The sequence below is a fragment of the Hakea prostrata genome, chromosome 1 (assembly GCF_041222555.1).
Source record: "Hakea prostrata isolate BN-2017 chromosome 1, UWA_Hpros_2, whole genome shotgun sequence".
NCBI lineage: Eukaryota > Viridiplantae > Streptophyta > Magnoliopsida > Proteales > Proteaceae > Hakea > Hakea prostrata.
In genome coordinates this window covers 67,043,038-67,115,126 of record NC_142600.1, presented here as the reverse complement: position 1 = coordinate 67,115,126, position 72,089 = coordinate 67,043,038, and the positions used below count along the sequence as shown (strand labels likewise).

At 38.5% G+C, this 72,089-nt stretch overlaps 2 protein-coding genes across 2 annotated transcripts; both read right to left on the bottom strand.

The window, feature by feature from the left end:
• Nucleotides 1-16,770: 16,770 nt before the first annotated feature.
• On the bottom strand, nucleotides 16,771-48,376 carry LOC149029495 (Class II aaRS and biotin synthetases superfamily protein). Its single transcript, XM_089141900.1, has 7 exons — nucleotides 46,795-48,376; nucleotides 39,825-40,004; nucleotides 29,827-30,084; nucleotides 29,223-29,357; nucleotides 23,171-23,452; nucleotides 20,584-20,724; nucleotides 16,771-17,177 (listed from the first exon to the last, which is right to left on the bottom strand). Exons 1-7 carry the CDS (start codon nucleotides 48,208-48,210, stop codon nucleotides 16,869-16,871), a joined length of 2,721 nt encoding a protein of 906 aa, XP_088998026.1. The 5' UTR covers nucleotides 48,211-48,376; the 3' UTR covers nucleotides 16,771-16,868.
• An 18,156-nt stretch (nucleotides 48,377-66,532) lies between these two features.
• LOC149029494 (zinc finger protein ZAT9-like) lies at nucleotides 66,533-67,905 on the bottom strand. The gene has a single exon (XM_089150956.1). It carries the CDS (start codon nucleotides 67,821-67,823, stop codon nucleotides 66,765-66,767), a length of 1,059 nt encoding a protein of 352 aa, XP_089007082.1. The 5' UTR covers nucleotides 67,824-67,905; the 3' UTR covers nucleotides 66,533-66,764.
• Between the last annotated feature and the right edge of the window lie 4,184 nt (nucleotides 67,906-72,089).

Here is a 72,089-nt window from a genome sequence, read left to right as displayed (position 1 = left end):
TTAGTTTGTAGAGAAGAGAGAAGAGAAAGTGAAGCAGGAAAAAGGAGAGAGAAAGGACTTAAGAAGATAGAAACAAAATTTATATTAGTTTTAGTTTTAGCCACTGGATTTTTCCTTGGAAATGTTTTATCCAATGGTAAAGAAATGGATAGTAATGGGCACAATGAGAAGTAACATACAAGTTGGATAATCAAAATTAAGTAGAGGTTTGTAGGACAAGATTAAAGAAAATGATTTTGATTTATGTTGATTCTTATGTAATTCAATTGATTTACTCCCCGTAAAAATGCTTAAAAATGTAATTGAATCATCAAAAAAAATTCAAGTAATAAAAACCTCATCAACTGGCACCTCAAGTTCTCTATCCAAAATGATTTAGGTGGAAACAAATCTCCATCTTTCATGGATATAAGTCCCACATCTTAAGATACATCTCACACTAATGATATCCACAAAATAACCCTTATAAAATCAACATGAGAGCTTCAAGCATTCAAACACAAATTGAGAGCTTGTCCGGTAAACCTATATTGTGTAGTATCATAGCTTGGAAGAGCAGTATTGTGGAAAACGAAAAAGTTTCAGGAGGATATTAAAAATATTAATTGAGTCTTACAACCGAGTCAAAGTTCGCAAAAGAAAATGTTAGATGTGTTTCGGGAGGATATTAGAAATATTAATTGAGTCTTACAACCGAGAAAATGTTAGATGTGTTGTGGGTTTCTTTCCCCATCAAATTAATTATATGGTCTTGTATAAGGTTACGGTATCAAAACATTCTCACCACAAAATTTTTTGGAGTAAGATTGCAGAGGGGAAAAAAAAAATGCTCCCTAGGACCTTTGCCGTTATCAAATTATAGAACCCTTATGTTTGGAAACTGAATTTATTTTCCTTAATTTCATGTTAGGCTTCATTATTTTATTCAACATATAATTACCAAAAGATATAAATTGATGAGGAAATTAGATTTCTCATTTCCGCTAAATATTACAGAGATTAGATCCAGTTACAGAAAGAATAATTTGGAGGAGGGAGCTTTTACTTCAGAAAAGGAGGATGTCAGCATGTTGCATTAGATAAACAAGAATAACAATCTTGAAAAAATAAATAAAAGAATTGTAATAATAAAAGAGACTAGCAGCATTATTAGCAGCTTAAGCCTTGAATGCCTCAATGACCTATAACAATCACCTCTGGCTGGAAATCGTTGTCACCTTGGTCAGGTTGTTGCTTTTGTCCTCCTGGGTTATTAGCCATCCTCTTTGTCAAATCAGTTGGTTCTTCTTCATCACCAGTCTCACCTACTGTACCCGTTGGGGGACTAGCTTGAGGTGGAACTGCAGCGGAGACACCAGCATTGGTGGCCTGAGCATTACTCACATTCACAAGAAGTGAGCACACCATGAATGCCACCAAGCATAGGATGTACAACCTCATCATTGCCATTGCTGAAGCTTAATTTCTTTTACTCCCCCTCTCTTGATCGTTTAGGCTCAAATTGCTGGATTCGATTATCTTGTAAGCATAAGATTATGGGTATTTAAAGGGTTTTGGTTTCATTATCGGTTAATTGTTGTTTTAAGGAAAACCCTTCGTTTTCTTTGACACAGTCTTTTTGAGCGAGTCTCCAGGAGTTCCAAGAGCTGTGGAGAGGGATCTTAATGGAGGTTATATTTCTAGGTTGGGTCAACTGATGTTGTGAAATAGTGTAATGAAATACAACCATTGATGTGGTTGGTTAAAACGGCTAGGTTAGAAAGAAAACAGTTCTGCTAAGTCATAGTTGACTATGTTCCATTGCCACAAATTCCAAACTCATTACACTATAATAAGGAACATGATCCATGCAAATGATAATCTGTTTATATTTGCAATGTATTGGTTGATATATCTCTGCTGAAATTAAAACCAGTAGTTCTGTTGAATATGTTCCAAAAGTGAACCAATGACCTGGCTCAGAAGGCACCGCCATTGATAAGCACAATCCTTGGCCTCTATCCATTCCTTGGTTACATTTCCTGTTGGGGTTTGACTCAAAAAAAAAAAAAAAAAAAAAAAAAAAGAAGGAAAGAAAAGAAAGAAAGAAAGAAAAGAAAAAAAGAGACTTATTAAAATAAGGAAGAACGTTATAGAAATTAGCAAAAATGTTGTATTGGGTGACGCTTATGTGTGCACTCCCATTAGCCAACTTGTAAGACACTTTAACCTTTCATATTTGTAGTGACTAGAATGTCGTTGCTTTGCCAAACGTAGTCATCGTCAATGATTAATCCAAATTTATTCATGAGGGCATCTGTTGTTCTGAAATCTGCCTGAATGTAGTCTGGTTCACTACTGGTCCAAACTTGGTTCTTGAGAATCAAAGATAGTGAGAGTGGCCCGCTTCTGCGGACGAGAAGCCACCTCCAATGATGGAGGTCAGATTCAAGAGAACACAAATCTTCATATGGAGGAGTAAATGCTCCAAGAAGGAATGTCTTCTTTGGAACTTGCAGGAAAATAAATGCCAGAGTTATAGTATTTGGGCTTACCCTCATGTGTGTTGAGTATATTACTTATATACCAATTCCATACCTCTAGCATGGCAAAGATGCAACATAGCCCTCTAATCTTCCTGATCAGGATGTAGGGTTGAGATTACACGGGATAGATTACTTAATCACCAAGTTAAGAGCTCAATCTTCCTTGAGAAACTTCATTGATCAAAAGCTCAGAATCACGTGGGTGTAAATGTGACAACAATCCCTTGATTCAGCAGACAAAATGTAAGGGAACATTATTCGAAAAAGCTTGAGCATATAAGAGGCTTCTTGATGAGCGTTGGACGTTTAATGCGCCTCAGAGCATTAAATGTTGAATTTAATGCTTTGATTGACGTTTGGATAAAGATGAGCCGAATCCCCCTACAACGTTACTTTTGCTAAGATGTAGCAACTTGATCGCTTGACAAGGGTTTATCCAAGAAGTCCTATATGCTGTGTGGCATTCATAGAGAAGCATGCTTCAAAGCTAGCATTCTTCCGAGAAGTGCTAGATGAACCCTTTGAATCAGATTTGTACCAAGTGTTCTAAATTGTGTGGGTTGTTTAGGTTTAATGCTTTGAACCACAATGTATATAACAGTATCAAAGTCATACGATACGAAATTTTTGCCACCATGTTTGCATATGGAAAGGAACGTACACCAAGATGGTAGCCAAGGCACCCCAATTAGGACTTCATACTTGGTGAAGCTCAATACTTAAAAGTATGAGGTCAAGTATTCAGGTCTCCTCGGGTGAGGGGGAAAAAAGGAAGAAGAAGAAGAAGACAAGGGAATAGGATATTAAAAGTATATATGTATGTATGTATGGTAAAATTAAAATTCCATCCCTTGGTAGCAGTAAAAAAAGGTTTACATTGAAATCAACCTCAATGATTGAAAATGAAATGTAAACTTATGGCAACCTCTCTCTCTTTCTGGAAAGAGCAGCAGTTTGTTCTAATCTCACCACATTGTAAAAATGGCCTTGGAATTGGTCTACTACGGATGGAGCAATTTCATCCTTGCTTCATCCACTCTCTCTCTCTCTCTCTCTCTCTCTCTCTCTCTCTCTCTCTCTCTCTCTCTCTCCCTCTCTCTCTCTCTCTCCCCTAATTATTGTTGATATATCATATATAGTTGAGACTCAAAAGAGGTTAGAGGCTTGGAGTTGGTATATTTAGGGGAGTGATAACTAATAAGATGAAATCTTTCCCCTAATTCTTGTTGACAATATCATATACAGTTGAGACTCGAAAGACGTTAGAGGCTTAGAGTTGGTATATTTAGGGGAGGGATAACTGATAAGATGAAACCTTAATAGGAAAAATGGTTTGAGTGATTTTAATATGAGAGAATTCTCAAATAAATAGATAGCACACGTCCCACACTAGGATAACTATGAACAATAAAAGAAAGGTACAAGATATGGATATACAACATATGGAAAGGTTTGTATAGAAACAAAACATGTGGAAATGTTTCAATAGAGAAACCAATTAATCAAGCCAAATTAGGAAAGGAATGAAATGGAAGGAGGAGATCATATAGAAATAATTCAAATTAGGGAGATAATCACTCCTAATAACCCCCCTCAAGTTGGAGAGTGAATGTAAAAAAAACTCCCAATCTGCCTCTATAACTGATAAACAAATCATTTCCAAGGGCCTTGGCAAAAATTATCAACAACTCGAATAATAGTAGTGGTAGAGGTGGGTTTAATGAGGCCATATCGAACTTGATCGCAGACTGCATGACAATCAATCTCTATGTGTTTGGTGTGCTAATGAAAGAGTAGGTCCGTGACAATATATAAAGCAGCTTGATTGTCACAAAATAAAGGTATCGAGCAAGGTAGGATGACATCAAAATCTCCAAACAATGTAACTAACCACATTAGTTCACAAGTGGTGAAGGCCAAGGCACAATATTTGGCCTCAGCAAACAAGCGAGGGATAGTGGCTTGTTTCTTGGATTTCCAAGAAAGAGGGTTGCAACCAAGGAGTACACAATATCCAATTGTAGATTGCCGAGTCAGGGGTAACTGGCCAGTTTGAGTCACAACAAGCGCAAATAGATAATTCACCATCAACAAATAGAAGAATCCCTTGTCCTAGAAAGCTATAGAGGTAGTGTAGTAAACTATTGGCAGCACCCATATGTGTCACACCCCACCCAGCTGGATCTAGTCATACCCGAATACCTATGGGGGTGATACACATACACTGCAAGACCTAGGTTCAGTGACAATTCCATACAACACATGATATAGCATAATTAAAAGGACAAGAATAAATCAAGTTCAAATAGTAAGTTATCAAATCTGAATTATCAAAAGGTTACAATCATCCATTATCTAAAGTTAATCAAAATGGACATCAGAGTTTAAAGGAAGAGTAGTTTGTTGCAACAGAATTTAAATTAAAATGATTCCCTAATTGAATCCAACCCCATATGAATAGTCCTTGCACGGGCATGAGGCTCCATGTGAATCTACATCTTCTTCAGTCACTCCTTCAAGAAAGTTTGTCAGGACCGAATCCTCCACTTGGAAGGAGTCCTCATAACCTGCAGTATATTCTAATAGAAACATACATATAAAAAGGAATGAGTTCAACAGAACTCAGTGAGGCCAACTCAACATCATATCATGCATTCGTTCACAAAATTCCACATCATATCATGCATTCGTACATAAGATTCCACACCACACATATAGCTTGAGTATCGATAATGTAATTAATGATAATGATATGATATATGAATGATTATGATATTATGCTCTTAACTCTATCATGAGGTCTCTATGGTAGACACACATTAAGTTTGTACACCAATCACCTTTGGGCAGTCTCAATCACTCTCCCTCGACAAGAGAAGTCTATTGGGTTCTCCACGGTTGTTGGGTAAAGTGTTGCCAAGACATGGCTGGGTAAGTCACCACTCTCTCACATCATCGTTTGGTATGAGATTTGGTGCATGTCAAGGATAATCCTAGCCCAGTGCAAAGTCATACAGTTTTGTCCTACATATGGTTCGGATATCTCCCCTCATGCTTAGTGCCCTTTTGGTTCGATACCTTCCCACCTATGAATGAAATCTTCAACAAGAGACATCTATTGGACCCCATTCCTTAACCCAACAGTCATCCACATATAGTGGACATGATGCTCTCCATGTCCTCTCACGGGTTGGTTACCCGATCTTGAGCGCCCAGGAGCCCTTATCTATTATATGCAACCATACTTCTCTATGATGATAGTGGGCCAGTTTGACACTCAGAACCCAGCCACTAACATCACGGGTAAACTGACTTACCCCTACCGGAAGGGTAGTAGTACTCACAAGGTCACCTAGCCAAACATTTCTAGACATGCCCTAGGTGTGTCAATTAGAAATCAGGGAAAGTGCCAAGGGCACCATCGGAATGCGTCCCATACCACATCCACTGGTGTTCAATGACAGAAACGCCAAAAGGGCATTCTCCATTCCCCAATCAAAATCTAGACAATCACATAAGGTCACTAGGGCAATGGGTGAACCCACAACCCTAGTTGGTAAATAGATATAAGAGAATATAAGTCTCAAAACCAATCCCACACACATTCTCATATCATCATTCAAAGAATATTGAAAATGGAAGCAAACATACTTTCTTACCTTTCATTCGTGCAAAGTCCCACACATAATCACAAGATAATAAATACTAAAGCAAGTCAAGATATCAATAATAAAATTTAATTAATATAATTAAACATGCAAGATAATGTTAAGTATATTCCTCACCTTTCTAGTTAGCATAAGCTTCCCAAAGTTCCACAAAGTCACACTTACGAGTTTTTGATTATAATCAAAATAAACCTAATCATGTAAGAAGATCAATAAACATAAATTAAAAATCAATTGGGTTTTAAAAGAGTTCCCAAAATCACCCAACAAAAGCCTAATCTGCCAACTAGGTTCGAACCCACTGTTCTTAACTTAGTTTCGGTGAAAATCAATATTTCGCCACTGATTTGAAGTCGAATCAAAACAAAACTTTGGGAATGTATAATTGGAAGCAATAGGGTCCTAAAGGTACCTTCAATTTTATCTAATTCATTCTGGATCAAAAAGCCCCAAATTTGGCTCTCACGAGTGCCATCGGGCGCCTCTGAGAATCAAAACGCAAAATCGTTTGCAACGATTTGCACAAACCACTCACAAATTAAAGAGAAACATAAATAAAACTATTTGCAAGCATTCATTAGGCCTAACATGCAACAACTACCCAAATCCATCATTTATTTCGAAGAACACCTCATAAAACCAAGCTTAAGGAAGAGAATTTGAGGATTCTTACATTTTCTAAAGATTCCGCAATGATTCGGGTGCCGGCACACTTCCAAATGGTTAGAAACCTTCATCTTCCTTGGTTTCTCCTCCTCCTTTAGCCTCAGCCTCGTACTAGCCTTCTAAAATGCGAGTATGAGAGAATAAGAACTCAAAATAGGGTTTTAAAGAGGAAAAACCCGATTCTACCTCGAAGTGGGCAGGGGGCGGTCGACTAGCCCTGGTTGAGGGGCCAACCAAAGTCCAATTCTGGTGATTTTTGGCTTATTGGAAAGGTCTTTCAACAATCTTTGATTTAATACCTTAGTCAATCGGATTCTCCATCGCCGATCTATGGACGTTCCAAAATCACCCTTTTTACATCATCGTGATTAATCTTCTCTCCTCTTTATCTCTAGGAGAGTTGTTGAGTCACCTCAAGGGTCATCCACAAGCATTGGGGTCCACTTCCAAACCTTCGGACTCAACTCAAATGGCCCACAGTTATAGTCGACTCAAGTTTTGGGTTTGCAGTATTCACAACCATGGGTTAAAGGGTTAGAAATCCGGGGGATTTCACAATATGAGATTTAGGAGGCTTGTGCATGAACTAACTAAAAACATTTACAATGTGAACAATATTTCGTTGAGTAATGTTAAGATAACTAAGACGGCCCAATAATAGACGACATGGTGTTGGATCAGACAATGGTTCACCATTAGAAGTAGTCAACTTGAGGTGTTATTCTATGAAAAATTGAGTAGGATTAGCACCAGTGAGACCAACATTAGTAAAGATTTCCAATGTGTATTTTCATTGGTTGATGAAAATACCTTTGTTGATCTTGCCACTTCAAGACCAAGAAATACTTAAGTGAACTAAGATCTCTAATCTAGAGACATTGTTGAAGAAGTGGTTTCAAGTTGGAAATTACACTTGTGTCAGACCTAAGAACCAAAATGTCATCAACATATACAAGCAAGGTAGATGAAGACTCAACAATTAGAGAAAATAGAGAGTGATCTACCTTAGATTGTGTGTAACTAAGATCAACAAGAGCACTCGAAAGCTTAAAATACCAATTGTGGGATGCCTGTTTAAGCCCATCTAAATGATCCATGCAAGCAACAAACCAATTTCTCCTCCTTTCAATGATAACCAAACAAAAGAATCATGTATACCTCTTCATCAAGACTGCTATAGAGAAAAGCGTTGTTAACATATAATTGATGCAATTACCATCATTTGATAACAATAGTCACAAGAAGTGTTCTAACAATAACTAGCTTAGCAACTGGGGCGAATGTCTCATGGAAATCAAACCCCTCAATTTGATTATAACCCTTTGCAACCAAACATGTTTTATACCACTCAATTGAGCCATCTAAATGCCCTTTAATTTTGTAAAACCATTTACAATCTATGGGTTTCTCTTTTGGTGGCAAAGATACAAGAGACCAAGTCTTTTTAATCTCAAGGGCTGCAACTTCCTTCATTAGGTGAAACAATAGCCTTTGCAAAGCTTGTAGGTTATTCAGGGCCTTGATATACCAGAAATAGGGTGAAGATAATCTATGGTAGAATAGAAAACAAATAGCAGGAGCTAGAGTACCTAAGCATGAAGGAGGAGCTTGGGAATTAATGGCCTAACAATGATAGTTTTTAAAATGGGATGGCGGTCAATGAACCTAAGACGGCCATACGATGGTGGTGGGTGGGAGGTTGAGTAAGAAGGAGGTTCTTCAACTAATTGGGGAGGAGGCGTGATTAATAACGGGGGATCCAACAAGATGAGGAAACTTTCAATTTCTAGAGTTGCAAATGGGTAAAACAGACTGTTGAGGAAATGCCATGTCAATGCCGCATCAGCATTTATTGATTTTGATGATAACAAATACAAGGCACTAATATGTGCTTTGAGATGTGTATGCTTTAGACCAAGTCAGGTATAAATGAAACAAGCTCAACTCAAAAGGGTATGTCTGCCCAAGTTAAAGTAAAGACCAGGTCAAAGTGGAAATGAAGAATGGAGTACAAGAAGACTCAAGAGCAAGAATGAAGATCAAATCAAGCTCAAGATGAAAACTTAGTATATTTAGGATCTAGGACACACATTATGCACACTTAAATGTAATTGCACTTTTTTTAATGAAATCATGTGCATCATGTGCATCATGTAATTAGAATGACCTAGGATATGTTAGCTAGGGTTAATTTGAATTTAGGGTTGGTTAGAAGGACCAAAAACCCCAAGAAAAGCCAAATATCCACTTGTTGAAAAAGCATGAAAATGTTATCCTTTTGAGCCTAAAAAGATGAGCCCTTGAAAAGGCAAGCCATTTGAGCTCAAATGGCGAGCCATTTTGCTTAGAGATTCATGAATGACCCAATGGTCATATTAACGGTTATATTGCCAAGTGGCTCACCATTTAGCCGAAAAGGCTTGCTGTTTTGGACAAAAGACTGGCTAGTTTTCTATCGGTTAGGACTTGGTTTATGGGACTTTTGGGCTTCTATTTAAGCCAAATCAACTCCATTTAAGAGCTTCTACCTTATACATTGAACACATAAACCACATACTTACTCAAGCTCTCAAATTAATTGAATATAAAGTGTTCTTGCCTCTCACCCTTTCTCATCCCTTTAAGTACATTCCAAGGACCTTAAGTAAGCTCATAGAAGCAAGACTGTAGTGATAGAAAGCATTTTGGGGAATTCTTTGTGGTGAATACATTCAATTTGAGCATTCACTATCATTGCATCATTCACACAAAAGGAGTAAAATGTCACACCCCTTGTTAGGTAATATATAATTAAACTTTGTGTTAATGACTATAATAGTCATTCTACCCTGACCGGTCCGACCAACGGTTTCAATACAGTTGTCTCGACCATAGTGTTAATGGATGATCCGACCATCGTGTCAAGAGTACCCGATCAGGATAAACTTCTATCATCTGCCAACTTCCTAGAAAGGATAAGTCAGGTAAAAGACTCTTTCTAGAGTTACTTTCCTAACACAACTCTTCTTAGAGTTATATTCGGAGTCTAACTCTGATATCTAAAGCTATATAAGCACCTCAAGCAGGCTTTATGTAGTAAGTATTCAGATTCTATGTGATCAATTACTTGAATTCTCTATTGAGTAGTTGAGATCATATCATTGGTATTGACTTGCTCGTCGGAGACGTACCTCGAACACACAAGGTCGAGCACGTGTTTTGCAAGAACGTGACAAGGAAGGACGAGCAGGATTTCGTATCAACAATTGGCGCCGTCTGTGGGAAAAGATCAAAAAGTCGTCACGCAAACTAGATCTTGAATGCTAAACCAACCATACGATATGTTTGTGATTGACAAGTTCATCTGTGATTCAATGTTATGCCAACGAGTAGGAGCTTGTTCATGACTGCCAGGAATCAGTCAATCTTGTTGTCACACTTCCTCTAAGGAGGGGAGGGCGCTATCACTAGCAATCAAAGCCTGCTGAAGCAAGTTGCTAAAACTTGTTCCCCGACAACGTTTCATGGAGATCCTTTCATGGCGAATGGTTTTCAGTCTTCGAGCATCTTCAATGGAAGATTACCCCAACTAGTCCTGTGGTGGTATCTCTCACTTCTACTTTGAGGTTCTTCCCCTTGGCAAGGTAAGCCAAGTAGGACCCAATTCCATAGCGGAGTTCAATTAACTGAAGACTTAGAGATGGATTACCATCGACCTCATGCATATCGTTTTGCTGGTCAAGGATTTCGTGACTTTTGTACGATACGAATAATCAATTAAACAAAAATTCCTCTCTTCAGAAGAGTATTATTGATCAACGATCAAGCATCAACCATGGAGAAGACAGACTGGTTACGCATTCGAACCTACTGTATTCAAAGGATCTTTGAAAGGTGAAGCCATTAGGGCTCGTCAAGACGGAAACGGTGACGACCTTGATTTCCCTTGCGACATTCTTTGCTTGTACATTGAATTCTTATTCTTATCGATTGAATCTTGCTTCTATGCCAAGAACAACTGCGCATGGCTATTGCCGAGGCCACTTCAATTTCTTTGGGTCCTCGATATGCACCTGATGACCCAACTCTCCAAAGCTATGGACAGGATTGATTGATGGAAGCATAGGCCCTTTGTATTATTGGAATCCTGAAACTAATGTCACTCAGTATGAAAGACCTGCTTCTTTACCGCCTTTATTGCTACCGGGTCCTCCTCCTGCTGCTTCTATTCCAAAGCTGGCTCCAATACCCATGAACCGGACAATGCAAAGACAACAACTAACACAAGCTGCACAGTAGCCTGGTCAACTATTGTCTCAGCAATCAGGCCAACAATGCACTCAAGCTCAACAGCAGGGTCCTCAAATATAACAAGCTTCTCAACAACCTTCAAAAATGGTGTGATCCACACAACAGCATGGTCTATTTAATACAACAGCAGTTTAGGCAGCAAATGCAGCAGCCAGGGCAACAAATTTCATCATCACAAACACTGCAGGTCGTGCATCATCATCATACACCACACATCTCACGGCAGCAAGCACAACCATTACAACAATATTAACAGGGCCAACAGACTTCACAACAAATCATCAACAGGGTCTACAAGAGCCAAAGAAGAGGCAGCAACAATCCTTGGACAACCTTTGCAAGAATGGATTCATTGGAATTACGATGGCATACCCCTTTGCACAATTAACGATATTGAATAACAACATCTGAAGATTATCTAATGCCAAGATCGGCTCCTCTTATATATCGCCTACAAAATCTGCAGTGATGTTGAAGAACAAAAATGGCAGTCCTATCAAACTTCACCAAATTGGTATGGGGCTATTATTAATCTCATCGTAGCCCACCCGATTCATTGCTCTTCAAAGCTTAGCAGAGAGCAAATCCATTCAAACGCTTTAGCTATGGGGCTTTGCTTCAAGTAGAAATGATTAAGAATTTGAAGAGGCTTTATTCCCTTTTGTTGCGTATCGATATTGCACGCAGAGATTCTTCTATTGCTCAAATCATCAGCTTATATCTTTTTGGGCTTCCTCGACTCACAAACTCACACCTAGAACACGGTGATGATATATTAAAATGGCAACAATAGTTGTGGGGCCTCCCCATTACCAAATAAAATATGGCATCTATTTTTCTTTATGGATTTCCCTGAAGATTCTCCCTTTAGTCCATTCAAGACAAAGGGGCAAGCTCAGATCAATATTTGAAGCCCACCGTCACCCGGTGGGTGGGGCCTAGCACTTTCTAATGGGCTTCTATATACAGCAACAAAACGCATGAACAAGGCTTTGGTGATGAAATAAGGAGAAGCTCTATTGGCTTATGGTTCACGATCTTGCTTCTTTGACTATTGACTTATATTTATCTATCTGATCATTACTATTCTTCTAATGGTGCATGATTGGGATTATTCGCCATATACAACCTAGAGTTGAATGTGGAATATCAAGCAATATTACTCTTAAGTCAGCTAACACTGAATTCCAGCAGCAACAATATATTTAGCTTCAACAACAAAAGTCTTATATACAATATTTTCAAAGCCTTTAAGCTCATGGAGAGCAAAATATCATCAAAGTTACAAGTATGGGAGCTCGAGATATAGTCGACCATACCTGAACGGAAGAAAGGAATTCTACATAAAAGCAAAAGTTCTTAGCTGGATTAAGCATAACAACTCAAAAAGTACTTGACCTATCATGCTTGGGGGAGTAAAGAAAGATAAAAATCTCACATCTCGACCTCCTTGTACGCAAAGCATAGAAGTAGCCATGCTCGATGAAAGAGGTTTAGATATACAAGTCTAAAAGACTACTATACTAGAAACCTACGAGTCGACCACAATCACTCCACTCGACTAACATTGGAAGGACACTGCTCGACCAGATCAATAACTCTTCTCGACCAGCATTGGGAAGAGAAAGACCTAAGATTTATTCGTAGGCAGAAAAGACCTAATTCTCTTAGGCGGATAAGACCTAAGACCAATTTAAAGACTCTTATCGGCAAGTGTTTTAAAAGACGTTCGTCCTGTTTTTTTTCACCCCGGCTAAGATTTATTCTTAGTGTAATTCAATGGAGAGACGATCGAGAAGACCGATCGGTGGGTCAAAATGGTCTCTTAGCGATGGTATCGAAGACTTAAACCTTGCCTAAGACTCTTAGGCAGAAAGACCTAAGATTTATTCTTAGGCATAAAAGACCTAAGTCTCTTAGGCAGATAAGACCTAAAACTCTCAGGCAGAAAGACATGATACTCTCAGGCAGATAAGACTTGAAACTCTTAGGCAGAAAAACCTAAGTCTCTTAGGCAGATAAAACCTGAAACTCTCAGGCAGAAAGACCTGATACTCTCAGGCAGATAAGACCTGACACTCTCAGGCAGAAAGACCTGACACTTTCAAGCAGAAAAGACCTAATATAATTAGGCAGAAAAGACTTAAAATCAATAGGCAAGAAAGACCTAACATTCCTTAGGCACCAGTAGTTCAAAATCATGATCGAAGTTACCATGCTCGGGAGGTAGGGGTTATGAATGAGCAGTTGTTGACGAACAACTACTCAGTCCATGATCGAACGTCCATGATCGAACAAAGCCTACTTTACTGAACAGCATGGCTTCGCATGATAAAGAAACATGCCATGAACGAACAAACTTTACTTGATCAAACAACATGGCTTGAATGATGAACAGAACACTGAAAATTACTTCACATGTTTGGTATCAACAAAGACAAAGGTCGGATTCTTCACAAAGCCAACCAGCATACACGAATTATGCAATGCCGACCATATACACCATTATTTGAAATCTCTATCCCAATCAAATTCACTTGTGATCAACAAGCACAACGTATGGCCAAACAGCCGCCTACCAAGCAACATACTAGCAATCGTATGGAAGGATACCACGAATGATCGATACACATTACTTCAGTATACCGAAAAAGAAATACTTCGACAGATGAGATAATGCATAAAAGAGAGATCACTGAACAAAAATACTTCGGGCTTCCAAAAAAGGTGTAAGACCAAAGATACTTTAGGCTTCCGGAAATAAAAAATGTATAAGACCTAAATTTAGGCTTCCGACAACATAGTGGGCAAATACATCTATGACGAGCAACATAGTAAGCAAATACGTCACGAGCACCATAGTGTGCAAATACGTCACGAGCACCAAAGTGTCCAAATAAATCACGAACACCGTAGTGCGTAAATACGACAAGTTACCATGCTCGGAGGAAGTAGTCGAACATATATCTACATATATCGGGCAGGTAACCATGGCAATTGGCAAAATCTTCAATCAAAGAAGAGGCTCAAGGGCGAGATCGGCCAACAAAAGTGGTTGATCCAACACAAGCATTAATGCAAATATTGCGCTCGCTGAACAACTCTTTGCCTCGCTATTTAGCATATTACTTCTCAGCCACAGAAACACGATGACTTCTCGAACAAGTATATAACACTTTTCGACCACAGAAAAGTGTGGAGAAAAAAGATAAGAACAAAGGACTTACTGGTCTGGGTATGGGAAAGCAAAGCAGAAACCTCAAGATAAGAGGCAAGAAAGAGCTTCCATAGCAGCAATAGCAACTTCTGTTTTCTCAAGAAACGAAGAAATGTAGAAGAAGAAATAAACGAGGTACCTGTTCGGATCGATCAAGGACACCCTGCATGGGAGTAATGTAATCCCTTGGGTCGAACACATTATCCTTGACTCCAATGGACTTGGGGGCTTTTGTTAATGACTAAAATAGTCATTCTACCCTGACCGGTCCGACCAACGAGTTCAATACAGTTGTCTCGACCATAGTGTTAATGGACGATCCGACCATCGTGTCAAGAGTACTCGATCAGGATAAACTTCTATCATCTGCCAACTACCTAGAAATGATAAGTTAGGTAAAAGACTATTTCTAGAGTTACTTTCCTAACACAACTCTTCTTAGAGTTATATTCGGAGTCTAATTTTGATATCTAAAGCTATATAAGCACCTCAGGCAGGCTTTATGTAGTAAGTATTCAGATTCTATGTGATCAATTACTTGAATTCTCTATTGATTAGTTGAGATCATATCATTGGTATTGACTTGCTCGTCGGAGACGTACCTCGACCACACAAGGTCGAGCACGTGTTTTGCAAGAACGTGATAGGGAAGGACGAGCAGGATTTCGTATCAACACTTTGTATATGTGCTTTCAATTCTAGTCTAGATAGATTACAATTGGTGTTATGATGTCCTTGCCCATGAATAAAGATTGTTAATGTGCTCTTACCCATGAATAAGATTATAAGGGTGCTCTTGCTCTATAATAAAGATTATAAGTGTTTGACTCTCTACTCATTGTATTGAAAGAAAATCAGTAACATAAATCTCTATTGAGGCCAAGAAAGGAATAGATGTAGACTTGTAAAACTATTATAAAATCTTTGTATTGTAGTTTATTGTGCTTGCTAATTTGCCTAAGTTTAATTTCATTTGCTTGATTACATTTAAATTTGTTTATTTGATCTTGTATGTGGAATTAATTGAGAAAAATAACTAATCCACTTGTTGCAACCTATTCACCCACTCTATGTTGCACTAACACAGACAATTATAGGGGTGCCAATTTAGAGAATGGAAAGAATCTTCAACAAATATGACATGACAACTAACATAAACCTTAAATGTTTGTAAATCATAAATTATATACTTATTTTATGCATATATATACTTAATGAAAACACTTGGAGATGATCAATGATCAAATTGATGACGAATGGATGAACGACTATGACCATAACAAAAACATCCAAATGTTTGAAGATGAGACTAGAAAGGGATTTTGCCAAATAAGACTTGAAAGTGTGACTTGCCATGGAGCAACGGAATGGATAAACGAGTAATTAGGTAAGTGGCTGCCAAAACACAAGGGCCCCAAAATTTGCAAGGAAGACTTCAACAACCTCGTCTTGTTGGTCTTGAGGAGATTTGAACTCTTGCCCTCTTACTTACAGAGTATTGATTTTTTCTAAGTGAACCTACCCTTGGGGTTTACTGGGTCTACTTCAAACATTTGAACCCAGTAGTCATTGATATACCGGGGCAGCTGGCATGTCGAAAGGCCATGGACCCTTGGTAGTAGATGGCCTAAATTGTAGGGGGCTTTGAGTTGTAAGGGGGTGGGGGTGAGGTTGTGATTCTATTCGTGTTGGCCATGGACGTGGCAGGCAAGGAAGATTCATGAAAGTGGAATACAAGTGGTCATGGTTAAGGCTGCCAAAGATGCATGATATAGGTGCCAAGGAATTGTCAGGGTTGTTAGGGTTTGTACTTCTATCATCTCATCTTCCTTCAGTCTCCTCCTTCTGTTCCTATGGCTGATTCCAACAACGCTAGTGGTCTGAGAAGGCACAGTGCATGGTCGGGGAGTCATATATCTATAAATCACCCATCTGGAGCAACTCCCTTCATCTAAAACCCATCTTTGTTGGTTTTTCTTCAACCAGGTCTGGGCACCTGGACTCTTGATGACCTAGAACACTAAAAGGCATAACAAACCACTAGCGTTCCTAGGAAGCATGACTTGATGGTAAATCACGTTATCCAATAGACCCTATGCAAATGGTAAGAGTTTTTCACACAGATTAACTCTATTCCTCCACAAGAACAACACCAACAACCCCCCCACCCAAAAAATAAATAAAAAAAACTGAGAGACTGAGCACAACTATACTCTGCAAATTAGTCATCCAAAATGTGCACTCATCCAAACATGTTCTACCGTATAATGCTGGAAAGGAAAAACCAGCATTACCAAGTTGTGCAAGCTTAAATTGTTCCTTTTTTCATAACTTGGGATTACCAGATTCATCCCTTGGTGGAACTTGGAGGAAATTTCAATGAATCCTAAATAATTCTTTTGTAATACTAGTATCCTAGAGTGGCCCCTTAGTTTATGAAGAATTCATGTTTTAATGGAAATCTCTACTTGTACTGCAAAAAAGTCCAAACTCTTTGAATATCTATGATGAAGAGATGTTCAACCGCCTTTGTAGCTCCTCTACTACCTTACTTCTTGGCACCGCCTCCTCTTTATTTGCTTCCACATTTTTCAATTTGACAATGCCTTCATTTTGTTCACGCTCACCAACAATCACCATCCAAGGGATGCGTGACTCCTTGGCACGGTCAATATGTTTCATCACCCTTTTGTTGACCATGAACTCTGCCTTCAATTTGGCTTCCCACAATTCACTAACCAACTCAGCTGCGAGAGTCAGGTCATCCCCCAAAATAGACACCAAAACTTGTGTCTTTGTTGGCCGGATTAACTGCAAAAGAACAGGAAAGAAATACTTGTTTCCATTAGCATTTAAAAAAGTCATTTTTCATTCACTAATTATTTTTAAAGGAAATGATACTCTCCTTTCCATAAAAGAGTTACCAGTTTACACCAAACTTGCAAACACCCGAAAAAAGAAGAAAAAAAATGCAAAGAGCAACACACAATCCAATATGTCAAATGAGCACTTCAATATAAACCACCACAAGTTAATGAAAACCAAAATGGAAACAATTAACTTCCGGAGTGTAGACAAGGGAGATGGATGGCAAAGTTTCAGAAATGAGAGAAAAAAATGAAAATAAGAAGAAAGCAACAATACATTCAGAAGAGTTCATTTACCGTCCTTTTCCCTCAGGAATCACTTCCCCCCTCCCTCAAAAGGGGGAAATTTGTAAGGATGCCCAAAGATATATGGTGAAAAGCATACACACTCCAGAACTATGCCAAATTGGTAGTCACCCTCCAAAATGTTTCTTAAATTTGCACAGCAGTACACTCTATTAGCAAATTCTGTTAAGTCATGGTTGGATAATTTTATAACCCCAAATTGCCCTTAACTTCTTGGTGTTGCCCTAAGTAAAATAGATATCATAATCTCTTTTCTAGATTGTACCTTTTATAACATCCCTCTGCCACCTTCCAAATCATACTTTCCCTTCATCATTTCTCCTTTGTTCTATCTGCCCTTGGTCACCTGCAACTAAACCTAAGGTTTTTCTAAAACAATCCAAACCCATGGGGTACTGAACCATTTCAACCCAACAGCAAAGAACCTTGGGATGAATTCCAGGTCCGCCATGCCCAAGACCTGGTAGGCAAGAAGGATTTAAATCGTCTACGACTTGAAGTCTTTTGCTTCCTGTCCTTCCAACAGCTGGATGAAGGCCACGTGGATTGTTTATATCTATAGCATTGGATTTCACACATGCATAAAACCACAACTCAAAATCCGAGGTGTGGATTTAAAGACTTCTGAGTTGGGGCTTGCATGTGCAAAATCTAACACCATGGATTTAAAGAATCCATGTGACCTTCATCCAACGGCTGGAATCACAGAAATACAAGGTTCAGGACATAGACGATTTGAATCCTAGGCAGGAATCATGGCGGGTTGTCAGGGCACCAAGGCGACTAAGGTGTTCGAGTTGGAACCCTCTACCTTGACGGGTATTGTAATCCCCTCACACCCCCTCCACCACATGATTAGGAGAAACAGCTCACTTCTGCCCACCTATGGCCAACTTTATCAATATACAAAGGAGGGAAAGCCCCGAACAAGAGCAATCGACAAGGAAAGCACCCCAAGGAAACGATTGACAACCCCCGTCCGCGCCAGGCACAGCGCAGCAAAAAGCAGAAGAGCCCCAGGTTAAGAAAGATAGAGAGCAGACAAACCAGGTAGAGACAACGAGGTCTGAAGAGCCACCAAGAGGCGATTTTGTAATTAACGATAGGAAGATGCAAAAAGGGGGAGGATGAGTAGAAAGGATAGAGAGAAGTTAGGAGAGCCAGTCTGGGTAGCCGGGAATCACCACGCGGTAGATTATATTGTTTCTTATCAACTTTTTTCAAAGTCTCGTTTTTCTTCTTGAGTTATTCCACCTTGTTAAGTAACCTCATTCAGGTACCTAACAGTAGGCTCCCCACCTAAACATGTGGTGGAGTGTGAGGGGAGCAAAATCCTCTGTCCATTGGGGTAGAGGATCAGGACTCCTAGGCAGAACCTGATGTTCAGAACCATAGAAGGACTTCGACGCCTCGGCATGAAGCTGTGGTGCCTTGACAACTATAGCAAGACTGTGATTTGAAGACATGCAACCTGCTATGTTGCAGTTCATCTAAATGGTACGGGATCCATTAATACTTGGGAGTAGGTAGAAACGTACCAGATGGTGCATAAGTTTATTGCATAGCTTGAGAACATTGTATTTCATAAACTGAGGATTTTAAACTGAAACTCAGATCTGGTTCCTCTTTTAACACCGGGTGTTCTCGAACAGATGTTTCTTCAGTTATTAATTGTTAGTTTGGCTCTCTCCAATTCTCCCCCATCACTTCCCCCTCTTTCCACCCCTCAACACCAAGGTCAACTGCAACTGCGCCACTCTTGCCACTGTCGGCAATAAAATTCCATAGAACAGAGATTAGCACAACAAGAGCAGCAGTATTGGAGCTCAAACCTTGACCTTGGACCATGGCCAAGAAAAACACTGCACGGTCAGGATCCCTAGCCTTGGCAAATGCCCTGATAAGGGCATTCAGGAGCTGGCGATCTTATTGAAACTCCATCTCCAGGTACAATTTCTGCAACACAGACAATTCCGTCTTATTGGTAACGGGTGAGCAACTGCAGAATGAGGCTGTAATTGACAAATGTGGTCTGGCAGATCGCAGTGCATCCGAGCCATCAAATGGAGGGCCTCATCGAGATTATTGTTGCGTGGACATGCACCAAGAATTGTAGCATCCACCAGATAGGCTTTTATACAATGAACCATGACTGATGCAGGCTTAAAGACCTACATCTGCAGAAGCCACATAAGACTCTCAAGTTTAGAGCCACAGCAGTAGTGATAGCAGAAGCTTTTCCATACTTCGTTCTCTCAGTCTTCTAATTGGCAGCTAGGCTTGGTCCAGCCTTGGTTCAATTTGGCTCAAATGGTATAAATTTTTGCCCAACTTAAGTTATAAAGGCAGGATAGTCTTTGAGCAAAGTTTTAATCAGTTATAAGTTATAAAAAGGTTTCTTCTTTAGTTATTTGTGTCCAAGTCATAATTTGAAGTCCTAGTTCTGCTATAGAAATGATCAAATCGGCCCTTGTTCAATTGAGGCCATCAATCCCTACAACCAAGTCACTTCATTTTTCAGGCCTTCTTGTTTTACTTTCATGAGTCATGTTCTGCACAAAATTGCCTAGGCCGTTTCAGCTTGCCTGAGTTAAAGCTTGGTGTTCAAACCACGGCTTATGCATGTCACATGTTCTTTCCATGGTTCAGTTTCAGCCAATAACCACCTCTGCCATGTGGCAAAAAATGGGCTCTTTTTTCATCCTAAAATAAAGGAAAAATCATGTAGCCGGACAAGGCTTATTGTTGTTGTATATAAAGGAAAAATCAACTAAAAGCAAAAACACCAGGAGGATTATCTTTGTAACTCTGCAAAATAAATGCTGGTCTAAAGAGAGGATGAATGCACGTGTGGCTAATTCAAAAAATTCTATACAATGGATGATATCCACAGTGAAGGATACGAAAAATTTTAAAGCATGTTTTCTTTCTTTCTTCCCTCCCCCCCCCCCAAAAAAAAAAAAAAAAAAAAAAGGCACCTTTAAAATGCTACAGTACCCATCCAAGACATCAACAGAAGTGCAATATACAACATATATGATTACCTGGTTGCGATCTTTCTCTAGTTGTTCCAGTATAGTGAATACACGCTCGATTCCAAGGCTGACACCTACTGAAGGAACCTGCTTCGTACCAAACATCCCTATAAGAGTGTCATAACGCCCACCAGCTGCAATGGAGCCAACCTGAGAGGAAATGAAAGTCTGTTATAAAATTGCACTCGCTGCATGAGGAAAGGTTTCTAAACAGTTGTGACAGCTTAGTTTCCAGTGATGATAAAGACCCAAGAATGGAAGATATTTATCATGGGCAGGTTTTCAACCAAGTAGATAAAGTGCAAAATGCAAGAGAAGTATGAGAAAAGAAATCTTAATTCGAAAATTCTCTCTCTTCTGCAGGCTGAATATGGCATATGGGAATGTGTCGGACCCCATTGACATGGTCAACTAAAATTTGTCAATTCTATAAAACTTGAAATTAACTAGCCTAAGTTGGTCAAAGAAATTGAGTTTTACATCCCTGGTTAAGTATGTAGCAATACGTCTTACATTGGCCAACAACTAAGTTAACATGCTAGGATTTGCAAATAGTTCTTCATTCACAATGCAAATTTTTTTACGTACTGCAACAATTTTGTCTGGTTTGCTTGTGGATGGGTGGTTCTTTCTTGTTTGAGGGGGAGCAAGGAAAAGAGAAAAGTAAAAGAGGGAAGAGAAAAATGGGGAGGGGGGGAAGAGTAAAGAAAGTTCCACCAGCATCCCTTGCAAGAATGAAAGGCAGCTAGGCAGAAAGAGAACCATAAACCATACTTGCATCCCTGTAATGAGAGAACTAAACTTGTCACACTCTCTACACCATGGAGATAAGTCGCAGAATCGGGATTGGTATTGATCCCGGCTGATAGGAATCATTGCTGTATTGCATGATTTTGGCTATACTTTTTTGGGATTTTTGTTTGCGGCTGCACAGATATCTATCGACGTAGGCACTGGGTTGTGACATTTGTATCTAAAAGAATCCAACGGTGCAAACGAATGTAGCTTTTGAGATTCTTTTTAATTTACAAACAGACATCCTTGGTTGAAAGTAAATTCACAAGAAAGACCAAAATTTGGGGAAACCAAAAGACAAATGAGATCGAGTTCAATGCTAACTCTTTCTTCCATCTCCGGTAGCCAGTCCATGTTCTTCGCAGCTGAACCCCTAGTTGGATGATTTTGCCTTCCTTGTCGCCACCGTAGTCCGATTGATCTCTTTCTTTGTCATCAATCCATCTACCTGCTACAGTTTTCAGGTTTCGCTACTAAACTCGACTCAACAAACAAAACAATGAAGTTTCCAGTGCTCACCACCAGAACCCATCCTCCTTGAGGGGATAAAAATGCCCTTAATCTTTGACACCACAATGGAATGATTTCTGAAACTTAGTTCCCACATAATGAAACCCAGAAGTTTTTACCTCTTTATTGGTGCAAAATGAAGATCGGTGACTGAGGAGTCATAAAATTATTGCATTGAGCACCATCAAACAAATAAATTATATGGTAATGCTATCGCTATGTATCTAGAAAGCAAAATCGATCAATCCCAACTTTGGTCCGGATGTTTTGGAATCTATTGATCAAATCGGTGGGGAACAGTATAACACGCGGATCATTCAATATCAAAAAATTTTCATTTTAATCTTAGTTTCCTTTCCTTTATTTCTCATGGAGAAAACCCTTATCCAGCCCAATCGCCTCTCGTAAAACAGAGTTTATAAGTCAAGAATCGACAAGAAACCTCCATTTCACATCTCTTCAGTTTCTATCTTTTCTTCTTTGTCTTCATCAAAAGAAATTAGGTTTTGTTTTGTGAATTTGGTATTTCGCAGGGTTGAAAAATGTAATTTAGAAAACTTAAAAAGTATTCAGTGCTAATCTCAACTGTTGAAAATTGGGCTGACACGTGTCGCAACTCTGCACCTGCGCGGACGATATCCATGCACCCGAGAACAAAACTTCATTGTTTTGAAATGAAATGCACTTTTTGCACCATTTTGCCCTCAGTGCAAACTGACATGGTGCTACCATTTGAGTCAGCTACAGGTGTCGAGTACCAGAAATATACTGTTACCACAAGTACTGAGGTACCCGAATATACTGTTACCACCCAGTGCTGAGGAAAGCATACACGGTTTTGCATGTGTTTCAGAAAGCTGTTGCTTGGGAAATCTGAGGGTTTATAGTAATTTAACTGATGCTCAAGAGCGACACAGGTAAAATATCTGTTCTTTTACTGCTGGTTGGAAGTCATTAATTCTTCATTCCCCAATCTCAATTGTGCATGATACCCAGCTGATACATCTGCTAAGAGGTAATTTGAAACATAGGGCATTAAGGTGGCAAGTTCGAAAGCTAGTCATGATGAACTACACAGGACAGCTTCAAGGACCCTCACTAGAGACGAACTTAGATCACAAGAGGTCTCTAAGAAGCCATTAATCTCTATGTCAGTCAATTATAGAGTAACTAATTAGATACCAGGAAGAAAACTAAAATGCAGAATTAGCACCAAATTCTTTAGAAAATATAGTAAATGACCTGAATGCAAAAGAAAGTAAATAGCAAATGGTGGATATCAAATATTTACCTGTGTAGTGCCTTTGAAGACTGCTTCATAAATTACTCCGGTGTAATAGTCAAGACCTCTTGCTAGGCTCAAGTCAAAAACCACCTTGTTTATGCACTTGGATTTCTCCAACGCATTAAACAAAATCTGCAACTCACTCAATGCAATAGCAGACCCTTTGTTTTCTAAAAACAGACTGCCCTCTTGTTTCAAATTTGATAATATTTCCAGTGGGGATCCCCTTCTCTTTACATAAGTTCCAATGCTATCAGCTGTCTCGACAGATAATCCCTTTTCTTCTACCTACCCACACAACCACATAACTGTAGTTAAAAGAAAAAGAAGTATACAAGATTAAGAGTTGAAGGAAAACTATTACTTCTTCTTTTTTGGGGTTTGGGGGGGGGGGGGGGGGAGGTATCCAGTAATAAAAGCAAAAACACAAAGGTGTAGCAACCCAGAAATCAAAATATAAATAAATTGTGAAAGTTTATTCACAATAAATGAATCAATTTTATTTGATTACACTTAAATTCAGTTCTAACTTATCAGATGCTAAATTGAAAAATGCACCAGTCCACGAAAACTAAAACAATTACAATTCATAAGATAAACATACAAATTCTGACATTATCAAAAAAAAAAAATTTAATTGTTTGGGGAAGAGGGGGGGGGGGAAGTAACAGAATTTTAATTTCAGAACACATGGGACTTAAAGCATAGCAAGAAGCAGCAGCAACAACAACAACAGAAGCCTTATCCCAAATAAATAGGTTCAGCAAGTTGATAATCTAATTATTAAATCATTAAATAATTTCATAACACACCAGACATTCATTTTTTTTAAAACAAATTCGAACATGCAAAACGAGATGTAGAACCATAAAAATAGGATAAAGAATCATAATGTTTCCAATGTACCTACAAGATACTTTAATTCATAGGACATCAAAGGCAGGAAAATATGGAACAGAGAGGCCTCCGAGTTCTCTTGGTACACAAAAGGGTTGATTTGATTCAGATCAAAGGTGTTGAAAGGGCCAAGATAGGCCTAAAATGACTCCTAGGAGAAGTGGTGAGAAAAGACATGAAAAGCATAGACTCCTGACAAGTAGAGGATTGAATAAAGCTGATTGGAGAAAAAGATCGAAGTAGCTGACACAATTTAGTCGGAATAACTCAGAGTTGAGTAGGATGACATTTTATGAAGCATTTGAATTCCAACACAGCATTTCAATTCTCAAGCTGTTTGCTATGATCTTGCACCCAAATTTGGAATTTAAACTGATTTTCCATCTACTTTACAATCTCCCTATATACCATTCAACTTAAATTTGTATGAGAAATTGTAATGCAATGCCGAATGGCCTGCTGAGATGACTGCTCTAAGGGAGAAATTGGGGGATTAAGAAGGGAAGGAAAAATTAACTCTCAGAACTCACAACAGGAGCTTCACTACTAAAATTCTCATTAATCAATAACTCCAACTTGAAACTGAGAAGTCCTCGTACAGTTACATAATAAATAGGTAAAGGCCTTGTTTCAAAAATAGAAACTTCTCTGGAATAGAGACTAGCCAAAATAGGAAACTATTATACTAGGCTAATGCTTAGAAAAGGAAACAGTTTTAAACTTATCCTACATAATCTACCCGAATAATTATAATCGTAAAATAAAGGAATACTAATATTATTACTAATTCCAGCTTTTATCAGACCAGAAATCTGGTTTAGGTCTAGGCCTCAGACTGGGTTTCCAAAGTGGATCATGTTGGTCCAGCCAAGCCAAGGCTACTGCATTACATTGCCTTTCAGTTACATTTTATCACCTTAAGTACCCTTACTATTATTGAGATTAGGGTACCAAACCAGCGTAACAATGGAAGTGGATATTTATTAAAAAAAAAGTTACAAAACAGATCTAAGCCATCTGTTTGAGTTGGGAGAGTGCACAGTAATGTCCAGAGAACTGTACACATAGGCATACATGGTGTGTGTGCCGAACACAAGGGAATTATTTGATAGAACTAGCCTCCAAATTTTATGTGGCTAATTATTAGGAACCAAGTCGAATACGAAAACTAATAATATTTAATTACTGAAACAAAGAAAAAATACAGATAAAGATAAACTGGTTAAAAATGGTGCCAGTCACCCCCACAGCATATGCAGCCCCTCAACCGAAGGCTGCCCAAAATCACTCTAATCGATAATCTTTCCTCAAACTTTCCTCCCTTTTATACCCAACATGTGTTAGTTATGGCAACTCACCCCACTCTCTTTCCTCCACATGTCATGAACCCAGGGGCCTAACACTACCGGCCCCTCGAAATTCACCTTGTCCTCAAGGCGAAGGAAAAATTAGGAGCTTGGTTTTCACATGCTCGCCACACAGCCACGCCACGCCAAGCAACATTCTTAGAGGTCCAATAGCAGACCCATTTCCAAGGACACAACTGGTGCCCAATGCCATCCTTCTCTCGTATATGATCAGAACCGGTTCCAAAACTTACTCCACCACAAATTGAACATAATTCACCATCTAAAGTCCCAAAAAATTCTCCAACAATTCTGGTAACTCAAAAACTCCAGGTTTAAATTTTCTGCTACAACATCGAGTGCAGCTGATGTAGGATGCTACTGGCAACTCCCTATAATCCAGCAGAAAAGTAAGGAATGGCCTGAACAGTATTAGTAGCAATAATGGGGACAGAAGTGAAGGAGTCACAGAAAACCATTTACCAAGGATCATTTTACGGTTCCCATCACCACCACCAGCCGCACCAAATTCTGGTGGTTCCCGTTTAGATTTTGTTTGCCAAAACTCATTCGAGCAACCAACTCATTTGCATAAGTCAAGTTGGGATCTGGATGCTCTCCACCCAAGTCTTCCTTCTGTGTGCAGTTCAATGATGAACTTTGGTTGTACCAATATGTTTGGCATAAACTCTACCCACTCTATAAAGTGCATCAAACTAGAACATAAATTTTGGAGATGCAAGCAGCATTGCATTTAAAAGATCCCTGAAGAAGTCGGTGTTGCCCATACTTCCTCTGGGTTCATATCCGATGGCAACAACCCACATCACTGTCATTGGGATTTGGGATTGTAGCCTTTGCATGCACCATTGCTCACGGCTTCTTTTGGTTCGGCAGCACAGCCTTTCTCAACGCAATGAGGAAAGAAGAAGGGTACCCCTGTTTTGTTGAAAGCAGACTGGTACCTGTTATGCTGAAGGCAGACCTTGAAATTGGCAGTTCAGTCGGACGAGCAAGCCCCCCTATGAAATAGACGAGCAACCTCTCTCCGCCTCTGACTGCTGCACAACCTGGTGCAACGGATTGGCTGTAGTGACGAAGGTAGAAGGGGTAATAATGATTTTCCCGAATTGCCTTAGCCTTTGTGCTTGCAAATGAGCCATAGAATTTATGGGCCCCTGTTGAGTAGTGACTAACCCAACTACTGGGCTAGGCCTCGAATTATAACCTCTAATGGGCCCTTGACTTGAACTTATATTTTTCACGTTAGTTGGGCTTCCTAGGGCCCAGTCTCTTGTTTTATGTTGCTGGCCTAAGTATCGATTGGACCAGGGTCAAGAGTTCACCCATCACCTGTTCCCCCCTTTCTTCTTCCTCTCTTTTCCTGCAGCATCCTTCTCTTAGCTGTGAAACCTAACCACCTCCACAATCTTTGCCACCAATCCCTCAACACCCATTTCTTCTAGATCCTGGGCTAAGTGACACCGCAAATCATGCAGTAACAGCCTCCATGATGCAATGCGGTTCCTCTAATGCCAGTAGTGCAGCCCGACAAGTGCTACTACTGTCGCCTCCACCTTCATCCATGATGGTTTTGCCAGAGATCTCGCCACCCAGCCTTCATCCTCTCTATCCTGGCGTTGTTTCTCCCATCCTCCATTTCCGTCGACCCCTTCTTCCTCCTCCAGGAAAAATTCAACCGATGCTTCACCGCAATTGTTTCAATTTGTAACACCTTCACCCCATGCTCGAATGGCTCTGAAAATTTTCAAAGCATCTTGTGTCTTCAGCTTTCCCTGCTTCAGCTGATTTGAATACTGATGTTTCATGAACCACAGTGCAAAAAGTGTCCTCAACCTGCTCCATCTATGTCTCCTGTCTCTCTAGGCACTACAGCGGCTTGTTCACCAAAGTCCAGTTTCAAGGCATCCTTGAAGCTTGCCCAATCAAACTCCAGCCATTTTCCCCAGTAGACCCAATCCAATGCTTCCCCTTCCAAGTGTCGAAGAGCCACACCCAATCAATCCTTGTACTCAATCAAGCATGCCCCAAAAAAGAGTATTCTTCATAAGCCATCTCTGTACATTCCCTTCGACGGAAAACATGGATAATCTGGTCTCCATCTTCCTTCCCTCGGATCTTTACGCACTTCAATACCAATTTGTTAGGAACCCGTGAGTCATATACAAGAACTAATAATATCTAATCACTGAAATCAAGAACAAACACAGATAAAGATAAACTGGTTACAATGGTCAACACCACAGCATATGCTGCCCTTCAGCCAAAGGCCGCCCAAAGTCACTCACATAATAATCAATAATCTTTCTTCATACTTTCCGTCCTTTTTATAACCCACCATGTGTCAGTTATGGCAACTCCCCCGACTCATGATCTCGGGGGCCTAACACTAATCTAGACGAAGTCCTCCCCATCCAACAATCAAAATGGAAATAACATCAGTCAGTAGGGCAGAATAGATGCCTGGAAACACTTACAAAAGTCAACGGAACTTTGCGACAATAGTAATGCACTTTATTATTACTATCTTTGTCACCATCACCATTCTTATTAATCTCATTGCTTTTATTTATGTCATTGTTAACACAGAGAAACATTGCTTTCACTTTGTCATTGTTCACACAGAAACTATTGTTAAAATTGAATCATCAAATGGAATTCTTATTCCTAAAACATTTTCAATTGATGCAACATTTCAATTTCTTGACCAGAAAACTAGCTATTGACTTATTTAAGAATCAACCTAAAATGAGATAGAAACCCAATCAAAGAGAGCAAAAGTGGCACATGCATGGTAAGAAGCCTCATTCTTGAAGTGCAGGCTGCAAGCCTTCAGGCATTCTCTTAGTGCTCACATTGAGGCAAACCACAGAGTTGTGACTCACACATAATTAGCGGAAAATGTAAAGCTTCTCAGAACATAACTATCTCACCGTCAAGGCAACCCAAGGCACTGAAAGCAATGACTAAATATAACCAAGGCCATATAGTTGTCAAGGTGCACCGATGCCAAGCTGGTTAGCTGGACAATGCCCTACAACCGTGCTTCTCACAAACAAACAACACACCTCCCCCCTCCCCCCCACCCCCCACCCCAAAAAAAAAAATCTTGCCAAAAAGAATAAATAAAGATTCACCTCTAAGAAGCCATCCATAAATGCCCATCACAATTCCCTAGCCTAGTCCAGGAGCAAAATAAATCATCACGTATAACTTAAACATAAGAGAAGAGCTTAAGAGGTACCCTCTTCATCCAGTGTTATCAAATATCAGTAAAAATGTAATAAATTTGTAACAGCACATAAAGCCAATCAAACCGCCGAAAATTTTCAGTTAAGCTTCTCAGTAACAATCAGAACCAGAGGAAAGATTGTTAAATCATGACAAAGATTAAATCAAATCCTAATAACTTAAGCCGATTAAAGCATTGCATGCTAATTGACTGACAAAAAGTTCACAATAAAAATGACTAATCAGTAATCACTCTCTTGAGAAACTTGACCTCCTTAAGTAAAAAGTTTTTCACTAAGGCACTCTAATGGATATAGTTAAGACTATAATGCCAGACAAAAATGCCTCCAATATGGATAACAAACTCCAGTGGATATAGTTAAGACTACAATGCCAGATAAAAATGCCTCCAATATGAATAACAAATTGAAAAGAAAAATTCCATGCATATATAGCAGCCCTTCCCAAGTACAACATGCACTAAATATTAATGAAAAGTCAACACAGTAGCTTTTTTCAGAAGCAAAGTAAACCCGATATTCCATATTGTACATTCTTCTCACCATTTCCTTCTTGACTTGCTCAAATGACTGTTTGTCCAACTTGTCAATACTTGAGCATATTGTTCTAAACTTTTCAGCTGGTACACCACAAATTTCCAGCATCCCATCCAGCAATTTTCGATGATTCAACTTGATCTGTTGAAGAAAGGATGAAACACTAAAGCTTTTAGACCACAAAAAAGATCCCAGTGAGCAGCCAAGAGAAAAGGCAAGAAAACTAACTACTTCCAAGGAGTCCAGAACCAAATATTAGTCCAAAAAGGCTTCTGAACAGGGCAAATATAATACCCCTTTCCTTTGGCTATTTTGACCTAAAATTTCAGTCCAAGACTGGTACAGCTAAAATTACAAGGTAAAGAATCAGTTACATGGTAAGCCATACAAAGAAGCCTAACTCAGGCAGGTGCCGAGTACAGTTACACACAATTCCCAATGGTTGTATAGGGCATGGCATAATTCTACATGGTTCAAATCAAGCAGCCATCCCTGCCTACCTAATCTAGACGGCTATCTATGAAGCCTTTTGCAACACCAACAGGAAAAATAATAAATAAGAACACCAATTCTAACATATTAACATCCAGCTCCAGTAAAAGAGGAATACCTCATAATCACCAATGTTTAACTCATCAAGAAGTTCAGTCAAAATCTTGATAACCTCAAAATCAGGCCCCATCACTTCAAATTGACCAGCAATATCAAAGTCACATTGGTAGAATTCTCGATATCGCCCCTTAGATGGATTATCCCTTCTGTATACCTTAGAAATCTGGTATCTTTTGAATGAACTGAGACCATGCATGGCCACATATCTAGCAAATGGCACAGTCAAGTCATACCGCAGCGAACATAGCTCACCACCCTATCAAACACATCAAATAAAAGGTTAAAGTTCCGGAAGAACAAAAAAAAAAGAATAAAAAGTTCCAGCTAGGAAGAGACGAAAATATATAGGTTTTTGTTGTGTTCAACAGTACATCCAGAAGGCTTACAAGGCCATGTTTGATTGTCCAAAGAGTGGGTGTGTGTGGAAATTGTGTCCCACTTTACCAAACATACATGTTATTTGGTTATTTGATGGAAGTGAAGGCATGATAAGGCCGTGTTTGGCTTTATTACAGTACATAATTCAACTAAACATTAAGTGGGTCCCACTCATTTTCTTCCACGTCACTTCCACCTCATCACGCCCCCAAACACTTTCACTTTTACCTACCCGGACAATCAAACGCAACCTACAGAATTTAAAGAATATTTGCACCTTCTCAGTTCTGTTGATTATAATTTTCTATCTACCCTCTCCTATTTCCCTTGGTTCTCTTTTACACCTCTTGTGCAACCTACGCACAAAAACATGCACGCAGCCCTATACATGCTAGGGCAATACTTATACATACACACAAAAACATGCACGTGGCCTTATATATGCTAGGGTAATAAAGAAAAATATTTTAGGAGTGATGCACTAAGAGAATGAGAGAACTTGTGAGAAAGAAAGACTATGGGAGAATTCTAGGATGTGGCATATTGGGTAAGAGGTCAAAGGGAATGAGATAAATTGGGCTAAGAAAAAATAACTCTCCTCCACAACAAAAGGAAAACAGGGTGTTTGTAAACATTAATCAAATATGTTTATAATTCAAATAAAAATAAAAATTAATTATAATTATATTTGTAACGAGGGATGGAATAGAGAAGAAAGAAAGACAAAGGGGATAGGGGAAAGTAGAGGAAATCCGAGAAGAATTAGACTTGAAGAAGGGAAGACGAAGAAGAACACTCGCAAGAAGAAGATTAGAAAAGAGAGAGAAGGGGCGCTGCAAATGCACAATGTTAAAGCTTCAAAAGTATTCCTTTGATTGCAATACAAGGGCCTATTTATAACTTCACTAAAGCTTTACAAGAAATCATGGTACAAAATTCAGTCGAAACCTGCGAAATTTCTAGGCATTTTTGGAAAAACCAAAACGAAACTAGTGAGGACCGAAAAAAAGTCCTCAATTTCAATCAAAACTGTTGAAATTTCGTCGAAACTTGTCGAAACCTTGAAACCTGTCGAAACTTGGTTCAACCCAGTTGGACCAGCTGGTTCATGACAGAAAATAATTCCCAAATTTCATGGGAAACTTGGGAAATTTCGTGGGAAACTTTGGAAATTTTGTGGAAACATGGGAAATTTCGTGAAAACCTGAGAAATTTTGTGGAAACTTGGGACTTTTTCCCATAAATTTTGTAGCTTTCCCAAATTTTTAATTTTTTTGTTTATTTCATGTTTCCCCAAATAGAAGTGTTGTGGTTCCAATTTACAAAAATAAAGGAGATATTCAAAGTTGTAATAACTATAGGGACATTAAATTGATGAGCCATACGATGAAGTTATGGGAGAGAATAATTGAAACCCATTTGAGAAGTAACTACAGTTACAGAGAACCAATTTGGGTTTATGCCGGGAAGATCTACAACGGAGGCTATTTACCTAAGTAGGAGACTTATGGAAAGGTATAGAGAATGTAGGAAAGACCTTCATATGGTATTTATTGACCTAGAAAAAGCTTATGATAGAGTCCCTAGAGCGTTAATTTGGCAAGTCCTAGAGAAAAGAAGTTTTGCAAGTAAATATATAGATATAGTTAAGGATATGTATGATGGTTCGGTGACTAGTGTTAGAACAGTGGGGGGACAAAGTAATGAATTCCCGATAACAGTTGGGCTACATTAAGGGTCAGCTTTAAGCCCATATCTATTTGCACTGGTAATGGATGAATTAACCAAAGACATTCAAGATGAAGTCCCCTGGTGTATGCTTTTTGCAGATGATATTGTGTTGATTGATGAGACCCAAGTGGGGATTAATACCAAATTAGAATCATGGAGAGTAGCTTTAGAATCAAAAGGCTTTAAACTTAGTAGATCGAAGACAGAATATCTAGTTTGTAACTTTAGTCATGATTGGGCAGATGATGAGGTGGTGATACTTGACGATAAAGAGATTCCTCAGAGTGATTGTTTTAGGTACTTAGGTTCAATCATAAGTAAAAGAGGTGATTTAGAGGATGAGGTTTCCCAAAGAATTAAAATAGGGTGGATGAAGTGGAGAGGTGCGTCCAGGGTCTTATATGATCGGCGTATTCCATTCAAGCTTAAAGGAAAATTTTATAGGACTATTGTTCGACCAACTATGATGTACGGTGCAGAGTGTTGGGCTATTAAAAAGAATCATATAGATAAACTCAATGTAGCAGAAATGAGGATGCTAAGATGGATGAGTGGCAAAACTAGGATGGCTAAGATAAGAAATGATCATATTAGAGTTGGTCTCGGAGTTGCTCCCATAAGTGATAAGCTTCGAGAAAGTCATTTGAGGTGGCACGGCCACGTTCAACGGAGACCTACAAATGCCCCTGTACGGAGAAGTGATATAATCCATATTGAAGGAACTAGAAGAGCTAGGGGTAGACCTAAGATAACCTTAGGAGAAGTGGTGAGAAATGATATGTATAGCTTAGGCCTTGTATCTAGCATGGCCTCGAACAGAACTGATTGGAGGGCAAGAATCCATGTAGCCAACCCCATTTAGTTGGGACAAGGCTTATTGTTGTTGTTGTTGTATTTCATGTTTTCCCAAATACCACGACAAATCCCCCCTCCATCAGGACTTCCCTATCCAAAGTGTGTATTCCCTCAAGCTGGTTATCTTAAGCATGTTGATGACCAGACTCATAAAGTTACAGTTGTCGATTACCTTGACAACCATAGGCATGAAATGTCATGGGATGTCTATGTTCGTTGGTTGGAGGAGAGGATGTTACAGGCATAGTACTACTCAGCTCACAAGATGAATCCACTATTGGCACTCCTCTTAGCACTAAGTTGTATTTTCCTTTTATTGTCAACTATTTTGAAGTTAGAAATTATATATTAAATGTTATATGCTTAAGGAGTTAAGTTTATAATATACTTTTCGAACAACTCTACATTGATGTTATGTTCATTGAATGACATATCTACATTGATTTTTTTAGCAAAATACAACCAATGCGTTCTTTATACTCTAATTAGCTTAAATACAAAATTTCACCCCAAAATACTCTCTAAAACCCGTCAAAATTTGATGTCGAAACTTGTACGGAAAAGTCCTCGGTTTCCTCAAAATTTCCCAAGTTTCCACCTAAATTTCCCATTTTCACCCAGTCGAAACTTAAGTTTCCCTTGAATTTTTTACCATGCAAGAAATAGAAACTTAGTTCACTGAAAAATAAAAACTAATATCCTAGTAACTAGTGACGGTAAAATCTTATGGAATTAAAGACTACCAAAATAGAAAATCAACTAAGGTTCTAAATCTCCCAAAAATAAAATCTTCATGCACTCTAATTTTGGGCCCCACGAATCCTCTATGAAATATTGCCAATATGCCAAATAATAGGCTGTGACACTGTTCACATGCACAGTATTTTGGCCTCCCTTCTTCATGTTTTGTCCCATTGTAGCAATTTAGGTGGATTGGTGAAAATTGTGGAACGAGGGAACCTTCCAATTGGACCAGTTGGCAGGTTTGAGATGGCCTTCAATGCTGGTTCGGGTTGGTTCCTGGCTGGTTGTCTTGCATCAATTTCTCCCTCTTCCACAAATTTCATAGAAAAAGTTTGCCTCACAATAGGCACCACAAAAAAAGATTTGACAGGTGATTGCAACATATTTCAGTCAAAACAACTAAGAAAAGAAATTAGGGAAAAGCAAAAGGAGGAAGAAAAAAAATACAAGGGATAAAAATATCTCAAGGAGGAGAAGAAAAGTACCTAATTGAAAGAAGGTTGAACAGATCGCAAGAGAGAGGAGATTGACCAGGTTTGGGCTCTGATACCAATTAATGAGCGATGGGATAAAAAAGAAAGAAGGATATAAAAGAAAGGGGAAAGACGTTGAAATCTAAGAAGAACTAATCTTGAAGAAGGGGAAGGAGAAGAACACTCATAAGAAGAAGAAGAAGAGAAACGGGGAGGGGGAAGAGAGAGAGAGACAAGGGGGGGGCTGCAAACCCACGATATTATAGCTTCAATTCATCCCTTTTTAACCTCCAAAAGTCTTCTTTTTATGGCAATTTCAAGGCCTATTTATAGCTTGGCTAAAGCTTTACAAGAAATAGAAACTTAAAAGATTGAAAATAGAAACTAATATCCTAAGAACTCGCGACAATAAAACGTTCCGAAAATAGAAACTAAATTAAGGTCCTAAATTTCCCAAGAATAAAACCTTCATGCAATCTGATTTTGGGCCCCAAAAATCCTCTATGAAATATTCCTGATTTGCCAAATAATTGCTTGTGACACTATTCACGTGAACAGCGACATGAGAAGTATTTTGGCCCCCATTCTACAATGTTTTGTGATTTTTGTCCCATTGAGGCAGTCCAGGTTGGTTGGTCAAAATTGTGGAGCAAGGGATCTCAAGTAGGAGCAGCTGGCCGGTTTGAGGGGCCTTCAATGCTGGCTTGAATTGGTTTCTAGCTGGTTGTCCTACATCAATTTATGGATAGTTAATATTGTGGACAGAGAGGCACAAGGTTCATGGAGAATGAGTGAGCAAAATAAGGGTTGAGCATGTTTTAAATACACACATAATCAAGGAAGGGATTGATATTTATGGCTCCAAATTGGTTTTATTTAATATCCATCCCACTAGCCCAACATCATACGCACCAAATAACGTATATGTAGTAGTTAAGCATGCAACACAATTTTGTTATGATCTGATGCTTTCACAAGCTATAAAGAATCTATCATTTTATTCATAACAATTTCAATGATTCCCTTCCACTTGTACTCCCATGAAAGCATGAAGTCCTTCATTTTGATCAAAATTACAAATTAAAATCTTCTCGAAAAGTTCATCCAAAAAATTATTTTCTAAAAAAACAAGATACACAAGTATTAAGTTCTTCATTCTCATGAGAAATGCAAAGACAAAAAGCAAAAGATGTCTAACGTAGGTCACGTATGGCTTTGATTAGACTTAAAGCTCAAGTCCAAACTCTTTAGATAACATTATAAAAAGATAAAAGAACCACCTAAAGGCTGAACATATATTCTACTATAGGACTACTAAATATTTTACAACTTCAACAAGTAAATAACATTAGAATTGCATGCCTACTATGACTTTTGGCCAACCAAGCTACAACTAGCGTGACTGAAAAATACTCCCAACGATATAATTGTTCCTGGCAAGGAACAAATTTCGATCAAAACTGGAATTTCGACCTTGCAAAAGGCCAAAATTTCAATGTTTCGGTCGAAATTTTGACCAAAACTGGACACTTTTTTTCTGACAATTGTAACTTCAATTTCAGGCTTCAAATGGACTTAAAATAATTTGAATTCTTGTATACTATCTATTTTAAGCATAATAAACACTATAGAACTACTAGTTTACCAAAAAACCATTGAAAATGTAACATCCGAGTATATACTACATATGAGAAGAAGCGAGAATGTTACCAAATACAAGAAAGAGAGTGTTTGACACAAGAAATACACACTAAGTACCTTGAAAAGCCCCACAAGATGCTCAAAAAAATACATACATGCTTCTAATAATAATCTCCTATTTTTAAATATAAAAAATATATATAAGTATTTTTTAATATATAAAATACACACTAACTATCTTAAAAGGCTCGACAACATGCTCCAAAAATTGCATACATGCTTCCAATAATAGCCTCCTATTTTAAATTTAAAACAGAAATTAATTAGTTTTTTAATTATTTAAATATATATATATATATATATATATTAAATACAGTAAAATTACATAATTAATAGAATAAAATTGATTCAACATCATCACAGCAATATGGTGTCTCAACTCTTCACATACATTAACTTTGAAGCTCATACATCTACTATACATATACATTTTTAGCAATATACATAATTTACTAAATAATTTTTAATAACAGAAAAATAAAAAAAAATAGTAAGAAGAATAAAAAATTAATTTTGACACTATAAATTCATAGATCAACACTCTAAAGTAAACATACTTATATTGGAAGCAATCCAAGAAGATCTAAGGCACAAACGAAACAAAATAAAAAAAAATGAGGAAGTTGGTTACTCACCTTACAAGATTTGAGAAAATGCACAAATGGAGGAGCAAATCTAGTGTTTGAATGAAATGGAGTAGTAGAAATTAGGTGAAAAGAGGGATGAAATCAAGAGAAATCAAAATAAAAATTAAAAAAAAATTTGAAAAAAGGGTCAAAATGTCTGAGGCAATATGGCTTGATAGGCTTGAAATTGACGATAGGTCGAAAAACAGGTCGAAAATGGACACTTTATAGCATACCATTGTGTCATTTTGGCTCGATATCATATTGGGTCGATATTTCGTATCGTATCGACCGAAATACAGGACACTTTTCGTGCCTGTCCTTGCATTTCAATTCGATTTGAAAATATGCAGGCATTTCGACCGAAATTAACGTAATTTCGGTCAAATTTTGTTCCATGGTTCCTGGTTTGAAAGAGAATCAATAGTCCATAAGACATAAATAGAATTTGCAAATGCAACTAAATAAGATATATGCATGAAAGAGAGTGTTCAAGGGGAAGAGTCCTAGAAGGGAGTGTTCTTTCCAACTTTAGAACTTTCTATCACACACATAGACTCCCACACACCACCACAACACAACTAAAGAGTTCAAAAAAAGTTTCCTATCCAAAGAGAGACTTTGACCAGTAAACCTGAGGATTTTAATTCTCCCCCTCCGATTTTTGAACCTGGTCAGGCGGAGACCACTCTTATGAAGCACACTATTGAGGTATTTCAAAACAAGATTGACCAGAATAAGGAGGTGCAAACTTATCAGAGGAAGAATACAACTGGCAAAAGTAGGCGGAGAAAGGTGACACATTACCACTTCAGTCCCTCACTCTAAAATTAGATTTTATTGTCCCCCTTGAGGTATCTTCTTCTAATCTTCCTATTGCTGTTAGAAAAGGAGTTAGATCTTATACTCAGCATCCCATAGCTAAATATGTTTCTTATGACTCTTTATCTGACTCTTACCATGCTTTTATATCTTCTCTATCATCTATTTATATTCCTAAAAGTTGGCAAAAAGCCTATGCTAATAAGAGATGGAAGACAACTATGGTAGACAAAATGCAAGTAATGAAGAAAAATAATACTTGGGAGCTGGTTACACTTCCTCTAGGAAAAAAACCTGTGGGCTGCAAATGGGTGCTTGTGGTTAAACATAATATGGATGGATTGGTCAACAAGTTGAAGGCTAGACTAGTTGCAAAGGGGTTTACCCAAACCTATGGCATTGATTATAATGAGACTTTTGCCCCTATTACAAAACTAAACACCATCAGAGTTCCATTGTTTGTAGCTCTGAACAAAGACTGGAACTTACACCAACTAGACGTAAAGAATGCATTCTTACTTGGAGAGTTGGAGGAAGAAGTCTATATGAAAATCTCACATGGTTCCTCCGATGACATTACTGTAGGGAAAATTTGTTGGTTGAAGAGGTCAATTATGCGTTAAAACAGTCTCCTAAATACTGGTTTGGACGCCTCCAGAAGGAAGTACATCTATAGGGTACAAGCAAAGCACTGTTGATCATACACTATTTGTCAAGAAGTCAAGTACCAATATCACACTTCTTATTGTTTATATAGACAATATTGTCATCACAGGGATGGTGAAGAAATTCAAAGGTTAAAGGACTTTATTGGTAGAGAGTTTGAGATTAAAGATCTAAGGAAGTTACAGTACTTCCTAGGGATTGAAGTGGCTCGATCAAAAAAGGGTATATACACATCCCAAAGAAAGTATGTCCTAAATTTATTATCAGAAGTGGGAATGTTGGGGTGTAAAGCAATTGATACCCCTATTGAGACTGGAACTAAACTTAAGGACAAAGAGGGAGAACCAGTGGACAAAGGCTGATAAGAAAGCTTATTTACTTGTCCCACACCAAACCAGACATTGCTTTTGCCGTGGGGATAGTGAGCCAATTCATGCATGATCCATATTTAGTTCACATAAAGAATTGCGGTATTTGAAGGAACTCCTGGACAAGGAATACTTTTATCACCCACTAATAATCTAAGGGTAGAAGCATAGACTGATGCAAACTACACTGGGTCTCCTGACAGAAAGTCAATTTCAGGTTATTGTACCTTTGTTAGAGGTAATCTAATTACTTGGAGGAGTAAGAAACAGGATGTGGTAGCTTTATCCAGTACTGAAGCTGAATATAGAGCTATGGTTCTTGGAGTTTGTGAGCTACTATGGTTGAAAGGCCTGTTAGAAGATATTTGAGTCCAAGTTCCAAACCTTATAATGCTATATTGTGACAACAAAGCTGCCATTAGTATTGCCAACAATCCCATGCAACATGATCAAACCAAGCACATTGAAATTGACAGGTTCTTTGTTAAAGGAAAGCTAGAACAAGGACCCATCTGCATGTCTTTTGTGAGATTTGGAGACCAAATGGCAGATTTTCACTAAAGGTTTGAAGGAAGGAGATTTCTTTCCTATTTTAGGCAAGTTGGGCATGACTAATATCTATGCGTCAACTTGAGGGGGAGTGTTGGTTGAGTTCTACTAGGAGTTCAACTCTATTAAAAATTTTGTTCTTGTTACCCAAGTAAAGGTATTTATGTAATAGTGTTCTTTTCACTTTATTATAAATAGAGGGCTTGAGATCACACTGATCTTTTCAAGCCATTCTACCAAAGTCGTGTTTCTCAACAAAAAAACATGAGGGTATCAAGGATTTGGTAAAAATAGAAGGTACCAATAATTTAACGAATGAGCAATTATAATGAAAAGTAGAAGGTAGTTAAATAAAAAAGAGGGTACCATTAAGTAAAATATGAAAGGTACCATTTTTTAACTCTTCTACTTTCTTTTCTAGGTTGAGATTGAGATTTCTAATCTATAATTTCTATGAAATCCATGGAGAAAAATTATCTTTTCTCTTTTGATTTGATTTTGCAAATTTGTAAATTTAAGAAAAAGAAAAATATAAAGGGTACCAACAATTTGTAAGAAAAAAGGAATGATAAGAAAACTAATAAATAGCTTATGACATTTGAATACAAACAAAAGGTCCAATAGTCAAGGGAAAGATTTGCCACAAAACAGGATATGAATTAGGAATAAATCTAAGATAGAAAGAAAAAGTTCACAACCAAAAATGTAAACCTATTAACCAAACAAATAGAGAATGATGGTCCCACAATAACTAATACTCCAATTAGATGGCTTACCAAAACTAATTGATGGGGGAATATTAAGTCAAGATTGTATACACAAAGCCAAGACCATAGAGTACATAAATCAAAGCAGCAGTCATGTCAAACCAATCTTTTGTGCTCATGCACTTCACTTTTTCCATCACTCAGGTATGATCAGATGCAGGGTGTTACCAGGAACTATGAAAAAGCAAACTAGCAAAACTACTTCTGGATAATCATCCATAATCTCTTTGTTTTTTGAAGATGCTACAACAGTAGTTCAGAAAACAATTGAAATCTTCAGCGAGGCACACCCAAAAGCTAACAATAACACACTTACCTGATCTGCAAGGTCATAAATCAACTTTGAGTCTTCCCCATATTTTCCCATGAGAGTCTCACGCAATTCAAAAACAGGAGTATCTAGGGCCGTTGCTCCATGCCTCTCAAATACCTCTTCTATGATTGAAAACGCTCTCTTTCTTATGGCCATCTGTTCTTTAGCAAAATCTCGAGTACCCTAATGAATATGAAACAAAAATACGTTAAACAGTTTAAGCAGAAAATCCATTCAAGAAATCCGCATACTGAAGTGGACAGAAATACCAAAAAGCATAGAAGTGAGGAGTTAAACAAATGCAACAAATATTTCAAAAAGGAGGTATTGGGTGAGGAAAAGTTTTCTCAGGAATAGCAGATAGCAACATAGTAATTCGTTATTCACCCGAAAGGAAAATTACTTGTACACCTCCAGGACTTAGGTTAAACTAGAAACAAGGACGAGGTTTGGAGGAACCAACTCCACACCCTGTATATCTGTTAATGCCCACACCTAACAGAGGATGTATGAGCTGAGCTGGTTCATCCATTTATAGTCCCCCCCCCCCCCCAAAAAAAAAAATTTAAAAAAAAAAGAAAAGAATACTTCATCAATTAAACATATCTTATAGCAACAACATTAATAATACTCAGAATCAAACTAGTTGAGCGATGACTGAGCCTCCTCGTCACCACCACCCCACCTTCCCTGAGAACCTATTCGCCAGCAACCCCAGCAATCCATCAGCCTCTCCATCTTCACCTTCACCCACTCCTTTCTGGAATTCTCTTTTCTCCCAACCTCCTCCCCCCACAACCGAATGTTCCCTTTCCTTCATTCCTCCAACCCCCTCAGTTCCTTATCCCCTTGTCCACTGCCCCTCCTCTGCTACAAATCCTGGAGCTCTCCGCTGGAAATTGGCTGTTATTGGCCAATTTCTTGGCCCTTGCCCCCCTCTCAACGTTATCAAAATCTCCCTCTCCAAGCAATGGCATGCTCAAGGTTCTCTGGAAGTTTTTGCCATTGACTTTGGTATTTTCTTGTTCAAGCTTCCCTCTGCCTCCTGCAAAGCCAAAGCCCTTGAAGGCTCTCCCTGGTTCGTTGGCAAGGCGCCTATCTTCACAAAAGCCTGGGAACCTTCAAAGCCATTTCACAGGGTAGACTTTAGCTCCCTCCCACTGAGGGTTAATCTCCCTGGCCTTCCTCTAGAACTCTAGAATTCTGATTGCCTCAGCCGTATTGGCTTTGCCCTCAGTCGTCCCCTCCATGCTGACCCCAAGACTCTTAACCTGCAACGGCTCTCCTATGCTCGAATCTGTGTGGATGTTCTTACTGACAAACCCCTTACCCCTTGTATCTCCATTGAAGATGACTTTGGTCTCCACTATGACCAAATTATTTGTTTACGATTGGATACCTAATAGATGCTCTGTCTGCGATTCCTTTGGACATGACCATGTCAACTGTTTTGCCACCTCAAAGTTTCCGGTAATCTCTTGTCCAATGAAGTCTCATCCACCGCTGATGTCTAAAGATCCTGTGCCCACTGTTCAACTGGGTTCTCCGCCTTCTTGTCTACCGCCGCCGACCGTAGAAAAGATGCTGCCTCCTGCCACCTCTACTGCTTCCTCTCGCCTCATCATAGACAGGCTTGAGAAATGCTCTTTAGATGTTGCTGCTGACACCACTTTCCCTTCTCCTTCTCCGGCAGCAAAAACTTACCGGAGACGTAGAAGAAGACTGAAAAAGCTGCTCCCTGATCGTGACGCCATGCTGAATCTGACACTGCTGCCACCTGACGCTTCAGCCTCCTTGCTGCTGTCGCCAATGAAGTCTTCTCTGCCGCCTATTCTTTTGCTGCCACCTGACTTGGCCTCTGTTCATGTTACCTCATCTCTAGCTGCTACTGGCTCATCGTTGCTTCATGCTGAGCCCCTGCTCACCTGCTCCCAAGATTTCCAAGTATGTCCTAACTCTCTTGCTAGCGGTAGCAGACCCTGGGCTAACGGCCCTATGAAACCCTCTTCTACCTCTCACCTTTCTCCCTCTGTCTCACACCCCCTTTCCCCTTTAAGCCAAACAGCCCTCCCATCACCGCCTCCGACTTTAAAGTACCCCAGCCCTCAACCTACTTCTAAACCTTTTATTCCCTTTGGGTCCTTTGACGGGCTTATCCCATCTCGGTTAGGCCCACCTCATCATCCCCTCCTAACTTTAATCCTCTTAAACTTACTAGCCCAAGCCCACCGATGACTTATCCAAACCATCCTACATCAAACCAACATCACTCTTTTGTGAGCCCAAGCCCATCTCCTGTTAAACCAACCACTAGCCCATCTTTACCAACCCATTACCTAACCCAACCCATCCCAACCACCCGAATCATAAGACCCAAAACTCTAGTTCTATTCCAACGTCTAACCACCCCCACCTGCCTCCTCTATCTAGCCCCCCCCCTCCCATGACCGCATGGTTTCCCATCCTTCAACTTACGACCTGAACTCCCCTAGCTCTTGTTCCACCATAGATGCCAGCATTTTTGAAACTCCCTCCACCCTGGGTTCCCCCTTGTGTGAGTCCCCCCCCCCCCTTTGTATGACTTGACAATATCCACTAACCCCTTTGCCTCCTCAATAGCTCTTCTAGTGCCCCCCCCCCAACTGTTACCTCAATAATTGATCTTATTTGGAACATTAGGGGCCTCAACTCCCTTGCCAAACAAGTTGAAGTCAAAATTGTTATTCACAATTCAAAAGCTTCTTTTTGTGCTCTTCTAGAAACACATGTCCACTCCGACAATGCCCGTTGGATTGCCCTCTCCATTGCCCCCTCTTGGTCTTTCCTTTCTAATTCCAATTCTACCTTTAATGGGCATATGGATTTTATGGGACTCGACCAAATTTCAATCCTCTCTTATTTCTACTACGTCCCAGCTCATGCATCTTCATCTTACCCCCCTTTCCATTCTTCCTCACCATCATCTATGGTCTCAATTGCCCCTCTGACCGATCCCCTCTTTGGAACGATCTCAGAACCATCTATCCCTCTACTATTGGCCAGCCCTGGGGTATCAGAGGTGACTTCAACATTGTCTGTTTCTCTCATGAACGGGCTTGTGGAACTTTACCTAACCCGTTGACGATCGATGCTTTTAATTCTTGCCTTGATGATGTGGGTCTCTCAGATCTCCAACGGACTAGCCATCTCTAACCTGGCACAACCGTCGATTTGGAGATGCCCACATCGCCTCGAAGCTCGATTGTTTTTTTGTCAATGAGCCTTGGTTCTCCCTTCTCCCCTCTTCCTTCTCTTCCTTTTCCCCTCCCTCCCTCTCTGACCATTCCCCTTGCCACCTTCACATCCTTGGACCCCTCTCCTTTGGTCCCAAACCTTTCAAATTCTTTGACATGTGGACCTCCAGCACCTTCTTCCTCCCTATTGTCCAATTTGCCTGGAATCAGCCAGTCTATTGCCATTCCCTTCCTCTTGTTGCTTTTTCCCAGAAGCTCAAGAACACCAAATCTACCCTCTGGTCTTGGAACTCCTATGCTTTTGGTAACATCTCCTCCCGCCTTTCCTCCTGTCATTTGGAGCTCTCTAGGGTCCAAAATCTTCTCCTAGCTGACCCTAGTCACTCCCCGCTGGCGGACAAGAAGAAATCTCTCTCCCTAGCAAGGTTTAAATTATCCCACGATACCATACGATGCTAACCGATATGTATCCATATTTGACCCAACTGATACGATACATCTCGATACGTGTCTCAATTGTATTACATTGAAATACATTAGCCAGAGCGATACAATACTCGATACAGGACGATACGTCTCTTAAAATAACCTGATTAATACGATACTCGATACCGATACTTTAAACCTTGCTCCCTAAACCTCTCTTCCCTCATCTCCCAAGAAGAAAGTTTCCTTCGTAAAAAAGCTAGAATCAAATGGCTTGAGCTTGGGGACACTAACACCGCGTACTTCCATCGCTCCCTAAAAGCTCGCCATAATTTCAATTCCATCCCTTGTCTGCTCTCTAGTAATGGCTCTTGGATCTATGATCCCCCTAGCATCAAAGCGGAAGTCATGTCTTTCTTCTCCCACCTGCTCTCCCCGTCTCCCCTCCCTCCTCTCCCCCCTTTACTCCATTCCCTCCTCAACAAATTTGTTGATTCCTCCTTCACTGCCTCTCTCAGCTCCACCCCCACTAATGAGGAAATCATTTCGGCCATTCGATCCCATAAATCCAATAGAGCTCCCGACCCCGATGGCTTCAATATGGGATTCTTCTTGGCTTCTTAGGACTTCATTGTGGACGATCTTATCCATGCCGTTCGGAGTTTCTTCTTTAACCCTTTCGCATCTTTCCTCCATTAACCATACCTTCGTCTGCCTCATTCCCAAAAAGCCTGGAGCCACTTCCCTCACTAACTTTCGTTCCATATCTCTTTGCAATCTCCTCTACAAATTTATTGCCAAAGTCTTGGCAAACCGAATCAAACGTGTCATTCCTTCTCTTGTCAGTCCCAACCAATCTGCTGTCATATATGGGCGTAGCATTTCAGACAATATCCTTCTCTGTGCGGAGATTGTGCGAGGTTTTGATCGTGTTGGCCACTCCCCTACAGCACTTCTCAAGGTTGACCTCCACAAAGCGTTTGATTCTATTTGTTGGGATTTCATTAGTGAAGCCCTTTCTGCCATGGGATTTCCTCTTCCCTTTATCCATTGGATTGAGATTTGCATATCCACCCCCCACTTCTCTATCATCACCAACGGCTCCCCTGTTGGATACTTCCCATCCTATGTGGGTATTCGTCAAGGCTGCCCCCTCTCCCCTTACCTTTTCTCCTTGGCTCTTGAGGTCCTCTCCTGCCTTCTTCAAACCAAAACGGACCAGCTCCTCATCTCCTCTATCCCTAAATGCAAATCCCTAAATCTCTCTAACCTTGCCTTTGCAGATGATCTCATGGTCTTTGCTAAAGCTGACCATTCCTCCATCTCCTCCATTCTCGATGCTCTCTCCTCTTTCAAGGCCCTCTCTAGTCTCCGGGTCAATTTGGATAAATCTTCCCTTTTTGTTTCTAGAGTTTTAGATTCTATCCGCTCCTCCCTTCTCCTCCTCACTGGATTTCGTCTGGGTTCCTTCCCTATCACCTACCTTGGTCTCCCCCTTATCCCTGGCCGCCTCACCCGTCATCACTGCTCTGCCATGCTTGGCCACATTAGGAGAAAACTTCAACTTTGGAGAGGCAAGCTCCTCTCCTTTGTTGGTCGAGTCGTGCTCATCTGTTCTATTCTTCAGTCCTCCTACCTCTACTGGTGTGGAATCTTCTCCATTCCTAAAGCCACAATCAGGGCCATGAAGGCCCTTTGTTGTGCCTTCCTCTGGAAAGGTCAAGAGTCCACCAGGTTCCTCCATCCCATCAAATGGACCTCTGTCTGTCGTCCAAAATCTGAAGGAGGCTTGGGCATTAGTCGTATCTCCGATATTAACCTTCCTAGTCTCCTGAAACTCATTTGGAAAATTGCCTCCAAGCATAATTCCATTTGGGTTTCCTGGGTGTATTCTTAATTGCTTAAATATGATTCCATCTGGTCTGCTTCCATCCCCTCCAACCCGTCCTAGGTTTGGAGAAAGCTCCTCCTTCTACGCCCTCAGGCTCTTCCTTCCATCTCAACCCAAATCTCTTCCAGATACTCCACCTCCTTTTGGTTGGACCCTTGGCATTCGTTGGTCATTCTATTTACCCTCCTTAGCCCCCGCTCAGTCTATGACACACGCATTCCTAAGCTCACCCCTCTCTCTACCTTCATCTCTAATGGTTCTTAGTCCCCTCTCTCTCACCCTAGACTCACACATGTGTGGGACTCTCTCCCTCCCCTATATACTGGCATCTCCAGTGACACCACCACCTGGCTTCCTACCTCCACCAAGCTCTTCTCCACCTCCTCTGTCTGGAACCTCCTTAGACTCCCTTCTCCCCCTTACACCTTGGGCCTCCCTTGTTTGGATTAAAGGTCACATTCCCCGTCATTCCCTCACCCTCTAGAGAGCCCTTAACCTAGACCTACCTACCCAAGCTTTCCTTAGCCGTCACATCCTAGTCAATCCTAACTACAACCTTTGTTGGAACTGTCCTAAAGATCTTAAGCACCTTTTCTTCTTATGCCCCTTTTCCCGATCTCTTTGGGAGAAAGCTCTTGCTTCCATTTGGCCTAGGTCGAGGCGCTCTTACTGCTTTGCTCGAGATTGGGCCTGGTGCTTGCGAGTTTTCTCGGGCTCTTCTCTTTGCAACCAAGTTGGTAAGCTAGTGTTTGGTGCGATTATACACCAATTATGGTGGGAGCGAAACCTTAGGCAGTGGTCCTCAAAATCTAGATCCCTTGATATGATTTGGAAAACTATTTGTTTTGAATTCTCTTCTAGACTTCTTTTTATTCCCCATCCCCTGGTGACTGACTCTCCCAAGAATAGGCTAATTGTTAGTGCCTGGAGTCTCACCTCTTCCTTTAGGTCTCCCCCGTGAGAGGCTTTTCCCCTCCCCCTTTTCTCCCTTTGTATTCTTGGCATTGTTGTCTTTAATATATTTATTTATTCATCCAACAAAAAAAAAAACATAATAATATTCACTTACTCAGTAGGAATATTATGGAACAATCATGGCAACTTATTTCTCACAAAAATATATGTGAGAATAGTATCATGGAAAATCCTGCATACAGTTGCAACTGCATTAGAAGAATCAGTAAATATATAATATTGCAGTAGGCAAAGTTGATGAAGAGCAAGACAGCAATCATCGAAGTTTGAGTTCACAAATATTTATTCAACAGACTTTAGCACTATCAATTTCTATTCAATAAAAAAAATACTACAGGAGGAAAAATCTGTTGAAAGTTAAGCAGCAATCAAATATGGGACTGCACCACAACGCAGCATAATGGATTAAATCCTCAAAAGAAAATTCAAATGTACATTTTATCCTCACCTTAGGAATTTTGGGAATCCTTCGAGATTCATTGCTTTCTACAATTTCTTTTACTTTCTGCAGGAAAGTATCAAGCTCAGAATCCTTAGGATCAAAAAACAAGGAAAGGTTTAGAGCCAACTGGGCCAGTGCTTCAACATTTTCAACCACATCTATACCCAGATTCTGCAACTTGTCTTTGATAATTTGCCTTATAACAGTAGTTCCCTTTCCCAAAACCTTCTTCTTTTTCTCACCCTTCCTTTCAGCACGTGCATTGCCTCCATCAACCTCCGCTCTTGCAGGTGCAGCCCCTCGGGGTTTTTCATTTGACTCACTCTTCTCAAGTGAAAATAATGCTAATGCTGCCTCCCAAGCAACAACTGTTCTGACCTTAAGCAATAGACAGTAAATTTCATGAAAAAAGCCAACATAATCTACTTCGCATTTAGCTTCACAGATCGAACGAAACACAATACTTAAAACATTTGAAGTAGGGCAACTTCTCTCAAGAGTTTCCAGCACCTGAGTCCTAAAATCAATAGAACTAATTGACTCTACATTCAATTTTGATCGACGCAAGCTACTCTCACCTAGAAACTGAAGAGCCGATGCCAGTGGCCATAATGTATTCATTAAAACTTTTCCACAGCCACCACTGCCAGAGCTCCCTTTACCCACTTTCACCAAAGAATTCAGCTCAACCCGCATCCTTGCGTGAACCGACCTCACCACTTCCCTGAAGCTCCCATGGACCTTTGGAATCTCAAATACCGCATCTGAATCAACCCGGCCTACGAGCTTAGAATCAGCAAGTAGAATCTTCATGTCACTTGCGGCAGCAATCTCGTCTTTTGCAGAGAAACCGTCGCCAGAATCCACAGAATTAAAGGCTGATATGTCTGCTTTCGTAGCCTCACATGACAGGGCAGCAACTACATCTACAACAGTGGACAAAATGGAAGAAGAATGATCCAAAAGCGAAGAAATGCCAACCAAAGCGGCAGAAGAGTTCTCCAACACAGCCAGCTCTCCATCCGTCACCCCAACCTCCAGGGTTTTCTTCGAGTTCAACCCATAAAATGAATCCAGAAACGCAGACGCAGAACCAAAATCCAATCTTTCATGATCGAACCCAGCATTTAGGGTTTCTGAAATCAAATTAGGAAGAACGTCGCGAACACCAGCGTTGCAGAGAGCAAGCTTGTTCAGGAGAACAACAAGAGCAGCTCGGGCTTCTTCTAGGGTTAGAAATTTCGATTTCGAGTTGTGCAAGGGAACAGTAGAGAGGGAGTGTTCCTTTGGTAGCCTCTCAGTGACTGCAGAATCAATTCTTACCTGAGCGAGACCATTGGCAATGGCGTATACCGATGACGAAGCTAGAGATGAACCTTTACCTCCGATTGTTACAACTGAGTCCTCTCGACCAGCCGCCATGGTTGGAGCTGGCCTTCGAAAGTTTCAGAGATTTTTAGATGTTTCAGTTGTTTTCTTGAGCGTTCCGGTAATTGATGGATGCTGTCTAGGTATCTCTTTGATTAAGAAAAAAACCAGAGAATTCTTTTCCGGTAAGAACGAACGAATGCTAATATCTTTTTTGAGTTTTTTTACAGGTTGCACGGTATAACGGGTGTAAAAGTAAAACTAGGTACTTCTTAGTTCTTACCCAAAAAAAAAATAAAAATTCTAGTACTTAACTATAGTTGCCTATTATGGGTAGCAAGAAATTATGGATTGCACACTTGAAAAAATATATTTCTTTTTTTTGGGTAACGAAGCCCAAGTTATTGAGACGACTAAATCGAGACTACAGAATTACATAAAGACTACAACCTAGGATCGGATAAAAGCTATCAAGTTGTAGTCAAAACCGACAAGGCCCTCCTTGCTAGGTGATCTACATCATAGTTAACCAACCTAGGAATTGAGAGAAGGAACATTCCTCCAAAGCAGAACTAAGATGAAAAATATCAAATACAATGGGCCTAATGTCATGGGATGGAATTGATGCACCATCCGTGATCAGATCAATCAACACTTGCCAATCTGATTCAACTAGGACTCGCTCTACTCCCTTTGCCATTGTGTAGAGCAACTGAGTTGAATGGCCAAAGCTTCACTCATCAAAGCTGATGAGGCCTGTTCCGGTTCTGAAACCGCAAAAATTGGTTGGCTCAATGGATTCCGAAGTAGAAAGCCCAAACTTGCTCTACTATACTTCCAATATATGAAGCGTTTGAGTTCAATTTGACGTAGCCTTGAGTTGGGCAAGACCAAGGCTGTCCTTCTTCTGATACATTCAGGTTCATCATGTTGTTCAAGAGGTTTTGGTCTTGTTTTGAATCAAGATATTCTTGGGCCTTAACCATTGTGTGGGTTGCTACTTCAATGGGCTTCCACAGATGTTTGAAAAGCAATTCATTATGGGCCATCCATAAGGCCCAGCACATATATAATGCATTGCTAATCATCTCTTTGTGTTGGACCTTCGAATGGGCTTTATCTATAAATAGATGTTCAAACCACTGATTCACTTCAACTGAAATATCACTTGGGTTTCTGTAACCCAGAGAATGTGAAAACCATGCAGCTCAAGCGAAATTGCATTGAAATAGGATGTGAGCTATATTTTCCTTGTTTTCTCCACATCAACTACACAAAGGATCCACCTTGAAAGACCTTCTACACATAGCTTCACCGTCACAAGTCCTCTTGCAAAAATTCTCCAAGTGTTTAATCTTAGGTGCTACTTGGGCTTTCCAAACTGTTACTGGGATTGTAAACCTACTTTGAGTGTTTGAAGATGAAGGTCAATTCCTTCTCTTTTTGTTTTGTTCTTTGCATAGCACCGAATAGATTGCTTTAACCGAACATCTACCATCATTCTGTCCTATCCAATATATATAGTCCAAGGAGGGAAATAGTGGGAGTTTAATTTTTCTGATAGCTTCTCTGTCGGATGATTGGAAGTATTGTTGTAGCAAATCTTCCTTCCATCGACGAGACTCATCATCAATCAGCCCTGCAACAGAATTAATCGAACAGTTTGGTGGTTTTGGAGATTCCACTTTGTACTCAGGTGTTGTAGGAAGCCATTTATCATTCCAGACATTTATTTCTTGGCCTGTCTCTACTCATCCAAATGAGATGGCATTTCAAGATTTGTTTTCCTTCCATAATACTCTTCCATGCCCATGAGTCTTGAGGCTTCACCTTTGCTTCTAAGAAAGACTGATTGGGAAAATAGATGGCTTTGTAGAAAGTGGCCCATAAGGAATCAAGAGTCTTCCATAACCGATGTGCAACATTTGTAAGAAGTGCTTGATCTTGAATGAAAGTATCTTTGAAACCCAAACCTCCCTCATGTTTTGATCGACAAATCTGGTCCCATGAAACCCAATGAGTTTTTAACTTGTCACCCAATTCTCTCCAGAAAAAATTAGCTAACTTTCTTAATTTGATCATGACAATATTTGGGTAGTTTGAAATGATAGCGTGCATATTGAGGTAAAGTAAAGATGACTGACTTAAGTAGAACATCTTTCCCTACATGGGATAACAACTTCACTTTCCATCCTTCCAATCTTTGGATCACTCTATCCATCAATTCTTTAAATGTTTGCTTTTTCAATGTCCCTATTTCAATTGGTAAACCCAAGTATCTCATAGGCCCTGTCGAGTATGAGACTTTAATACCCTTGAAAACCATCTCCTAAATTTCACATGTGTGTTAGGACTAAAGAACAAATTGGACTTCATGAGATTGATTGCCTATCGACTAGCTTTGCAATATAAGTCCAGACATGCCTTCAAGTTACAAACTGCATCTAACTTTACTTTAGAGAAAAGTAAGAATCGTTAGCAAACAATAAATGAGATATTGTAGCCTTGTAGGAGCCCTTGCCTTCACCTTTATACCCTTTATTAATTGAGCTTCATCTGCCGCTTGAATGATTGTGCTAAGTCCTTGTGCACTCAAAATAAATAATGCGGGTGAAAGAGAGGATCTCCTTGCTTGATGCCCCTGGATGGAAAGATTTGTTGTGTGATGTGGCCATTGATGAGAGTTAGATGAGACTGAAGTGATACAACTCATAATGCTTTAAGATATTACCATTCAACTCAGTCGTAGGCTTTCTTCATGTTCAACTTCATTGCCAATAATTTCTTTTTGCCTTTCTTTTTCTTCTTGATGTAATGAAATGCTTCATGTGCCAATAAGACATTATCTGAGATGAGCCTAGTAGAGACGAATGCCGATTGGAATGGAGATATGATTTGATCCAACACTGGTTGCAATTTTGAAGCGAATATCTTTGAGATAAGCTTTAATTGCAACACAGCCTAAACTAATAGGCCGATATTGCTTAGCAAATTCTGGGCAATCATTCTTAGGTAAGAGACAGGTATAGGAAATATTTAACTTTGCATTCATAATACCCATATGAAAGAAATCTTAAATGAAAGCTATTAGATCGCATGAATGGAATCCCAAAGTTTTTGAAAGAAGAGAGGGGGCAAACTGTTGGGCCAGGGGCTTTGAGGAGGCCCATTGAGAAAAGTGCCAGTTTGATCTCCTTCATAGTAGGGACAGCAAGAAGCCCTTCATTCATTTCATCAATGATTGTTGGTTGTATTGTCTGGAGCACTTCATGGAGGGCCATCTGGTCAATAGGTTTTGTAGTGAAGGCACTTGTGAAGTGTCCAACCAAGATGGATTCAATACTCGCAATGGAAGTTGTCCAATTCCCTTCCTTGTCTTTCAGTTTCAGAATTCTATTTGATTGTCTTCGTTGAAGAGTGCATGCATGAAAATAAGAGGTATTAGCATCCCCTCCTTTTAACCACTCGGTTCCTGATTTTTGTAACCACAACTCTTCTTCTCTTTTCAGTTCCTCCTCCAATAATTCAGATAAGTGATAGACTTCATCCATAGAATAAGAACCATCAGCCGCAATCTGGATTTGTTCAAGGCGGGTCTTCAGTTTCTTAATCTTAATTTGAATGTGGCCAAAGGTTTCTCTATTCCATATTTTCAACGCTTCTTGGCAATTTTTCATCGTTACAAGTAGTTTAGAAGCTGGAGAACCATTACATGATTGCTACCATGCCTGCAAAGCCACGCCCTTACCTTTGGGATGTCGAAACCAAACACTTTCAAATTGGAATGGATGCTTGCCTCTACACTCCCCCCCCCCCATGGTATCTAAAAATATTGGACAGTGATTTGATCCTAGAAACAACCTACTGAAAATTGATGTTTCAGGGTATATAAAAGACCATTCACTGTTTGCCAAAGCTCTATCAAGATGAACCTTTACATTTGTAGCTCCTTTATGGTTGTTGGTCCATGTGTATATGGTTCCATTACAACCTAAATCGATAAGGCTTGCATCATTAATCCAGCTCTAAACTCCCAAGCAATCTTGTGATAAATCCACCTAACCACTTTTTTTCTTTTCTTTCCACAATAAATAAGAATTAAAGTCTCCAATTAGGCCCCATGGTTCAATTCTTCCTTCACCAATATAACCCAGATTCTGCCATACCAAATCTCTTTTGCTACTGATAGGATCACCTTACACAAATGTGAGAAAGTATGGCTCTTCTTTTAGCACTCTGATTTTTACATCAATAAATCTATTGGTAGCTTCTAGTATATCCAAATGAATATGAGCTTTCCAAAATATTGACAAACCACCACTTTTCCCCATAGGATTAACATGAAAATTGTACTGCATTTGAAGAATCTTTTGCCATTTAATCATCTTTGATGTAAGTAGTATGTGTTTCCATGAGGTACAAAATATCTGGATCATCAGACTTCACAAAATGTTTCAGAGCTTTTCTTGTGGAGGGTGGGCCCAATCCTTGAATATTCCAGCTTTGGACGTGGAGGGCAGCCTGTGGAGAAGGTCCATGTCTTCCTCCTCAATGCCTTGGGTTAAAAAATGGTTTGAATTGTCCGTGTGAGAAGAGTTTGAGGTATTAGGGGCATCATTGGGAACTGCACGTTGACACTTAGCTCTCAGTTGTTTACGTGGAGGTGGCTTGGGTTTGCAAGGTTTAGGTGATGGAGGTCGGGAAGTGATGATGGTGTTAGGGGCACATGGTATTTGGGTGGGATAAGCTGTTGTGGGTAAGGCTTGGGTTTGTTATTGTGTAGATGCAGTGGGGGAGATGTTTGATGAGAGGATATGATTAGGAGTGTCTGGAGACAAAGGGTTAGGTGGGCTTTGGTTAGAGTAGTGTTGAATGGGTATGGCATTAATGAGTGTGGGTGATGTGGGTTCTAAAATACAGACGCCCATAAGCTGTGCGAGTAATGGGAGTAGGACCTAGGAGAGATTTGGTCGTTGAGAGAGATGGTTTTGGATGGATAATAGTGTGGGGTCCATTGTGAAGTGGGTTGTCGTGTTCGGGTGAAAAGAATTAGAATATGGGGAATTCACCATGTGCTAGGCATACATTTAATTTGGTTGAAAAAATGTGTAAGGGTTTCCATTATGATTTGAGGGAACAACCACTGTGGATGCCGGATTTGACGGGTCATGGGTTAAAGGCAAAATGAATTGAAAGGCTATGGGATTTCAGGTATTGGACACCGCTCCAATCATTGGAAGCTTGGGGGTTAATGCATTAGAGGGGACCAGTTCTAACGTAGGTGCAGTGGTGGTACTGCCATGATGAACTACTATCTGAAAAGAAGGTGTGGTTGTACTAACCTGCAGAGGAGGTTTCTGACTTCTGAGCATGGGTGTCACACCCCACCCGCTAGTAACCGTTACCCGCCCGACAACCCGTGGGTGCGAACCGTCACAGGACCCACGGTCTTACCATCAATAATAATAAATGCAAGTACTAGATAATCATGAGCAAGAATAAGTTCAATAATTAATAGACAAGGGTACAAGAGTCCAAATACTCCAATAAATATCCAAGAAAGAATCAAGAATCAAATGTAATATCGAGTTCAGCGGAAGCAAAATAAACAAAACTAAATAATCTTCTTTCCAGTTTCTTTCTCCATATATAAATGGTATTTCTCATGAATAATAAGGAAGGGGGGTCCTCTAGTCCTTCTCCAAACGCTCCTCAAAACATCTGGCAATCTGCCATTGCCGGTGCCACATCCTCTTCATAGGAGAAGGCTCCTTCATACGAATCATCTCCAACTTCCGACGTTGGGCCACCATCTATATAGCTCATATAATATATACAATAAAAGGAATGAGTTCTGATGAACTCAATAAGGAACAAACAGTTCTCATATATATGTCAATACAATCCACGAATGCACATATGAAATGATATGGATGGTATGCAGAAATATGAATGCTACTATGATCTAACTATGCAAGTCTCTAACAGTTGACATGCTTTAAGATATAACAGCAGCCCTCCTTTGGGTAGGTCTAGTCACTATGATCTAGCAAGGACTGGATACCTCTGTAGGGATCCTGGGCAAAGGTTTTAGTCCACACTGGCTCTCAAACCATGGCTAGGGTTAAGTCAACACTCTCTCACCACGACCATTGGTAATGAGTACTGGCGCATGTCGAGGTTTCTAATCCAATGCAAGTCATAATGATAACATACTATATGAAGTCCAGATACTTCCTCTATGGCAACAACCAACTCGGTTCAGTATCCTTCACAACCTATGAGTGGGAACCCTCACGGACTGGCTACCATTGTTGGACTCCACTCCTTAACCCTATGGTCATCCACATATTGTTGGAGGTGGAATGCTCTCATGACTCCTCACGACACCCGGTCCGCTCCTTGGACGTCCATGAGCCCAACCCTAACATATGCAACCCTACCATTGCATGACCAATAGTGGACCACTGAGTCTCCGCACAAGACTGGTTACCATTTTAGGATGAAACAGAGTCACGTCACCATTGTCATAGGTCACCCGGCTTCAATTCCCCTGCCGAAAGAGTAATAACATGTGGGGTACCTAGCCATGTAATTCTAGACTCTCCTAGATATGTCATCTAGTAATCATGATAGTGCTAGAGGCATCAGTGAGCATGTGTCCCATACCACAACCCTCTGATATCTCCAGCCAAGATAAATCAATAAGATAAAACAATTGAGAAAGAAAAAGATGTGGTAGGCCATGGTTTAAAGAGTTAGTATATTCCCAGTATTTGTACAAAAGTTGGATATATAGAACTTAATTTATTAAAACTTAAACTGCTCAACTTATGCACTTGAGCTTTCTTATGTTGGGAAACGACTCTATAAGTGAATTCCAACTTCCCACACCACCTAGCCTCCTCCTTCCTTATAAATGCTCAAAGACTTAACCTACCATCCCGATAGTTAAGATTATTACTAGTTTTTTTTCTTGTGAAAAATATGTGACACTGAACTTTGATTGTTGTATATTGTAGGAAAATATTATTTTGTTGATTTCTGTATACACACATGGTCCTAGTTACAAGGCTCCTTTTAAGAACATTCGTTATCATCAACAAAATTTTAAACGTAAACAAACTCAAGAGGTTTGAGCTATTTATTTTATACATTTATCATTGAGAATAGTTACTAAGAGATCATTTGGAGTTCTGAAGAAGTGTTTTTCTATTTTAAAGATGATGCTATCATATAATTTCAAAACACAAGTATAGATTGTCGATTGCATGTGTGATGATACACAATTTTATTAGAAAACAAATAACATCGGATTGACTTTTTGAAAAAGTTGAGAGTTGAGAGTTTGATGATGAAGACAATAATGTCGATAATGATGATGACAAGGTTATGAACATTGCAAATTTGGTAGGTCGTACACAACAACAACAATGGTAGCGTATCGGAGACAAATTGCAAACCAGATCAAGGAAGTCTATGAGGATTGATGATTGGTTTATATCTTTTGGTTATGCATTAATTGTTTTCTTACTATTACTCGGAACAACAATTGATTGGTGGACCTACAAATTTAGTGCTTTATGAGATGATTGGTATTAAATTTATGAAAACTATTATAAACGACCTACAATTAATGTCATAAAGGTTTTCTTTTCCATTATAAGTTTTAAAAATCTAAAAGAAATTTTATTTTACAAATTAGTACTACCAAACATATTTTTCTATGAAAAAACTATTTGTTGATAAATTACCAAATGATTTTCGTATTTTTAACCAAAATAAATTTTAGTATTGATTTTTAAAAAATAGGTAAAAAAAAATCAAAAAATGAAAATCATGTCAAGCATAGCCTATGTCCAAGTCCACCTTGATGTTGCAAAATTGGAAGAAGAAACCATCAGCATCATTGGCATTTTCACAGCCTTGGGTAGTGAAGAATCCATAACCAAAAATAGCTGGAAACACCCCAATTAAACAAAAAGAGTTATAAAAATATTCTACAAGAGATGAGATTAAAATGCATACAAGTTTGTTGTGATTATGAAGACTTTCTTTCTTTAACAAATTTAATCATCTAGAGTAATCCCATCAAATTAAAATCTTATCATTCTAAACCTAAATAATCCTAATGCATTGAGAATACTCTACATTTAAACTTTGAAAAAACAAAATAACTTCATTATTCCTTCAAGAAGCAAGAAACTAGCTAGGCATCGAAATTGAATGAATGAACAAAGGAAGAAAATGAGAAAATTTGATTTAGCTAGCAAAAAAAGTTAGATAATAATGTGACTTTCAAAGCAGTCAAGATCAATTCATATATAAAATGTGAAGGCAGTGAGTGGCATAGTGTTGTAAAGGATAGAGTTCTATAATAAAACGACGTGCATGAGAAAAATAAAGTAAAAAGGTTATAGCTACTAAATCGATTTTCATAAATTGTTAAATTAATGTTTTATTATTAATTTAGTTACTCATATTACATCTAATACAACAACAAGAAGTCTTGTCCACAACAACAAGTCTTATCCTAACTAAATGGAGTCGACTAAATACAAGGCTTAAGCTATGCATATTTCTTCTCATCACTTTTCTTAAAATTATCTTAGGTGCCCTTAGTTCTTTTAATTCCTTCAATCTGAATTATGTCATTTCTTTGTATAGGAGTATTTATCGGCTTTTGTTAACGTAGTCGTGCCACGTCAAATGACTTTCTCGTAGCTTGTCACTTATCAAAGCTACTCCCACACCAACTCTAATATGATCATTCTTTAACTTATCCTTCTTAGTTTTGCCACTCATCCATCTTATCCTCAAACGACAGTCCTATAGAATTTTTATTTAAGCTTTAAAAAAATATGTTTATCACACAAAGACCCCAGATGCACTTCTCCACTTTATGTGCCTACTTTAATTCTTTAAGAAACATCATCCTCTATATCATTTTTTTAAAATTTATTTATAATTGAACCAATGTACCTACAACAATCACTTTAAAGAATCTCTTTATCATCAAATTTCATCACCTCGTTGTTTGGCCGATTATGACTAAAGTTACAAACTAGATATTCTATCTTCGTTCTATTTAGTTTGAAGCTTCTTGATTCCAAAATTGCTCTATATGATTCTAACTTGATATTAATCTCTACTTGAGTCTCATTTATTAAACCAATATCATCAGCAAAAAGCTTACATCAAGGAACCTTATTTTGAATGTCTTTGGTTAATTCATCCATTATGAGTGCAAATAGATATAGGCTTAAAACTGATCATTGATGTAGCTCAACTATTATTGGGATTTCATTACTTGTCTCCCCGCTATTCTTACATTTATCACTAAATCATCATACATATCCTTAACTATCTCCACATTTTACTTGTAACACACCCATTTTCTTTTGTATTTGCCAAATTAATGCTCTAAGAACTCCATCATAAGCTTTTTATAGGTCAATAAATATCATTTGAAGTACACTCTCTATACATTTCCATAAGTCTCCTAATTAGGTAAATTATCTCCATTATAGATCTTCCCCATATAACCCAAATTAGTTCATTGTAATTGTAGTCAAGTGTCTCAAACGAGTTTCATTACTCTCTCCCATAATTTTATAGTATGGTAATCAGTTTAATGTTTATGTAGTTAGTACAGCTTTGAATATCTCCTTTATTTTTGTAAAATGGAATTATGATACTTTTCCTCCATTAATCTAGTATTTTCTATGTTCATAATCTTATAAATAACTTAGTCAACCAAGTTAGCCCATAGGTTCCTAAGTTCTTTCATATTTTTATTGAGATTTCATCAAAGACCTTGTGTCTTGCTTATTTTCATCATCTTTAGTGCTTCTTTTACTTTGGACATCAAAATTCTCCATATATATACTTGAAAGGTGCCTTGGTGAATGGCATAATCATCCGAATCACAAATGTTTAAAGTATGTTCGTTTAGTAAACTAGATAAATAGATTTCTCATTTCTTTTTAGTGTTTCATCACGTGCTAGTACTTTACCATCTCGCACTTTTAATATATCTAACATAATTAAAATATCTATTCATTCTATCCATTATTTTTGCTCTCTTATAAATAGATTTGTCTCCCTTTCTTTTATGCTCAATGTATTGTATAATTTCTTCTCTCTTGCTGATGTCGCAATTTTCTTAACTTCATTCCTAACCAACCTATACATTTAAAAATCCTCAACATTCTTAGTCTTTTGCCATGTCTTAAAACTAGCTTTGTTATTCCTAATGATAGCTTGAACTTCACTATCCCACCACCAAGTCTCTTTATAAGAATAGAAAATTTCTTTTGATTCACCAATGAAATCTTTAACCACTTTCTTTGATATACGTAGTCATCTCATTTCACATCGCATTAATATTCCCCTCAACATCCCATTTTCCTTGTTTGATTGCTTCATTGGTGAAGGATTTCAAGAACATTCCTTTAAGATTTCCACCTTTTTATTCTAGAATAGTTAACCTTGCATCTTTTATGAGTTTTTGGGGTTAAACACATCTTTAGCCACCATCTTATCCTAGGATAGTTAACTTATATTACATCTGATGATCCACTATAAAATTATCAAGGTAATCTAAAGATGCAATTGCTAATACCCGAAAAATGTTGGTAAAAGAGTGATTTTTCAAAAATTGATATAAATTTTAAAATGATCTAAATATAAAACTTATATTTGAAAATTACCAAATATGAAGGATGATCTTCTGTTTTTCCCAATTTTAATTTTATATAAGACTTCAATTTTCATATACATTATGTTTCATATTTTACATATGGCATCAGAGCAACCATAAAGAAAAGTTTCAAAATAACTTAAAATTAAGATTTAATTTGAGGAATATCAAATATAAAGGACAATCTTATACTTTCCATCTTTTTTTAATCTCATGCATAACTTCATTTTCATGTATATTTTACTCTTAACGTTTATATTTAGTATTAAAACAACTTTGTAAAAGTGAACAAAATTTTCAATCTTTCTTACAAGGAATGGTTCCCATCAATGCACAATGCACATGGAGGTCACTGTGTAGTTAACATCTCATAAGAATATGGATGGAATGGAACCAGCTGCTCCATGAGAAAGAGAAGAATTAGGAGAACACTATGCTTGTGAGTTTGATGTGATACTTTTTCTTTTTTGGATACGACTTATAAAATAGCAATAGAAATTCTCCAAAATGACAAAAAGATATGTAATATAGATTGTGAGTGAGTGGTGATGACAAATCGTGAAGGGTTTGATGTAAATGTTAAGGATGGTGAGTGAGTTTAATTTGCTTGATCCTTTATAAATGATCTTGAATCCTTGTTGCCTCGCTTGGGCCAGTACTTTTTAGGTTCATAGCAGATTGGTTCTGTCATTTTGGACCAATCTAAAAATTTGGACTTATTTACTTTGGTTTTACTAGGTTGTCATTTCCACATTTTGGATCAACAAATTTGGCTTTTGTTTGGCCTGGTTTTCTATGGTCTGGCCCGGTTCAACAGATTTTAGGCCAATGGCCCTGGGTATTAAGATGCCTAATCTACGAATGTATTTGTATCTGCATAGACTACATCAACATTTGTGATTGACTCTACTCCCTGATTTGGATCTAATGCAGATCTTGTAACTTAAGACTCGAGCGGAAAAGCGGGTTAAGCTTAAGACTTTAAGGACTGGGAAAGACATGTGGATTATAGAGCTAGGGGCAAATCTAAGATTTGCCTATTGGGATTGGGCATGGACGAGCAGCCACCGGACATGAAAAACTTCTCCATCGCATCAAATATTGGTGTAGGATTAGAGGTCAGGTCCATGGTTCGAATCAAGCATCGACCTTCCCTCTCATCTCAGGGTGAGGCAAGGAATTCAATCAAATGATCGTTTTTCAATATCTTGACTACTCAAGACGTGCTACTCTGACCTGAGATAAATTCTAGGAAAAGGGTAGAGCTATTGGAAGGTGTTTATTGCAAGAGCAGTTCCAAAAGAATCCGGATCTTCTCCTCATTGGAGGAGCACAGTGATGCTTCCCCATGGCTTCCGGCCACAAAAACTAGTGGGTCCCACTGGTGAAAAAAAACCTTTTAATTTTTTTTTCCAAAAAGTGTTTTTCACCATGGGCCCCACTGATGTTTGTGGTCAGGAAGCGTCGTCGGGGTCACTGATCCGGGCTCCAAAATATGTGGACAAAAGTGAAGGAAGAAATGAATATGAATATGAATATGCTTCTCGTACAATGGTGACAGTTTTTTATGTAGAGACAGTAAATCGAATGAGATTGAGATTTGTACCTCAATTAGTTGCTCATTGATTTTGAGCGGCTGGTTCAACCGGCTTCTATCTTCTCCGATCAAGACAAGACAATCCATTTATATAATTATATGGGAGTTCGGAAGGACATGTCTTCCTCCTCATAAAGTGGCCCACATTACAATGCCTTTCATGTGCAAAAGTCAACCTTATCAAATCATCTTAAGTCATATCTAGAGTAGGGACCCACACCCACAATGGAGATAGTTAGTTAATGCTTCTCCATCCTTCTGAGATCACACATTAGATGATGACTTGGCACTTTGGAAGTCACCTTTGAGGCCTAGCTCCACAGACTTTGCTAGATCGGTTTTTGTAATGGTGTCTCTGGTGCCCAATGTTGGATGAATGCCATATAGATTCTATGAATTCTTAGTTACTTAAAATATTATATACGCATATAATCAATTTAAGTGAAACCATTTTCCTTTTGAAATGGAAAGAACCTCATTTTGAACAGTTAGGATTTAAGATAATCTACTCGGCGTCCATCTAACACTAACTCCACAAAGTAAATTTGGGATTCCCTCGATCTCTATCTTCGTGAGTCAAAGATTTTGTTCATTTCATACTCTTTTACTGTACATTTAAGTATGGATCCACCTTGTCAGTGTTTAAAAATATACCTCTCTTTTAAATAAATATTAGAAAAGTATGAAAAAAACATAACCGTATATAGAGAATCCAATCAAACTTATTAATTCAATGCATCTCAGAAGAAACTTGAAACCCAAACATTACCTCACTACGTAAATGCATAATCACCACATTGTAGCAAATGAACTTTATATATGACCAAAAATAAAAAAAAGATTATGATGAAAGGATCTCTTAAACCATAAGAACTGGGGAGTTTACCTCTACATTGATCTAAGATAAAGATCAATCAATAATGTAAATGGGTGGATTAAGATCAGTCTGCGGGTCCACATAGGATGCGTATGGAGAAGGTAGGGGTGTCAATTTCTAGCCCGAACTGTTTAAATCGAACCGCACCGGCCCGTTATAACCCGAATCGGCCCAAACTGAATCTTAATGGGCCGTAATTGGGCTAAGGGTTGTAGAGCCCGAAACCAAACCGCAACACGTTATAACCCATTTTACAACCCATTTTGTAATTTTACATTAAATAGTATTTGAATCATTATATTACCATTAGGTAGTTGGTATAGACAACTAAAAAAATTAAGCATGAATTCAAAGATCAAATAGTTATTTTACTACTTAATATTTAGGTTCTTGATTTCTATAGAATGGGTGGGTTTTTTTTTAAATGGAAATTGACCAATAACAACTTTGCTTTCCATATAATTTTCACTTTTGTTGTAGAATGCTCAATTGTTTATTATTGTTCTTTTTCTTATACACCATAAATCATTAGTCAACCCAAATCTAAATCATTAGTCCAAACCGTTAGTTAGCCCGAATCCAAACCACACCAAACCGAAACCGGCCTGAAACTGTTAAGTCCAGCTCGAAAACCACACCGGTTGACACCCTTAGGAGAAGGGGATGGAAAGGGCCCAAAATACATTGATGAGATGTTAGAAATCTTTTTTTGTTGTCATGCGTAGTATCTCTTGTGCAATCTAAGAGAACAAAAATTCAAGGTTATAATCCTAACGTTGCCAGTTTTCACCAGTGAAGTTTTTGAAATGCATGCGAAATTCATTGAAAGGAATAATAATAACTTAGTACGAGACACTGTAGATGTGTGGGCAAGTGAACTGAAGCACTAGAATGGGCATGGAATCAAGGAGTTTGTAGCGTGAATCAAAGGTTAATGTCCCCAGAAGTTGCTTAAAAGAATAACAAAACCCACCCAAAAAGGGATGAAAAGGAAAAGAAAGAGAGAAAGGTGTGGAGGGAGCAAGCTAGACAGTAAGTAAAGAAAAGTGGGTTCATTAGAGAATTAGATATATATGTCTTCCATGGTTAAAAAGAAAGAGAGACATCATGTATGGTTTACTCACAAGCTTCGCATATATACTTTGAATGATGCAAAACGCAAACCCTTTTGACCCTTTTGCATGTTTTCATTCCTGATCAGAGCCTGTTTGGGACATGATGGGTAGGTGCTGGTGCTTCTTACCTTTCACATTCAGTAACCAAGCTTTGTGTGCTCTTGCAGTTAAAGTCATGAAGAGTAGGGTTTGATTTATATATTAAGGGTGGTGGGGTTTGATTTGGTTGTTCATACAGAGTTGTCACATACGACATGGTTCAAATTGAACCTTTAGAATGAAAGAATTGAACTGATCCGAAATGGGTATTATTCTCTTACCAAACAAATGGATGGGCAGCTCATTACTCAAAATGGTGTATTCATATGCCATGATTTTTTTTCTTCTCTTTTTCTGAGAATCTTATCTTCCTCTATCTAATTGCCTTCTTTTGCAGATGAAACCAAAGGATGAATATGTTAAAAGAAAATCTCAAATCCTCAAGTTTCCAGCATTGGGAAATCCTTAGAAAAATGGGTAGGGTTGAACTGAGAGTGAAAGAAAATGAACTGTTCTGGAACTTCTTAACATTCATATCTCAAACAAATAGATAGCTCTAGTAGCAACATGGAAATAAAGTATATGAGGGATCTTGTGGTAAGTATCAATTTTCACCATGTGGGATGTTTCAGGGCTTCAACGTCCTTGGGTGGTCGTTTTCGATTTTTACCATCCCTAAAAGAGCGATGGATCTTAACCAACGGGGGTTGGTCCAAGTGGTAAGCAACTTGGTCCACTTAAGTAAGGTTCCAGTATTGAAACCTTGTGGATGCAAAAAATCCCCGCTGGGAGACTCACCCACCACAGCCAGGTGTGCAACCCGGGTCGAACACCGGATTAGTCAGGGCAAAGCCTTGGAAACCGGGGTTGGCAACCAAAAAAAGAAAAAAAAGGGCGATGGATCTTGTATTCTGATTTTCTGAGGCGTTTTTTTGGGAATAAGGTGATTTTGATGATCATTTTTTCATTAAGTAAGATTTTTCAGTGGTAATTATTTATAATCTCTTAATAAAGGTGGAAAGAGGATAGAAAAATGGTTATATGTTCTAATCTTCTTCTCCTTCCTCATAGTGAAATATTATATCTACTCAGTCATGAACATAACCTTTAAATGAACTACGGAAAATCTTGTCTGGTCTATGTGATTTTACCTTGTTTTCTTAACGGAGTTGTGAGGATGAATGATTGTAACCATGCAAGATAAGAAGAGTAAATATTATAATCAATTCATACTTCCTCAGTCAATTTATAATTCCAAATACCTTTTTTCACTTTATACAACTCCATCAAAAGATCAGATCTAGTGGAATATAAGATATCATTTATATAGGGCCTACATGTTCAAAATAAGTAAGAGAAAATATTGTAATCCATGTAACACTAGAAAGTCATCTTATATAACCACAAGATAAATTTGTGCCATCAATTATTATACAATATTTAAAAAATATATATGTTATATTTTATTTTATCTCAACCTCCTATTGAACCCTATTCTATTCTCACTCAAAATTCACATAATGCACAGTATTTTATTTGCTAAAATTCAAGAAAGATACATTACCATAGAAAAATGAGAAAATTATGCAACAAAAAACAAGGAGGGTAATGATCTTCAAGAAAAATAAATTGTACTCTTTATCCTCATCTTACAATCCCATCAACAGAGTTGAAGGCTACAAAAATAAAGATGCTAAAATTGCTTAGCAAATAAAAATAATGGCAATATTTCAAATTATGTTTCTAATATCCACACGCAATTCACGATAATGTTAAAAATAGCGATACACATGGACAAAGCGTAACAATACACAAGGGGTATTCAATTAAATTAGACTTTGAATTGAGTATGTGACTAAACTAGACGATGTCATCTATGAACTTGAAACAACGGAGGATTTCGTGATATTTGGAAATAAGAACAAACCTAGAACGAGTGTAACCCGTGTTAAGCTGCGATCAATGAATTTGGAACCTCGAATAAATTGTTAGAATCGATATAATTATCTTTTTCTTTAGAAAACCAAATCAAATAAATGTCATCATTGAGTTGATTTATATAATTGGTGAAGAGTCAAGGGGTGCATTTTTTTTTATACAATTTTATCCCAACAATTTTTGCTGAGAAGTTCTTTCGGGACCTTGATCACTTTAGGCTACAACTGTGATCCGTCAATCTTTGCGCCAAAGCCTGCTCCACTCATCAATAAAAATAAAAAATAATATTCTCAAATCCAGTGGTTAGAACTCAAAGAAGAAGGTGGCTTAAACTATAATTTTGACCAATAAGGTGTTTCTTTTGATCTTCTTTGGTGCTAAGATCATTCATCCAAGTTCTCCAAACGTGTGGCATAAATCATGCTAATCAAAGATGTTGATCTGTCAATTTTCGGCCCCAAACAACTAAAAAGAAATATTCTGAAGTCAATATCCAATAAATTAAGACCTTAGGACAACACTTGCCTAACCAAGTCACTTCCTTCCATTGAAAATATTGGAAGAAGAAGAAGAAACAGCCCAATTCAGATCCACTCAATCTTTTTGGACCACATCTAAAACTGCCCTCATGGAACTTATCTCTTACCCTATTAATATTAATAGGTAAATTTCAATTGGAAGGCTTTGATCTCGAAAGATAAATATACAGGATTGCAAGTAAGAGGTTAGAGCTTGAATCTCCTCAGGGCTAGGAGCAAAGTTCTGCTTTCTATTATATAATACATCTTAATATACAAAATCTTCTGTTGCAAAACACAAATATAAAATCATGACAAAATTATCAATTTTTTTCCCGGATCTGAGGTTCATCTGGGCAGCTTGCACGCACCACGACTACATCCTCAGGAGAGTTTTTATATAATTAATATAGAAAGGGTTTCGCCCCTAGCCCTGAGGGAATTCGAACTCTGACCTCCTATGTGGAAGCGTTGATCTTTTACCATTTTGATGTGAAACAGAAAGTCATCTAATGTTGATATTCTAGTATTTCCACAAAGAATGATCTTTTGGTACAGACTTTCCACCATAAAATCAAAGAGTGAGATCTCAATTCATGAAATTTTTTCTAAATATGAGAGTGTCAATATGAACCCATAATTCATTGTGTGAAAAAATGCTTGAAAGAATCAAATTCCTACATCATGATCAGGAGTTTTTGTCCTAATAATTTATTACCTAAAAGAGCCACCCCTCTTTTGATGGAGGAAAAAGTCTCATTGATGGGTGCAAGTTGGAGTGTTGGTGCATGCTTTTCCTTGATTTATCATTCAATTATGTCAACTTATTAAATCAATCACTTGATTTAAATTTTGATACCCTAAATTATGGAAATTATACACTAAAATTTAAATTATTTTTAGAAATATTTTCACATTAAAAGGAGAAATAAAACAAAACCCAAAAGCCCTTAAAGGGAAATGGAGAGCATTTATTTGAAAACCTTCTACCAAAAAAAAATTTACTTGAAAACCCAGATACTTCGATTCAGATGTAAAGGCTTTTCAGAAAAAGAAGGGATTTTAGTACTTTCTAAAGTATCAGAGAGAGTTACCTTTTAAGATTTCCTTACTCGGGAAGAGTAAATTAAACTAATTTAAAAGGGTATTATGGTAACTTAACAGCTCATTTACTGAGTCTGCCATCTTCATGCCTGAGATGCCTGCCTGGTCTTACACTGTTACACAGTTACCATTGTAAGTTTGAACAGCACAAGACAGAAAGGAAAGGAGATGTAAAAGTGAAGACAAGAAAGATCAGATAAGAGAGAATTAGCTTCTTCACCAACTGATACGAAGTGGGGGTGACAGGTCGAACTCAGTTTCATAAAAAATTGATTTTCAAGAACTTTATTTTAGAATATTTTTTCAGTCAAGGAAAAAAAAAATGGAAAAAAACAGTTAGCTGGAACAGCTGGAAACAGAAGAAGCAGAACCCATTTCCAGAATCAAATTCTATGGCAGTTTCAGAGAAGTTATTACTCTACAACATTCCCAATATGTAAACCCAGAAGAGATTTTTAGTTTTCATAGAAGAATTATGGTCAAGAATGAAAAAAAAAAAAAACACTGCTTGATAGAGGGTAAAGCATGAATTTGTGAATAAGAATCCGTAAATACATAGATCCATCTGCTCCAATTACTGAATCAAACTGAAAATAATTACAGATCGAATTGATAGACTTTCAAGATTTGATGTATTGTTTACCTCTAGTTGAGCTGAGAGAGCTACAGTTTCCACTTCAATCCATTTAGTGTGACAAAATTTAATCTGCAAAAACTGTCATTTCGCTGGATGAATGAGTTGTGCTTCTGAGACTGCAGAGTGTTCAACTTGACTTATATCATCATAATCTTCAACCGGAGCTGGAAGGTTAAGATCTATCAATTTGTCTTCAAATTTAACAGTATTTATAGTTGTAGCAGAACCAGGAAGGTGAGATCTCTTGTGTCCACCAAGAGCTTGTCCTGAAGCAAATACTCTGAAACAAACTGGGCATTGATGTATTCTCCGATCGACATTAGAAGAAGTAGCTGCATTTACCGGTTCTACTTCTGCTTCATAAAATCGAGCAGCACAGGAGGAAAATGGAGTACATCCCTTGATCTTCTTGTGACTCGCTCTGTGCCCACCTAAAGCTTGATATGAACGGAATACTTTTTTGCATGTCCCACACTGGAACCTACCCTTTGTTCGAGTTGGGAATTTGAGTTCTTCTGAATCATCTGATTCCTCCATAAATTTCTCTGCTTCTGCAAGTTCTTGTTCTTGTTCTTCTTTTCTCATCCATATATCCCTAGAGAGCATCATAAGAGAGCGAGCAACATCTTCCTCTGGAGTGGTGTCAGAAACAGAGCTTACCGGTTCCGGTTCTGATGGTGACTCGGTCTTACTAGATTTGCTCGACTTGGGTTTCTTGAGCTCTGGTGTCTGTGGCTGTTCTTGCAAGAAATTTCTTCGCTCTCCTCCGACGATGCTGGATTTGCGATCTCGCTTCGATCTCTTCCGAGATGGGTTCTTAGATGATTCTGTTTCGCTTTCTCTGTCTTGAACAACCGACCCAGCATCGACGGCAAAAGAAAACTCAGGATCTACCAAGCGAAAGCTCTTCTGTGGATTCTGTCTCAACCCATAAGACAAAGCTTTCTCTTCTTCATCTTCTTCCTCATCAGAAGAAAAAGAAGTTGCAGGTGAGGCAGATTCAGTGTCATCTCCGAGTAGATGCTGCTGATGGGTCTTCGGAGCTATCGACAGATTGGTCATATGAGACCTCATGTGACCACCCAAAGCTCTGCCACTAGAGAAACTCTTGAAGCAGAGTTTACAACTGTGTTTCTCCATGAAAGACTAGTTCTAGCAGAGCAAGCAAAGCTTCTACTTCTCGTCTCTCCTGTGACTCTTTTTCTATGAGAAGGAGAGCAACTTGAGAGTGGAAACTATAGAGTAGGTGACAAGCATTCTCTCTACAAAAAGGCCTCCTCACAAGTCACAAAACTCAAAAAAGGAAGAAAAAAAAATAAAATAAAAATGTTACTATATTAATTAATGGAAAAGGTGAGAAAATTCATTTTTAATTTCAGTTAATTTTTAACAGAACGGCAGAATGTATTAAATAAATAAATGAATTAATGAAATGAAAACTCCTTAAAGCGTGTGTGTATGAAGGGTGAAAGAGAGACATGCAACATGCAATCCTTGCCTGTTTGGGCATTTATTTTCCACTCATTATCATTTAATTTCCAACCAAACGAAGTAATTTTAGTTCTGATTACAAGAGAATATCACTAAAATCGTTAGTTGGTTCGGTTCGGGTATTTGTTTGAACCAAAACGAACTTATAACTGTTTCTTATTCAGAATGCAAAATGGTTTGATTAAAAACTAAATTTGAACCAAAACGTTAACCTAAACTGATTCCGGTTCACAAGTCGCAACTAATCTTCTTTGTCTGTTATCATTTTTAAGGACTTTTTGTGGGTTTCGGTATGACTCATTGGGTACATGATCTGGGTTTTAAACCAGAAAAAAAAATCACTTTTTTGGATTCGTTAATTGTTTCCATTATGTCTCCACTTAATAGCGGGGTGAGGGTAGTATGGGAAAAAGGTAAGAAGGGTATAATGGGAATTCAACAGGTAGCCGCTGAGTTAGTTACTTCGTCAGTTTGTTGTAAGCTAAAACGATGGAGCGGCGACTACAGGATATGACACGTGGTCAACGAACAGATCTGTTCTATGCTGCTATTCCACTTCTCTTGTTAGCATTTTCTTCCACATATTTAATTCCAATTTAATTTCTGTTTCTGTTTCAGCTTTAAATTTTTTTTTAATTATCTTATTTAATTGTTGCACTCTATTAACTCTTGCCGGTTTTTTATTATGGTAATTTATTTAATTTTTTTTAAATACAAATTATTTATGAAAAACCGAGTTTGGATTCTGAATGAACAGATAAAGAATTGTGTTCCTCGAACTAGTTTAGAAATAAATTTTCTCTTAAACATATGATGAAAGAATGTGAGAGAAAACACAAGGGGTAAAGGATCATAATTTGACTAAACCTAGTAATTGTTTGCAAATGACAATTGTTTTTATGTATTTTTGTACTTGATAACGTCAGTATGATATGTATAATCATCGATATTCGACACTTGGAAGTTCTAAAGTTTTTGAATACTAAAATTACCTACTGTCTAGTACACATAATCACCACTGCAACTAAGATATAAGACAAAGGTACCAAAAAGATTGTTGCAACGATCAAGTTTATATTCCCTAGAAAAGAGGATTCGCGCTAAGTCCGGGTTTTGACGTGTACCGCGAAGAGTCGAACCCATGACTTCTTGTTCGGTGTATCTCAAGTGAGTCAATCCCTTGATGGTAATATTATATAAATATTTTTTTTAGTCTAATGTTTTAATGTCCACCGTTGGTGATGGTACAGGACATGCGGGGAAGTTCATGAAGGTTCTTTGTATGGCACACATCTCAAGATATCTTAATCAGGTGGTGTTGGAGTGTTCATGTGCGAGTAATAAAGTGGTCAGTACATTTACTGCCATAAACAGATAAAGAAGTATATTTTAGTATTCCAAGTTGGAAGTCCCAGAAGTGTTTCCGAAAAGTACGGTACGCCAGTACGTACTGAATCAGTAATTTGAAGCGGGTCCCATTCAAAGATCCTTGTCCCTTACACCTCATCATTCCTTTTCTTGATTCCAAGCACAGTAAAACTGCACCTCATTGGTGATGTAGGCCCCACTTTCGATGATCTCATCCGTCCGTTGAATGGATAAACTGGGCACTTAAAGATCTGTCATCGGACGGACGCAGAGGGAGACACCGTAACCCTGGAAAGCAACCTGTGGGGTCCAGATCCTAGAGAAAGAGAAAGAGAAAGGCCGTTTCGTTCAACACGCAACTCACAGGCTGACATCGAACCGACGGTCCACTCCAGTTTGGTTGACTGAACCGGTTTTAAATATGAACCGATACAAATCGAAGTATTTTCGATTGCGTTCATGAGATCTAGAACTGGTGAGCTTCGCTTCTCTTCTCTTTGGATTTTGATCTCAGTTCCCAAATAACTTCAAACAAACTGATTTATTTTCTTATTTTCATGCGTTTTTTAGTGGAGAAGAATCGAACATCATCAATTAAACTATATCCAGAAATTTTGAACATTGATGAAAGAGCAACTCCTAATTGCGAGTTTATCGTTCGCGTCCAAAAATATGGCGTTCATCGGCTCCACCAGCTGGACATGCTGTTTTGCAGGTTACTTGGCTTGCAAGACGATCAGATTTTTCGAGCAATAGTATATAAAAAGTATATATTGGAAAATAAATTCTGTCGACTCATACATCGGATTTTTGTGTAATTTATATTTAATTTGACTAATTTTATTCATTTCACTAAGAATCTGTTAGTTTTTGAGGAAAATTACGTTCAAGAATTTCTTACTTTCTTTCATTCCAGTTCAAAGAATATAGTTAAGGCCAATTCAATGAATCAAACCAACCCAACACAGACCAATTTAATCTGGACCAACCCAAACTGAGCCGATTCAGCTACTTTACTCCCAAAGAGTAAATAGAGTCTCATTACATAGATGGATTCTGGGAAACTTTGCGGTGGTTGAAAGTCATGAAACCGCAATTGATGGAGAGAGTTCACACTCCACAAGAAAAAGCTTCAAATAACAAATAAGCCCTCAACATGGTCCGGGTTAGTGGACCATGTTGAATTCGGTGAATTTCGCATTAAGTTCTCCAATAAAACATGATAAATCTTTCATTCTCTAAAGTATATTTTAGATATGACTATAAGATAATAACATGCGTGATATTTGGATTCCTATATATATCCACTCATGAGCTAGTTGTTCATGAGTCATATAAGATCTATCTATAAGGGAATTCTTAAATGATTAGTTGTAATCAAGGAACGAAAGTTTGCTGGTATCGCTAGGTTAGTTGGGCAGCGAACCTGGCGATATCAGCAAACTAGTATCGCCGAAAGTTCGCCCAAAATTAGATAAAATTCGAAGTTCAAACCCTGCTTCTCATTTTCCCTGATATTCTATTAAAAACCCTCCTCTGGTCTATGCGTTTCTTTTTCTTCACATTTACTTGTTATGTGTTTTAGGTTGAAGATGACTGTCTCTGTTTCCTTTTTCTTCTTCTTCTTCTTCTTTTCTTCTTTTTTTTCACACAAAGAGGGTTAGGCAGTTAGATTTTTCCACAACCAAACACTTAATGTTATAAATTTGAGTTGAAGAAGATCGGAGGTGAAGACTGATGTCCTTTCTTCAACTTCTTCTTCTTCTTCTTCTTCAAGTATCTTTTTTTTTTTCTTTTTTTTTTTTTCACACAAAGAGGGTTAGGTAGTTAGGCTTGAAAACCCTTGTTGTTTCGCTAAAACAAGACAGGAGTATCCACTCATGAGTAAATTTTTCCGATTTTTAGTTGGTTCACCGGAAAAAGTCGATTTTGATAAGATCTATCTATAAGGGCAAATTCTTAATTTTGCCAAATGGAAAGTTGTAATAGCCTTTTAAGGCTATGAAATGAAAGGTTATCCTAGATCTAGCTGCGTTACTTCGATCTCATGTGCATGGTTAGTCTAGTTGGGCATACAAAGAAGTTTTGCGTTCAAACTTCCGTCCTTCCAAACCTTTCCCCCTCCCGCCTCCCATTTCCTAGGCATATTGGACCCCAGTTCCTGTCATTGATATGATGATGACAAAGAAAAATGGTATATTAAGCTCTACTAATATCAATAATGAAAATTGAGGAAAACTCAAGAAGTATAACTTCATTTGTGCCATGTAAAGTGACTTGTTAAGTTTAGATTTGGTTGAATATTAGAGTAAATATTATTGTGAAGTTGATGTATATACACATATCTTGCATTTTAGGTAGTTTATTCATTGCAATATTTTGTTGTAATTACATAGTTATATATATATATATATATGTACATATTTTGCCTTTTAAGTACTTTACTCATTGTAATATTTTGTCATGACCCCAGTTTTTACAAGCTTGGTAGGGCCCACATTACGGACATCTAACTGGGGCACCTGAATAGTTCGTTTAAGTATAAAC

Coding starts and splice junctions, on each gene's coding strand:
- LOC149029495 (XM_089141900.1), bottom strand. CDS start 48,210: ATGGCGGCTGGTCGAGAGGACTCAGTTGTAACAATCGGAGGTAAAGGT. Junction 40,005..46,794: donor GGATTCCCAAAATTCCTAAG/GTGAGGATAAAA, acceptor CATATTCATTAG/GGTACTCGAGATTTTGCTAA. Junction 23,453..29,222: donor AGCAAGTCAAGAAGGAAATG/GTGAGAAGAATG, acceptor TTGTGTGGGTAG/GTAGAAGAAAAGGGATTATC.
- LOC149029494 (XM_089150956.1), bottom strand. CDS start 67,823: ATGGAGAAACACAGTTGTAAACTCTGCTTCAAGAGTTTCTCTAGTGGC.